This window comes from Felis catus, chromosome B1 (genome assembly GCF_018350175.1).
Source record: "Felis catus isolate Fca126 chromosome B1, F.catus_Fca126_mat1.0, whole genome shotgun sequence".
In the NCBI taxonomy this organism is placed as follows: Eukaryota; Metazoa; Chordata; class Mammalia; order Carnivora; family Felidae; genus Felis; species Felis catus.
Genome location: NC_058371.1, coordinates 160,549,664 through 160,610,611, shown reverse-complemented (window position 1 = coordinate 160,610,611; position 60,948 = coordinate 160,549,664). Strand labels below are relative to the sequence as shown.

The window sequence follows — 60,948 nt, the reverse complement described above, 5'->3', positions numbered from 1 at the left end:
TGGTGACTTTGTCACTGATGAAATCCAAATAGGATAAACTAAAACAGCTCATTAAAAGTCAGCTCTCTTCTGAGTGCCTTTAATAAAAATAACAAAAGAGCATGTGTATCAGTACAGTTGACTCTGAATAACACAGGGGTTAGGAGGGTCCTCCCATGCATCAAAATCCTAGCACAACTTTTGACCCTCCCCAAACTTAACTACTAATAGCCTACTGTTGACCAGATGCCTTTCCAATAACATAATCGATTAACACATATTTTGTATGTTATATGTAATATATGCTGTATTCTTACAATAAAGTGAACTACAGAAAAGAAAGTGTTATTAACAAAATAATAAGAGAAAATACATTTACATTACTGTACTGTATTTTTTGAAAAAGTCCTTGTATAAGTGGACCTTACAGTTCAAACCCATGTTGTTCAAGGGTCAACTGTACTGTCAAAAGCTGCAGGGATCTAAGGAACATCATTATGTACAGCTTTATTATCTAAGAAAAAAATATTTTAAGATGTTTTTAAAATTGTTGACAAATTAAACATTTTATAATCTCAACCAACTTTTATTGAGAATGTTTACAACACAGGGATTGTCAAATACAGTAAGTTTAGCAAGGATTGTTTTTGAGAAGAAAACAAAATGTCAACATTTTGCTGCTTCTGTGGAAAATTGTTGGTCCTGTATAAAAACAAAAATTAAGTTTAGAGTCAAGTATAAATGAGTCTGTGAAGGAGGGTAGGCAATGTTAGCATACAGACATTTCTATAAATATGTCTTCATGTATGATAAAATTGACATCAGGGCCATTTCTCAGCTATTCTTCAGTCTGTATAGTTTTAGTTATTAATCTCTCTCTGATAGAACACTCGTTCTATGTGTCTGTATTTCCCAAAACTTTATACAGTATTTAACTATATAAAAGTGGTTTCCTAAAGCTCATTGATGCCAGTAAGATCTAAGAATAAAATATTTTACAATTTGCACAGTTATTCCTCATTTATTTATTTCCTTTTGTATGTGCAATTAAATCAAATCCCATTTTATGTCTAACCATTTTTTAAAATGTCTAACCATTTTCTAAGTAAATAGAAGTCATCAAGACAGAGAAAGATCTCAGATAATCAGATGGAAAAAAAACCAAAAAATGATTATTGAGCTGTTTATGACAAAATACAATGAAATCTTAAGTTAGTCTGTATAAACCCTAATCTTGAAAACAATCCAAATAAAGCAATTTTTGTCAAATTCAGAGAGAATTTTTAACTAAATTAACCAAATCATGGATTAATTTCCATTTCACATTTGTGAAGACTCTACCACTTGGTTTGGTGTTAACAATCACAGACATTTTTTTCAATTAGTATTAAACTATTTTTTGTCCACATTTTGTAAATATCTCTATCTTTGTAATATTATAAAGCATAGCTTCTTTTCCATTGACCCTTTGGTCTTAGCTCCTTAAAAAAATAAAAAATTAAGAATATATTTGCTCAGGGGCACCTGGGTGGCTCAGTCGGTTAAGCATCTGACTTCAGCTCAGGTCATGATCTTATAGTTCTGAGTTCGAGCCCCATGTCAGGCTCTGTGCTGACAGCTCAGAGCCTGGAGCCTGCTTCGGATTCTGTGTCTTCCTTTCTCTCTCTGCCCCTCCCCTGCTCACACACAAATACTCTCTCTCTCTCTCTCTCTCTCTCTCTCTCTCTCTCTCTCAAAAATAAATAAACCTTAAAAAATTTTTTTAAAAGAATATATTTGTTCATATTTCTGATGTGAATGTAACAGGCCTTTGCTAAAATAGGAATTAATGCCAAATATAGTCCAAAAATTTAAGTTCCTAATTTTGCCCCATGAGCACATTAAAATTTTCTTCACTTTTTCAATATTTGTCTCTTTTATTTCTTTCTTATCTACTGAATTGGCTAATGCATAAGAACTACATTAAATAAGAGGTAACAGAGCATCCCTGTTTTGTTCCTGACATTTCAATAGAAATTCTTCAAAGTGTTTTACTATCAAGACTGCTACTGACTTTGAGACCATTATATAAATAATGTTAATAAAGATTCATCTCTTTTTTTTTTTCTTTTCAACGTTTTTTTATTTATTTTTGGGACAGAGAGAGACAGAGCATGAACGGGGGAGGGGCAGAGAGAGAGGGAGACACAGAATCAGAAACAGGCTCCAGGCTCTGAGCCATCAGCCCAGAGCCTGACGCGGGGCTCGAACTCACGGACCACGAGATCGTGACCTGGCTGAAGTCGGACGCTTAACCGACTGCGCCACCCAGGCGCCCCAAGATTCATCTCTTTCTAGAAGATGTTCTTTTAAAACATCAGAAATTGGGAACGCCTGAATGGCTCAGTTGGTTGAGCATCTGACTCTTGATTTTGGCTCAGGTTATGATCCCAGGGTTGTGGGATTGGGCTCCATGCTAAGCGTGAAGCCTGCTTAAGATTCTCTCTCTCTCTCTCTCTCTCTGTCCTCTCCCAGCTTGTGCACGAGCTCTCTCTCTCCATCTCTCCAAATTAAAAAAAAAATGGACAAAAATAAAATAAAACATCAGAAATTGATGTGGAATTTTGAGATGATTAAATAATTTTTCTTCTAATGGTGAACATATTGTAAAAGAATTCCTGATGTTGAACCATCCTGAGTTGTTGGAACAAACTTCACTTTTTTGGAGTTATATAATTTTTAAAATATACGGCTGAATACAATTTACTAGTATTTCTTTAACATTTTTGCATTGATATTTATAAATAGGATTGACCTATAGTTTCTTTTTATATACTACTTTTATAAGGTTTTGGTATTAGTTATTTACTGGCTTCATAAAAAATATTTTGAGATTTTCTTCCATCGCTGAGCTGTAAAAGTTCAAAATCCGTTGGTCTAGTACTTTTGAGCAGGGAGTTTCTAGATAATGTTTTCAATTTTTTCCAATGGCCATTAGTCTGTTCAGATTTTTTTTCTTTCTTCTGAGGACAATTTTGGTAGTATCTACCTTACCAGACAATCCTCCATTTTATTCAGGTTTTCAAATGGGTAGGCACAAGATTTACAAAGTACTCTCTTATGGTTTCCATTTCTTCTATATCTGTTTTAATTTCCTTACTTTCATTTGTATTTTTGCATGTTTATGGTTTCTCCTTTTTTTTCTTGATTAGGGTGGGCCACTTAGGCTAGTTTATTTTATTTTATTTTTTGCAAATAATCAGATTTTGCTTTACCAATTATTCTGTTTTACTATTTTATAATTTATTAATTTCATTTTTCATTTTATAATTTTCTTCCTTTTGCTCTCCTGAGGTTCACCTTGTTGTTGTTTTTTAACTTTTTAAAGTAAATCCTTAATTCACTCGTTCTTTCTTGCTTGACAGTATTTAAAGCCTTGTATTTTCTACTGAATATGGCTTTGGCAGAGCCCCATAAGTTTTAACATGCAGTGTTTTTATTATCTCTTTATTTTCTAGATATTGTAAATTTTTTTGGTATTATCTTCATTAGTTAGAAATAGTACATTTTGATTTTTGTTTTCATGAGAAAGTATTAAGAAATTTAATATTCTTAAGCTAACTATGTATTTAAGGGTTGAGATGGTGATATGAAAAATATATTTGCAAAAACATGCTAAGCACAAAATCTGCATTTAAGATTATATAAAGTTAATAGAATATACTTTTATTTGCATGGTGTAAATTTATCAACCTGCATTGGGTTTAATTTCAAAATTCACAGCCTAATAAGATACTAGGATTAACAAATTCATTAAATATGTAGGGCTATCCAATAGCTATGAAATGTCTACTATATCTCCAACATTGATGTGGAAAACTGAGTCCCAAAGTAGAAGTCACGCTCTCATGTCTTCCCACGTTTTCTTAGTTCTCTAGAAATGGTAAATTACAGCTTTTATAAAGAATCTTTGAATACAGGTCACTTGGAAGACAGAAATGCATTCAGTCTGTAAGTTCTGGCCCATTATGGTGGACACTGATCATCACAATAAGAGACAACCTCTGACATATTACTTGCCCAATAAATGATGATAAGGTCAATGTCTCTGAAACAGTGAGGACTATTGTGGTATAGTCTTCATATGAAAATGTTGGGGTTCAGGGGGGAATGGTCAGGAAAAAGTTCTTGAGGCATCTTTTGTGCAAAAAAGGGGGTTTCATTCAAACACCGACAGGACCCGTGAGCAGAAAAGGCTGCATTGCAGACGTGAGGAGTGGCTGATTATATACTTTCAAATTGGGAGGGGGCTAGGGGTAGCGTAAGTCTCTAAGGAATTTGGAAGCAAGATTTCCAGGACCTTGAGGGGCTAGCTGTTGTTAGGAAGAGGTCATTTATTACTGTCTAGTAAAACCTTAATCATGAGACCCTTCAGATGTATATCAGGGGGCCATATGCTTGGAGTATGGTCGCTAACATATATGTCTGGAGGGGCTAGAGATGAAGAAAATTTCTAAAGGAATTTTTTTATGTTAAAGGAGACTTACAGGATCCTGGAAGTGAGGTTAATGTTAAGCTAAGATTCTCTTTTGCCTTCAGCAAAGTATTGACATTGAGGCAATTGAGTTCCTAGAAGAAGGTCACTCTGCCTGTCTCAAGGACTTGTCAGTGGGCTGTAAGTTGTAAGGAAATTTAACTTTTTCTTTTGCCTTTGTTCCCCACATCAGTCTGAGGAACACATGGCAGCACATCTGTCCCTCAAATACGGACATTTTCCATCATATAAAGCCCCCACGGCCCCTATAATGGCATGTGCATTATTAATATTAATATTATTAATGTTTATGTGCACACACAATCAAGTAATAGAAATATACTGAGCAAAGCTTAATTTGCGAATATCTGAAAATGACAGAAATTTTCAAACTGGGTTGAATTGTGAAGCACATACCATTTTAAATATAACCTTCTGACCTTCTTCCATTGCGTGGCTAGAAAATAATAAATTAGAAATAAATCAGTAAACTAAGGAATGAAGTTAATTTTCATACAAAGCAACCTAATGATTTCGACGGGTATTATTATTTCTTCTTTTATCTAGTTTGCTCATCTTTCCATCCGTTCTCCACTTCATTGTTAGAGTTAGTTTCCAAAATGCAAATCTTACCATACAGCTCTTCTTAACTTAATAATAAAGTTGAAATTCCTTAGTTAATTATTTCACTAGTTAATTCATGTTGATTCTTCAAATTCAGCTCTTAAAACCTTCTCTGTACCTCCTCCACTCTCTGACCTGGGTTAAGTGCATTTCTTTTAGAAACCACAGCCCTGTTGGCACCTGTGGGCTCAGTAGGTTAAGCATCCAACTCTTGATGTTGGCTCAGGTCATGATCTCAAGGCATGGTTAATGAGTTTGAACCCTGAGCCGGTCTCTACACTGACAGCACAGAGCCTTCTTGAGATTGTCTCTCCCTTTCTCTGTCTCTGGCTCTGTCTCTCTCTCTCTCAAAACAAATTAATTGATTAAAAAAGAAAAGAAAAGGATATGAAAGAAAAGAAAAAGAACCCACAGCCCCTGAATTGAAGGTGCATTTAACATAGTAATTTGTATTTGTTTATTTATCAGTTTCCTGTATTAAGCTGTAAACTCTTAGAGCATAAGAATGGAATCCTATCTATCTGCATACTTCTAACCTTTGGAACATTGCCCAGCACCCAGTAGAAATTCAAAAAATAGTTGCTAAATAAATGAATTTAAAAAAAAATCTCTGGTAATGTAGTAAGGATACAAACTTTTTTTGGCAAGTGTAACTACTTAGAAAGAAACTCACATTTCACAGACAATTTGGACATACAAAACACTAAATGCAAATACAAAGTTTTTCTACTTACAACCTCTAGTATAGTTGATTGTTTTACTTTTAAAAACATGAAAATAGTCATAATTCTTCCAGTATCTCCTGAATAAAATATTTAGTAAATATTTCTTTGGAACTTAAGGAATAATGCATCTTTAAGATACTCATTTTCTGCACACGAAATTTTATAGAACTAAACTGTTTAATGGGTGAAATTTGGGGTATTTACAAACATGCGGAGTGGATTAAAGAAAAGATCAGAGATACCATAACATTAAAACAATACGGTGGTGGAAGAAGTTAACCTCAGACTATAATACCTGATGTCAGATATCTATAAACAAACTTCACCTTAGTGTAAATAAATGCACAGGGTATTTTTCAATTTTAATATTGAATGATTTTTTTTTAAATACAGTATTTGCATACCCTGAATAAAAACTGTCTCCGAACTTGGCTTGCAATAGGACCTTGGAATTCTTCCTGGAAGAGAAAATGAGGGCATTACAAATCAACTAACAGTAAAAATAAGTGAAAATTCTTCTTGAGAGTATAGTGAAGCTCAAAGGTATTTTCAATGATCATAATTAAACAAAGAGGGAATCAAGGGCTTGAGTACATAATTCATACCAATAAGTAATCTTTGTATGTATATCTGAAGAATTTTCAACTAGCAAAATCGCCAGGATGTTATATTTTAAAATAATTTCCTAGGGGTGGCTGGCTCAATTGGTAGAACGTGCCACTCTTGATCTCAGGGTCATGAGTTTGAGCCCCATGTTGGGAATAGAGTTTACTTTAAAATTTTTTTTAAATAACTAATAAAATAATTTCCTTATCAACATAACAGCTTCTAGGAAGTTCATCAGTTGTATGTATATTCATCGGTAAGTAGAATGAGAAATGACAGTTCATAGATAATTAACTATATTTAATTTTGTTTGAATGAAATATTTCCTTTAAAATACATACTGTATGTGCTAACACTTGAACAGGGAAAATATAAAATGGAATTGTGTCAGAGCTAAAATACACTATATTTCTATAAGGAATTGAAATTAAAATTGAGGGACAACTTTGGTAAACTATATTTATTCAATGAGACTTGAGTAGAGATTTTCCCAATATAACATATTCACAGATATTATAATGAAAAAAATACCAAATGGAAACAAACCAATTATTCAAAATAGGTATATTTTGAAGTACTTCTTTTCTTAAAACACTTCATTTTTAGGGGCGGCCGACTTCAGCTCCGGTCATGATCTCCCGTTTCACAAGTTCGAGCTCTGCATCCGGCTCTGTGCTGACAGCTCAGAGCCTGGAGCCTGCTTCAGATTCTATGTCTCCCTCTCTCTCTGTCCCTCCCCCGCTCAAGCTCTCTCTCTCGCTCTCTGTCTCAAAAATAAATAGACATTAAAAAAATTTTTTTAATTGCATTGTAAACAATGGCAAAAAATATTTAACATTTTATGGTTTTCATAAAATTGATTATAGCTTCCTATTTTCAACAATTTATTATAAAAGTGTCAGGATGGCAATCACTATGAAATCCGTCATCAAGACCTTTTAAAATTATTCTGTAATATAAGTATAATCATATATTTAAATTCTAAGAAACAGCCCTGACATCTATTAATATTCTGAAATCCCTTATTGATTTGGGGTACCTGGATGGCTCAGTCAGAAGAGAATGTGACCCTTGATCTTGGGGTCATGAGTTCGAGCCCTACGCTAGGTGTAGAGATTATTCAAATAAATCAATAAACTTAAAAGAAAATAAAAATAAATTCTGAAATACTTGCTTTACAACAAATATATCTTAAATTCTCAATATTTTGTATCTAATTCTCATCCTGACTATAAACTCTCCAAATTACTTAATATTTAAAATATACTTATAGAGGGGCACCTGGGTGGCTCAGTCGGTTAAGCCACCGACTTTAGCTCAGGTCATGAACTTGTAGTTCGTGAGTTCGAGCCCCCATCAGGCTCTGTGCTACAGCTCAAAGCCTGGAGCCTGCTTCCCAATTCTGTGTCTCCCTCTCTCTGCCCCTTCCCCTCTTGTGCGTTCTCTCTCTCTCTCTCTCTCTCTCTCTCTCAGAAATACTAAATGAAGAAACTTTATTTTTTAAATGTTCACATAGAAACTATATATTTATATGTTTATATAAGAAAAGTTATATATATTAAAAATATATATATTCATATATTCTATATAAGACATATTCCATACAAGATTCTATATAGATATACATATCTCTATATATATTTATATATTCTACATATTAGAAATATATATATATATTATATAAGAAAAAAAAGGCAGGGAAAAATGTAACTTAAATAGTGGCAAAATTTAAAATCTTCAAGCCCAAACACACAGGTCTTTTTAGTCTTATTATTTAGAGATAGAACTGCATATAAAAGAATTTGGGAAGTAGGGATAAAAAAGATGTAGGTTTGGAAGTAAGGATGTCTAGCAAAGAACATTTAAGAAAAGTGTTTGAATACACTAAGATCTGAAAACTCATTTTCTTTAAGAACACAAAACATTTCACTACCAAAAATCTGTTTTAAAATTAGGTGATATAGGCTCACTTACTAGCATTGTCTTGGGAAAGATCTTTATTCTGAGTTGTTTCCCCTTTAGTAAACTGGGGACAAGAGTTGTGTATTAACAGAGTTGCGAAAAGAATAAACTGAGGTAATATAAGACTTAAAACTGTAATGCATCACAACAAAGTAAGGCATCACTTAAAATAATACCTAGAAACTTTTATCATCGAGAGAGTTAGGATTCCTTTTCAATGACAATAAAATGCCACAATTTCTAGTTAAAAATGTGTTAAAAGTCAGTTGTATTCATCTTAAACATAGATACTGGATTTGGGCCATATTTTTAATTTGAAAAACCAAAGTGCCTGCATTTAATTTCTGATATATTTACTTCACGAGCCTTACTCTTCCTAACATTTTAAGACTTGGATAGAAAGCTTACTGTCCTAGCCAGTTGTCAACCGCACACAGAGGGCAATGAATTGTCCTTCATCTTTTCTCCTATTTCCTACCTAGCGACTAGGCACGCTGCTGTGTCCTCCCTTCAACCAAGAATAGGTCTCCTCCCTGGGAGGGTCACAGCCCCGGAAGGGAATCTAACCCCAGTTTTCCTCATTGGCCCCCAGCTTGAACCCAAAGGGACATAACATGGGGAGGGGGAACAGTTCTCTTCTTCCTGAGTGAAAACAGTTCTGCCAACAGACGCTCTTCCACAGGCCAACTGGGTGTTTATGTTGGGCTTAGCCTGAAAAGGAGGACCTTACAAACCACCACGACTGGGAATTACTGGTCCCACAAAGAGCGGCAAGGCAAGCATGCGGTCTGTGTTACGTACGTCCAGTCTGAATCTCTTCGTTCTTCTCTCATGCAGGTGAGGAACAAGCTGCAGTAACGGATGCACGACAGACGACTGAGAGACACGAACACACACACATGATGAGCACAAAAGCTTCTCGGCATTGAGCATAAAGACGGTTTCCTACTTGTTTGGTTTTGGTTTTGCTTTTACCCACTGTACTTGCTCCAGACCAAAAAAGAACGAGAAAGGTGTTAGGTAATACAGCCCTTGGAGAGCACTTCAAAGAACCTGGAGAGTAAGCTAAGACACTGAATGAAATACGGTAGCTCTATGCTACGTTGAAGAACACTGTTCTTAGGGCGTCAGCTCCATCACCAGCTGCCAGCAAGGAGACCATCCTGAGAACCCGCAATTCTCAGAGTCTGCCTGCTTCCAGACTTCACGCAAAAATGATTTGGACAGAGGAAACCTACTCTGTGAGAATCAGTTTTCCACTATGAAAATGTATATCTGGAAGATTCTCCTGTACACACATCTGGTCATCTCCTTTACAAAATATATATTTTGTTTAAAAGTGAACATACGGAACAAGACAACAGGGGACACAAAAGGTGACAAATGTGTCATCGAGAGTGAAAAATGTGACTAAGATACATTTTCTCAAAATGTAAAGATGCCAAGTGGAAGAAAACGAAAGTACATCCAAGACATGTAGTTACCTGAAACAGTTTCATTTTAAGGGCATGGCTTGAATTGAACCTTCTCACAAATATTAAATTCATTTTTCAAATGGATTACTTTAAACCCTATAGAATGGTTATTTGTTAATCAGTTCAATCTGTGTTTGGCCTAAAGCCAGTATAACCTAACTTTCAACTCCTCATACATAAGAATATTCCATATGATATTTAAAACTGAGTTCATATTACAGTTATCTTTCCACAGCTCCTCATTCCCTAAATTGGTCCATGATAGTGAGTCACAATCACAGAAGGAATACTATAGTCAAACAATTATTATTAAGCACTCTAGATTAAAACACCAGAATAGCATTTTAAAAATCCATTCATATAAAAAGAAAAGCTACTACTAAAACTGCACAATTTAGAAGTAAACTGAATTCACATTACTGGTATCCAGCTAATCTTAGTAAATTCTCACATTAAAAGCCTAGTTACAAATAAGGAGACCTGAGGAATAGAAGTGGATATTTCTATTAATGACATTTTCGGCAATCATCTTTTAAAATAATTCTTAAAATGACTTTGAATAAATCTGTTTTATCCTTGCACTAATTGATATCTAAAGCAATATGTTTTTCTTAATCGTTTGCACTTTTTTTTTTTTTTTGCCTCTAGAATGTAGATTTCATGACAGGAGGGGATTCTTTTTTAATTTTCTATTTTATTCACTGCTATATTTCTAGTACCTAGAGTTGTGCTTGGCACATAATAGATACTCAGTAAATAATTATTGAATGAATGAATAAATACATTTAAAACACATGTAGTTAAGATATAAAATAAATTAATGTGTAATAAATATTAAATTCCATTTGTTTATCCACATATAAACTTCTAAAGTAAAAAACATGAATTTTGATCTAGCTTCTTAGATAAACTGTAAAAACAGATTAAAAAAATACTAATGATTACTAATATGAAGTAATTCTACATCTTACCACAACATTTGAATTGCCCAACTTCCGTGTCTTCGAATAATGAAATAAGAACTGTTAAAAAAAAGTAGTGAGATTTACTATAGACGGTTACTGATTTCTTTTATTTTTTAGTGTATATATTTATGGAAATCACCTTACCCTTTTGGTATTATCTTTTTCATCTGTTTCCTGTTGAGAAAAGAGAGAAATAAATATTCTATTATATGTAACATATTATAAAATTATACATAAAATACTATATTATTATATTACACTACACTATAGTATATTATAGTATACTATAATATATGTAGTATAAAATTTGTAACATTATAAAATTATATCACCTAATTTTTAAAAATATGTGACATGCTATATATAAACTATAATACTGAAATTGGTTAAACATATATTGCTCTAAAAATAAATGGGAAATTAATTGGATATTGTTTACAAATAAAGGTGTGAACAAAGTTCTCTACTATAGCATTATTCATAAGAGTAAAAAACCAGAAACATCCTAATAGTTCAACAATGGTGAAATGGAAAATTATGGTATGATCATTCACATGATAGAGTACTCAGAGAAAAAGACTCTAAGGAGTCATATCAAAATACAATACTTGTAGTAATAAGATTATGAGTTATTTCTGGGTTTTTTTCCATAAACTTTTCTATAGTCCTCTCTCCCTCCAAAAATCTATTTTTTTTAAGACTGAGTCATATTCCTTTTTGTTGTTTCTTTTTGTTCTCATTTGCTTTTAATACAAAAAGAAATTCATGGATAAACACCATTGTCACTTCTTTTATCCTAATCAGGAAGAAAAGTCAATGAAATGTTTTGGAAAATAACACCACTAAAAACACCAAAAAAAAAATATATATATACACATATATGTGTGTGTGTATATATATATATATATATATATATATATATATATATATACAGGAAACATTTATGCTTTCCAAATATCAAGGTTTCTTTGAATTATTGTATGTGAAAGGTATATAAGTAAGAATGTACCAATGATCATAGTTAAATTAGGATTGCTAATGAAAAATGTAATTCTAGACCTGCCTCTCTTATCCTTATAAAGTAGTTTTAAAATAAATTCATCTATAATATACAGAATATAATCTGAAGTATGGTATACTTAAGCTATTTTTCAAGTTCCCAGCTCTCCTCATTTCAGACCAAAAAGTTCTTCTAGATGAATCAAATAATTTTAATAAGAAACCAAGACATCACAGTAAGAATATAATTTTCAAACTGATACTGTCTATATATATAAATTCTTAATGTCCTTCTCTCTAGCAAAGTACAATGCCCTGACCTCCAAGCTGAGATACATCTGTTCTCCAATTCTAGTATGAGAAAAGGAGTCAAAATGACCCCAAATTTCTTTCATGAGAACTAGAGCACATCTTATGAGAGGGCTATATGATTTTCCAATTAGATGATTGTAAACCCCATTAATGTGAACACTAAATTCTCAGACACCTGAGAAACTTAAGTTTTTGTTTCTTATCCCAAACCAACTCATGATCTTCTTGGCTCTTCATGAAATGCTTCCTAAATCGGGTATATTTTCTTCCAGAAGGAATACCAAGGTATCACTGAGCAATTCTTTTTTTTTTTTTTTTTGCCTACAATTAAAACACTATTCCAACCTTACCTGGGGCTTTGGTAGAGTCCTCCTAATTGTGATGCAAAGCTCCTCCAGTGCATTGGATGCCTAATGAAAATGAGAAGATATATAGGCCAACCTTGTGCTTTAACAATATTTGCATAGAATATATAACTGTCGAATGTTAGGAGTGCAAGGATATTCCAAACACCCAGAATAGATTCCTTCTCGTGTCCCATCAAAACTCTGTAGAAATCCCTTGGTTTCTTTCATGACAAAAACTTGGCTCCTACAAGTAAAACCTTCCTTCCAACCAGGGGTGTGGCGGGGGGGGGGGGGAGGGGGGGAATGTTATGTACTGTATATATGCACTGATTAAGGCTTCCACGGTGGTCCAGATACATAGTTCTCTCATACTTTCTAAGAGTCCGTGAAATTGTATGACTGAGAGAAACTAGAACAGTGCCAAAAGAGGGATTATTCCTCCCAGCTTGTAGCAAAGTTTGAATCTACATGCCAAAGCTGTGAGCTTCACTGAATATTACTCATTAGTGGCTAATTTGAAAATCCTGCAAGTGCTTGCAAACAATGGGAGTTGGAGGGAAAGAAGCCGCACATGGTGCACCTCATCGGAGTTACCACCCTTCCAGGCTGCTGACTGCACACCCCAGGATCAGGTTTTTCAAAGCATCTGAGCACAGAAGTAGGGCAGGGCTCCCTGTGGTTAGGAGCCGGCTGGGTGTGGTGAGGACTAACACAAATGGACAAGCAGGGGCGAAACCTGCTTTGCACAGAATTTAGCACACTAGAACCATGAACAATTGATTACTTAATAAATGCATGTTAGAAGTATCAAGGAGCTGGAACAGTGTTGGGGGGAGCAATTTAATTCGTAGTTAAAAACGTGGGCTGTGGAGTTGAGCAGCCTGTCACTGCTCAAAGGCAGTGCAAGTTCCAGTTCTACTCATTAGCTGTGTCACCTTGGGCTGGTTACCTAACCTCTCTAAACTTCAGTATCTTCAGCTATAAATCGGGGATGACAACATCACTGCAGAGAGTTCTTGGAAGGATTAAATGTAGGTAGAGCTCTTAGCACAGTGCCAGGTACATAGCAATTAGTTAACAATAATAGCATTAAAGAATGTGTGGCCTGTAAAGCTGGATTTACAACTGAAGTTACTCTTCATGTAGGAGATACGTCAGAAAGGATTATTTGGGGCCACCCATATCCTCACCCTTTGAACAACAGTGAATGTTTAACATGGTGGGCTGAAGTTAGGGATACAGACTGAGTCATGGATCAGCTTCTCTGAACGTCCTCCCCAGCACATCAGAGGCCTGCTTTGTTCTCTTCCATGTGCTTGTCTGCCATGCAGATTGTTGGGATGTTTACTAATAATATGAAATGGCTCCTATTTCTGTAGTGCTTCACTAGCTTACAAAACACTTTCATACACCTAATTCACATTTTGTCCTTAAAATGCATCCGTGTGTTATGAAGGACAGGAATCGTTCTTCTCATATGTAAAGGAAGTGAGGTTCTAAGAGACTATCATTTCCTCGATACCACACGTGGCTAAAGGTTGGTCGAGTGTGGCCTGGGACTGGGTCGTCGGACCTGCAGGTATTCCCGTGTTTCACTGGCAATGACTGTGAAGCCTGTGACCGGAGAGTTGGATGAGAGAAAGAGTACGAACACTGATACACTCTTTCCCACGTTTTCCCTTCAGCGTTGGGTACATAGGTCACCCCATAAAAAATACGGAAACAGATTCCTGAAACTTCCTTTTATGGCCCATTTAGAAATGCTATAAAATACAAAGCAATAAAAAAATATATATCTGGTGGTGTCATGTGTCTCTTAACACACAAAAGAATAAACGTAGTGTCTCCCAAGAACACAGCTTTGAAGCCGGATGAGGCTTCGCAGCAAGACTGAAGTTTGAAGGGAAAAGTTTTTTTTTTTTTTTTAATTTTTTTTTTCAACGTTTATTTATTTTGGGGACAGAGAGAGACAGAGCATGAACAGGGGAGGGGCAGAGAGAGAGGGAGACACAGAATCGGAAACAGGCTCCAGGCTCTGAGCCATCAGCCCAGAGCCTGACGCGGGGCTTGAACTCACAGACCGTGAGATCGTGACCTGGCTAAAGTCGGACGCTTAACTGATTGCGCCACCCAGGCGCCCCTTGAAGGGAAAAGTTTTAAAACAAACTGTATTTTTTCCAGCCACCCTTCTCATGAAACCATTATTCCTGGAGCTACAACTATTCTTTAAGAGTTTTTCTTATACTAAATTTTTAATACTTTATTTTTTATTTGTGAACCTTTATTTTCCATTTGGTAAAAATGTTTTGAAGCACTGTTCAGAAAATCATATTAATAATAAAACTATAATGTGAAAAGAAGTGATTTTTAAATTTTTTTTAGTTTATTTATTTTGAGAGAGAGAGAGAGAGAGAGAGACGAGAGAGAGCAGGAGCGGGGGAGGGGTAGAGGGGCAGAGAGAGGGAGGGAGAGAGAGAATCCCAAGCAGTTCCACACTGTCAGCAGAGAGTCTGATGTGGGGCTCAATCCCACAAACCATGAGATCATGACCTGAGCTGAAACCAAGAGCCAGACGTTTGACTGCGTCATCCAGGTACCCCGAAAAGTAGTGATTTTTAAAAATTGTATTAGTGAATGTAAACGATGTCATAGTAAATTGACCAAGCTCTCTTCAAAAGGTACACAGTCTCCAAATCCAGTAGAAGCTTCATTTAGCTTCATGGTGTCTAGATGAGTGAGTGCTTTTAATTCATCCTTTTAGTACTGCAGAAATAGAAATGATTCTGAGGGTGTTCTTGAATTTTAAATACAATGCAAAAGCTTACGTGCTAATTAACACACATCATATGTTATATGTCCATCAGTGCTTCTCCTATAATTTGAATTACTCATAAATGTCATCTCTTGTGATCCTGGTCTTGCTTTTTCATCTAATGCCACTAACTCCCTGCAAGTGACCCTCTGCAAACTGAGAAATGGATTGAGGAAGGAGAAATACAGCATTTCTCTACCTGGGCCGTGATGACATTCTGGAAGGACAAAGCATGGCACCTTAGCCAGACCATGTTGGTGTTATGCCCCAGGCACATTGCTGATTGTTCTGAAAGAGGATGAGCCAAGAGCCTCTCCTGAGCCCTCCTCTCCATCCAGGAAACTGTTGACACTGATGAAGAGAGAGCGAACGCTGAGGCTAACTCTGCTACACCTGTGCTGGAAGCAGAGCTGCAGACAGAACAGCAGTGTCCAGTCCAGTGGATGCTGTGTAAGGAGGACACGCTTATTTTCAACTCCTCACGCTTCGCGTGCAGGAGCTAGACTAGCACTCCTCACTCCCCAACCCTCTCTGAACTCTTTGCTGTGGGAAGGGGACAGAGTTACCTGAGAGGTAACTGAGTGGAGGAAACTGGGCACATTCAGCCCTTTCCTCTTAAAGAGCCAGCTGTCTGGCCAGCTGTTTTGGTTGAGTCTCTGCCCTGTGCCAGCAAACCCGACTGGTGGGGAGGCCTCAGGTCACTGTCTAACCCCAGTTTAATTCTGGGAATTAAATTCTGGAGTTAAAGTCTGGGAATTCTTAGCAAACACTCTGGGCATCAGATCTGAGGCCACATTCACAAATTGACTATTTTGAACTCCCCAAGTCTGACTTCACGTTCCTCTCTGCCTGGGTTTCAAACTCAACTGAGGGACAGTTGGGATATGAGCCTCCAAATGCAACCAGAGGCACATTATTTTTAATCTAACACAGAATTTGATTTTGAAATTAGCATTTTGATTTCCAAAATATGTGCATATTATCTGCAAATCTATTTTACTTAGAGACAAATGCCCCAGCATGACCTTACAACATAAACTCCTAGAACTGATTATTGCCTGCGGATAATGTAATAATTTCTAAAGTGTTGACATGTTTAATAAGTCCATAAAGTAATGACGGGTCCAAAGGGAGAAATGGAGTGACAACTGCTTATGTTACTATAAAACATCTTCAATTGGAATTACCTGAGGCGGAGAATCAAGGGACAGGAAAGACGAACAGGCATCATCTATCTGTAGAAAATAAAAAATGCCAGTTACATCTTGGAAATAGACAGAAAAGAGCAGAAAATGGGAAGTAGATTTTACAAAGTCAAGTTACCTAGGTACCATTAATTTAAGTTCTGAGACAGTTCAGGACTCTGGATTTGGGCAGGAAGAGCCTCTTAAACTTTCTAAGGAAGTCCTGGAATTGGGATCTCCCCAAGATTTACCTCCAGCCACAGGGCTAAATGGTCCCCAAGGACAGTTGATAGGGATCGCCAGAGAGTATACAGATGCTTCAAATACTGAGAGAAACACACTTTGGGTATTCAGCCTGAGAAACGCGAGCGAGCGATAAAGAAAGAATGGCCTCAAAATTAAGGAGCACCCTGTTACCATGTGGTTCTTTATTACGTAAGTCTAATCACATCATCTAAATGAACATGATAATAGAAGTGCTAAATGAAAAGTAGCTTGATACATAGCACCCAGAAAAAACTCTTACACAACAGCAATCTACTAGTTCTCTACCAAGAAGCCAGCATCAGGAAAGGATTCTATTTGCAATGAAGGTTTATTGGGGAATCAATAAAGGTTTCACCACATTCTTTACATCTGTAAGGTGTCTCTCCAGTACAGACTGTCTTATGTCTATTTAGAATTGACGACTCACTAAAGACTTTTCCAGATTTATTACATCTATATGGGTTTTTCCAACATGGATTCTCTGATGTTCAGCAAGATTGGGGGACTCATTAAAAGCTTTCCCACATTCATTACATTTATAAGGATTATCTCCAATATGGATACTCTCATGTATAATAAGGTATGAGCTTTCAGAAAAGATCTCCTCGCATTTATTAAATTTATCATGGTTCTCTGGAAAGTGACTCCTTAGGTGTTTATTAACATTACTTGAGCCTTGGGGTCCCTGGGTGACTCAGTCTGTTAAGCATCTGACTCTTGAGTTCATCTCAGGTCATGATCCCAGGGTTGTGGGATTGAGCCTCGCATTAGGCTCAGTGCGGAGCCTGCTTGGGAATTCTCTCCCCCCACCCCCACCCTGCCCCCCCTCAATCTGTCCCTCCCCCTCATGCATTCTCTCTCTCTCTCTCTCTCTCTCTCTCTCTCTCTCTCTATCTCTCTCTCTCTCAAAAAGAAAATAGATTTTGGAAACCCTTTAATCAGTGCTCAAACCTTATTTAATACTACGGAATTCATACTAGAGAGAAACCTTACAAATGTAAAGAATGTGGTAAAACCTTTAAGGACTTTTCAACCCTTACTCACCATTTCAGAGTTCACACTGAGGAGAAACCTTACAAATATAAAGAACGTGGCAAGTCTTTAGATGGAATTCACAACTTATTCACCATCACAGATACCATACAGGAGATAAAGAAAATGACAAAGCCTTTAACTGGAATTTAGTCATTATTCGGTATCCCTAAAGGCACACTAGATTCAAACCCTGGAAATGTGATGAAAGAGGAAAGACCTTTGTTGTAAATACACAGCTTAGAAAACACCAGAGTGCATAAAGGAGTATAACTTTAGAGATATAAAAATTTAGAAAAGTATTTAGTTGAACATCAAATATCAATAAATGTCATGATTGACAGTAGAAAGCAGTAAGTCAGTGACTCTTTTCAGACATTACTTTAAGCCAGAGTATGAGAAGGAATATAAGTTAAATGCTTAGATACTGTATTTGCTAGCATGCTTCAAAAGATAAAGGGGATGGATTTTTGGACAGGTATAATTAATTACAACATGCTTTTTTATATTGACCTTATTTGACATTTGTAACTAGCAAATTTTAATGTATTTCTACTCTCAAATCACTTCATTGAAATACCTGTTTCCCCTAGTGGGTGTGGGAAATCATGTGATGATTGTTGCTGCATGAAAGATAATGTGACACTCTTCTTCATGTGGTGGGATTCATGCATATCTGTTTTTCCTTTGAAGATTAAGGACAATATAATATATATGAGGAAAATCTAAATGGAGATACTGTTTGTAGTTGACCTATAGCATTGATGGAAGTTACCATGAAATGGATGTTCACACAATCATCTGTGTTTTGTATAACTAAGGGACATTTTGAATTTTATAAATAAAATCTGATATCAAATGGTCTTTATGAAAAAAAGAGGTGGCAATACAATAAAACACTGCTGTATTTTTGTAATAGTAATAGAAGTAGAGAATGTTAGTTGTTGTGGTCGCAATAAAGAAATCTTTACAGATTAAAAAAAAGGTTTATTGAACTACAGTTGACAGCTGTTCTCAGCCTTTATCTCTTTTTCTAAGAGAAAAACTGAAAGACTTTAAACTGTACTATAAGAGATTTATATTAATCACTAAAATAACTGTTCTGCAAAAGTTAAACACTAAGCTGGATGTCTGGAGTAGTTTATGGCATTTATTTCTTTGCTGGCCTTTTAAAATGGGACTGGAAAAAACCAGTACTGATTTGTGTCTGTCTGGGATGATTTAGGTTGAGTCCTATTTATGGTCAACATCTCAGAATTCTTTGCTGATCAGTTTAATTTAATTTCCATCATTATACTATACTGAAGGGGGAATAATCATACTCTTTGGTCATAATTCCTCATGCTCCTTACTGCTTCCAAGTGAACGTGTACTTAAATATATGATTCTCTAACTTAGAGAATAACAAAGGCATACAATATCATATAAGAGCAAAGGCTTAATGTCTCTCTCCTTTTATCCTCACAGAGCCTGCTATCTTCTCTAGATGTCACAAATATTTAGGAAATTGTTCTATTCCAGTCATTCCTTGTGCCCACCCACCTCCTCCCTCTTCCATGCCGTACAAATCCAGAATCACGACTACAAACACACACACACACACACACACACTCACACACACACACACACACACACACAGTGATAAACTTCTTGAGGGCGGAGGTTATGCCATATCTAACTTGCCCAGAATAAGTGTTCGATAAATATTCTTTAATTAAATTGCATTGAACCTATGGAAAGAAAACAAAATAAAAAGAGAAGTCAACTGAGGGGAAAGGCAAAAAGGGGAAAGGCAAAAGATACCTTTTTTAAAGCTTTGAATTGTGACCAATGCTTTAATATATCGCTTCCAAATGTTACTTAGTTTGCTAAGTTTGCTCAGTTACTTAGAGGGTAGGAGGAACGGGTTCCTCCAGTAACATTTTTGTGATACTTAGATAGCTGCAGATATCACATGCTCAAAGGCAAAGCTGTCCACCCGCAGACCAGGCTGCTGCGTGGGTGAGGTGCCCGGGTCCAAAAACAGCAAACTCTTGAACCTAAGGGCTGATGAATCAGTGCATCAATGTTGTTTGCATAAAAATATCCGAATAAGAAAAAGAAAACACCAATTAATCAAATTGGGAGATACTTGCAAAGCTTTTCAATCTTTGTTCTCTTTTCTTTAAAAGGCACAGCAACATTGCTCACCCACTTTCCATTTGGATAAGCATTTATTCATTTTACTCAGCTTGTGGCCCTAATGGTTTTAAGTGCCACTAATTGCTTTTGAGAACTCTGCAAAATCCATTGATGAATCTGTTTGAAAATGGTTAGGTCTCTGTAAATGGTTTGAAAAGGATGTGTTTCTAGTGTCTGAAGAGCTCAGTAATTTTTAAAACCCCCAGAAGAAAAGTGCATGTTTTAGCATCTTAATTTCTTTAAATATCTTTTTCTATAAAAGAATCTATAGTGCTTTTACAACTCTATTTGAGGTTTCCCCCAGCTTTCTCATCTAAAATATTTTTTCAAAGATTTTCCACAGAAATATAGATAATTCCAAGCTAAAATAAATGTTTCTGTATTATACATTAATGTCTGTTGTCAAAATTATTCTTCATCTTGTTTATATGCCTCTAGCATGTATTTTGATACACTAAGGCAGAGAACATTATAATTGACTTTATGAATTTTTATGCTATTAGAGATTACTTAGTACTTGGCACTTACTATCCATCTTATCTCTTCCTTTATGTATTTTGTTAGTGGTGGCTTAGGTGAACAGAATATTCTCCTCAGCTCTTAGTTCACAATCATCATTGAACCTGCTTTATTTATTTATTTATTTATTTATTTATTCTTTTATATTTCAATTTCCTACTCCTATTTCATCCACTCGTGGGCAACTCTTCGTATGTATTTGATGTGTATCCTTCATTTGTTTATGTTCTTGAAAAATCTGTATTACTATTTGGTGTGCATGTATGGTGTTTCCTTATTTTTTCCATTTAACACTATACTTTGAGATCTATCCATGTTACTGGGGATATCTAGTATGTTGCTCCTAGCTGCTGTAGAATACTCTATAATGTGCATCTACACATGCATCTACAACACGCTTGTTGCCTATCCCCCTCCCCAGTGATAGCGGGGTTTCCTCCAATTCTATTCAAGCAAAGCTGTAATCAACCTCCTCGTATTTATCCTCCACTTACGAATCTGTTGAAGTTATCTTTGGGCTATCTACCCAGGAGAGGGAATGCTAGATCATGGGGATATCTAGGTTGCTTTCCAGATGTCTCCACCAATTGACACTCTCACCAATAATGCATGAGGTGTGTACAACCCACATCCTTGCTAACACTTGCCATTATCTAGATTTCAATTTTTTTTGCCAATCTAAATGGGTAGAGAGTAACACTTTGTTGTTGTCTTGATTTTCATTTTATTGTTACTAATGAATCTGAGCATCTCTTTACATGCTTATTGGCCTTTTAGGTTTCTTCTTTGTAAATTGTCTGTTCTATCCTTTGACAACTTTTGCCTTAGAGCCTTATCTTTATCCAATTGGTTTGATAGAGTTTCTTAGATAGTCTAGAAATTAATCCTTTGTCAGTTTTAGACATAGCCAACATCATTCAAAGGCTCTTCCTTTTTAAATGTAGTCCTTTTGAAAGAAATCTTTACTATCATATTTTTGGCCTTATGATTTATATTGGAAATTTTGTGGGTTTTTTTAAAGTTTATTTATTTATTTGGGAGAGAAAGAGACAGTGTAAATGGGGGAAGTGCAGAGAGAGAGAGAATCTCAAGCAGGCTCTACACTGCTAATGCAAATCTGTGAGATCATGACCTAAGGCAAAACTAAGAGCTGAATGCTTAACCAACTGAGCCACCCAGCTGCCCCTGAAATTTTGTTTTAGAAGGCATTCCTGGCTCCTAGTTCACAAAGATATTTTCCTAATAGAAAAGATAGATTCTATTAACTCTATAATTTTACACTTTATATTTAGATCTTTAATCCACTTGGAGCCCACCTCTTAGGTGTTTTTTAATTGATGAATAATTGACATAAAATATTATATTAGTTTCAGGTGCACAACACAGTGGTTTGATATTTATATACATTACAAAATGTATATCATTACATTTATATACAGTACAATGGGGTGTTAGTTTTATTTTTCTCCATATAGCAAGCAAGCTTCTCAACCTCCATTTGCCAAATAATCTGCCCTTTTCCCTGTGAATTTTAATGTTACTTTTATTGAGAGTTATTTATGTGTATGTGCATTTCCGTCTTAGTTTGGCTTTTCCTGGAAACAGACCTTGAGATAGGAATGTGGATACAAGTAGGTTATTTGGGAGATGACCCAAAAAACACTCATAGAAGATAGGAGAAGACAAACAGGGAAGAGAAGGAATTTAATAAAGTGTATGTCATCAGGCAGATTACCACCATGGGTAACTGGAATCAGTCTATCTAGGGAATTCTGGGAACCAATGCAGAACAGACCTCAGAGTATCCCAACTGAGGGATTGATCCAGCAGCTAAGGTATTGATCCACCAATTCCCTTGGGTCACCAACTGAGGGGTATTCTCAGTGGTGGGTGCATTTACTCCCAGGCACTTCTGGTCTGCCCTGAGCACGGTCCAATGATACTCAACATGGGGTTTGAACTCATGATCCCGAGATCAAGAGTCACATGCTCTACCGCCTGACCCAGGCACCCCCAAATTTTGACTTATAATATTTTTATGTCATTTAATTCTAACCATCTTGGAATTTCCTCTTTAGCCTAGGGTTATTTACCAAAATGCTACTTATTTTCAAAACAGATGGGATATTGAAGTTATACTTTTGTTGTTAATTTTTCTTTTTTTTTTAATTTTTAAAGTTTATTTGTTTATTTTTGAGACAGAGAGAGTGCATGGGGAGAGGGGCAGAGACAGAGGGAGAGAAGAATCCCAAGCAGGCTCCCTGCTGTCAGCACAGAGCCCCACAAGGGGCTCAATCCCATGAGCCATGATACCATGACCCAAGCAGAGACTAAGAGTCAGATGCTCAACCTGTGGTAGAGTCCTCTCCTTAAGGAAAAAACAAAAAACAAAAAACAAAACCTTCAAGGCAACCTGGCTATACGTATACGTGACAACATCCCTCACGACCTTGTAACATGAGACCACTTAACCAGACTGCATGTTTGTGTGTTACCATATATGGGAGACAAAGAAGTAAAAAATATTTCAAAAACTACACCACATGGCGTTTGGGGCTCAGTTCTTTGCATATGAACCCAACTGAGTGGTGCCGGCAGGAATAAAGTTGTTTCCTAGAAAGAAAAACCTGGGTGTCACGACTCTCTGTGTGAGAATCCTGCTACATTACTTGGGGGCTTGCGTCCGGGATTCAGAGATAGTGCATTTCCACCTCCTTTGCCACCGGGGATGTGAACCTGGAGGCACCGGGAGAAGCAGCCTCTCCTGATGCCAGTGGACCGCTTGATTGGAAGGAGATTAGCCCTCCTGGCGTGCCAGGGCAAGGACCCCATGTGTGCCAACGGAACCTGTGAGGCCCAGGAACCAGCTCGGGGAGCGCCCGTCAGACTGGTAAGAACCTGGGGTTCCTTTTGGCAGACCTGCCCCTAAGAGGCAGAAGGGGAGACTGATCACCTCCCAGAGTTGCCCTAGTAGTTCAGCAAGGGAAGAGGAATGAAGCTGCAACTCTAAGGCGTTGGGCGCTGGGCGGCAGGTTGGAGTCACCATGTGACTATGTATAGGGACTTGTGTCTCCTTCGTTTCCTGGGTCAATGACTATGATAATTAGAGCCAACAGTCTCTGGTTAGTCTACCTTAGAATGGAGACTTTAAGGAATATTCCCAGGCAGCTGCCAAAACTCCTTTGTTTTGGGGAAATCCCTTGCCTTCTCCGTACTGACATTGACTGACTAATTCCACTGGGGGAAAACAAAACAAAAGAAACCTGGAGACTGCTCCTCTGTCTGAGCTGACAAGACTTAGAATTGGGAAATCTCTTTCTCTGCCTTCTGCTGGCACCTCTCCTCTTCAGCCTTCCCTTTCCCTCTCCTTTTCTGCACCACCTCGGGGGTGGCCTGCATCACTGGCTCCTCAATGCCTCACCATCAGCTCCTCCTCCCACCCTTGAGGTTGAGGTGTGAAGACCACTGATGTCAGATTTCCCCACCGAAGGTCCAGGTAAAAGTTAACACTGGGGAACAAATTGTCTTACATGGACCCAAATGAAACGTATTCAGTGTTTAAGCTAATTTAAGTTTGTTGGTTTGAGATAGACAATGTTTATCAACATTAAAAAACAAACTTTTATTCTACCTAGATTTGCTGCAGATCAAATATGCTCATGTTATCTCTGTTCCAATTTGTTAACAAAAGGATGACTTAAAGCGATGGTTAATTTTGTCAGTCTCAACGTTTTCATGGGTAATTGTTAAGATAGCTTTCAAAGTCTTTGGTAATCTAGAATGTTAAAGTTTTGCTTGCATGATAAATTGAGATTGAATTCATTGGATATATAACGAGATAAGAAGCTAAAGCACTAATTACTAGATGCAGGTTTGTGCTTTTGACTTGTTGCAAAAAAAAGCGAAGGATATTTGGAACTGTAGAAAAACATGTTTTGTGCTTAATGGATTCATAAATTTGCCATTTAAAAAGTTCTGATATAACATAGAGTCCACAATTGGTTACTACTTAGTTTTCACTAGAGACTAAGGTTTCTAAGAGTTAAAATTCTGCTAAATGTAGTTAAAACTAATAACAATATGAAAAGCAACTCTGTATGTAGAAAAGTAAAAGATATGAAAGAAAGATATAAGAAATGGAAATATATTTTTGTTGAAGGTAAAAGAACGTAAGTTTGTCCTAAATGAGCCTGGTTATTTGGAGAGAAATGGCTTGGGACAAAATCTAAATGCAAAGAAAAGTTGTAGAAGGTTTGTGAAGGAAAATCTTTAAAAAGAAATTTTACATATGGTCAGGACAGACTAAGGTTAAAATAAATGGATTTTAAAAGCACCTAGGGTTAAGATTAAAATTCCTCCTCCTTTGATCCAAAGGCTGGGAAAATGATGGCAATACTCTTGGTGTCAGTCTCCAAATCCTCCCCATTTGTGTTGTTCCTGTTTAGCAGAGGAATGGAAGCCTATGCCATATGAAGAATGGATGATATTTGAAGGGCTTTTACTAAGATACATGAGAGCCATTTTACTAAACTTAGCCCACTGTTTGCCAAAAATGGATATCCACATGGCTGAAACATATTTATGTGGGCATTGATGAAAAAGGCAGGGGAATTGACCTTGACTTTGGCCCTTTAACCCCTCCCTCAATGGCCAATGATCAATATGTAAGTTACTGTTGGGCCAAAACAAAATTAGTGCATCCTATGACAACCAGTAAAGTTTTGCTTGGTCACCGTCCATACCCCCAAGGTCCTACAGATGGGAAATGGAGGGGTAAGAAAAAAAAAAAAGTAAAGACCAGGTCCGCTCTCAGGGGTAGAGTCAAGCCTGGGTAAAAATGACTACTCCCAGCACCTCAGCGAGACTGACAGGGCTTTTGGCTGTCAGTTGCATAGCCAGCCAAAATGCAGAGCCAGGAAACGAAGTTTCTCCTGGCTAGCTATAGGAAATTGAGATAAGGGACAACTTTCTTCCTTTTTCCTATAGATGGGTAACTACCCTACCAAGGCCATTACTCCTTTGGAATGCATTATGATTCATTTTCTTTTGCCCAAAGGCTTGGCCCCAGTGCAAACTGGAAGAGGGAACCTGGCCTCCGGAGGGAAGTATCAGTGACAATACTACTCTACAAGTGGACTTGTTTTGCAAATGTGAAGGGAAATGGGGCGAATTCCCCCATGTTCATTGTTTTTGGGCCTTGAGAAAAAAATCAAGATATATGTAAACAATGTAAGGCGGATCTTAATTTAATGGCAGCCCTTTCTAAAGTCCAGCAATCAGGAGAGGAAACAATTAAGGGCCCTTTACCTGTATCCAAAACAGACCTAAAGAAGGAGGAAAGGAAGTCTCCTACCTCAACCTCCTCCTCCTAGGGTCCTCAATCTATATATTAAAAAAAAAAAAAACACCAAAAAACAATTCTGCTCCCTGCTACCCACCTTATCCAGGCCCTCCCTGTAATGTATCAGGCATGTTTCCCTTACAAGAAGCTAGAATACCAGAAGGAAAAAACTTTTACAAAGTGTAAGACAGATAAAAAGAGATGTAGATAAATTTTCTGATCGGATAAGTATATAAAGGCTTTGCAGAATATTACATATGTTTTTGAGTTAACCTAGAAAGATATAATGCTTTTGTTAAATCAGACTCTTAATGAGACAGATGTTTTTTATTTTTTATTTTTAATTTTTTTTTAATTTTTTTAATGTTTATTTATTTTTGAGAGAGAGAGAGACAGAGACAGAGAGAGAGTGAGCAGGGGAGGGGCAGAGAGAGAGGGAGACACAGAATCTGAAGTAGGCTCCAGGCTCCGAGCTGTCAGCACAGAGCCTGACGCAGGGCTTGAACTCACAAACTGAGATCATGACCTGAGCTGAAGTCAGACACTTAACCGACTGAGCCACCCAGGCGCCCCAGAGACAGATGTTTTTTAAAAAAATGTAAGGAAATCTAAGATTTAGCCCTTAAACTATGCTAACTTAGACACTATTTTACAAACACAAAATGAGAGCCCAATGGCCTGGAGATGTTGAGGGGGGCTCTCATTAAATATATGGCTATCTCCCTGACACCCCTAAGGCTGAGATGATTTTAAAGGACAAATCTGTCACTCAATCAGCCCTAGATATTAAAAAAAAAAATGTGAAAATTGGCTGTTAGGCTTGAAGGGACCCTGGAGGAGCTCTTACTAGTGGCCAATTGGGTATATTACAAACAAAACAGAAAAGCAGGCTTAAAAAAGAAATCTGAGGCCTTAGTTGTGGCCTTACATATTATGTCAGACTGGACTTCCCGAGGTCCTGGCACCAAGTGCCATTTATACGGCCGTTCAGAGCACTAAAATGAGACCATCCTCAGAGGGGACAACCAAAATGAAAACCCCATAAGCCATGCCCCTTGTATGGAAACAATCACTGGAAATCTGAATGCCCTCGGGGACCTCTATCTGTGAGGGCTCAGATAAACAGTGTCCCTGGAAGAAACTAACCAGGTCCTGGGGCTCTTCATGGTGGCTCCCCTAAACCAACTGTCTATCAGAAACCCAGAACCTCGGGTAACTCTGAATATAGAAGGAAAACTGGTTGATTTCCTTCTTAACACCAGAGCTATCTTTTCTGTCCTCCTTTCCACTCTAGGCCAACTATCCAAACGCAGCATGACAATTAGAGGCATCTCCAGAAGACTAAATTTTTCTCTCAGCCCCTAGGATGTATGTGGGAAAACCTAATTTTTTTCTCATTCTTTCCTGATAATACCAGAAAGCCTTACTCCCTTGCTAGAAAGGGACATTATAACTAAATTAGAGACTATGGTGGTACTATCTAGGGCAGATAAACAATTATGTGAGTTTTTGAAAATTACTGGATATTGTAGGCTATAGATATCAGGGTTCAGGAAAACAGTTTGCCCACTATATCAATTATTAAAGGAGACTCAATCCCACTTACTCTCCCCCCACCCCTCAAAACAAACAAACAAACAAACAAACAAACAAACAAACAACTGGGGTCTTACTCTTAGACACTGTCTCCAGCCCTTGGGATGGTTACAAATAGAGCAGGGAAATTACTATTATCAAGCACACAGAGCTGAAAGGTCATTAAAACACAGCATCATGCCTTTCATTTAGGGAGGGACCAAACTTACCAAATGGCCCAAAGGATGTTTACTGGAAAAAAAATTTGTCAAGGACCGTTCTGCAAGTAGTATCAGCCTGTGAAGTATGTCTTAGAAACAATCCTTTCAACCACAAACTTTCATTCTCAGGCAATCAATGAACTGGAGGCTATCCAGAAAAGACTGACAATTAGGTTTCACTCATGCCAAGGTCAAAGAAATTCCAACATTTGTTGGTGTGGGTTAATACTTTTACCAACTGGGTAAAGGCCTTCCCCTACAAGACAGAGAAGGCACAAAAAGTAGTAAAAATTCTGCTTTATGAAATAATACCCAGATCTGGCTTACCTAAAAAATTGCAGATTAATAATGGTAAATGGCTGCCTTGACTCTTTCTCTATGAAAAACTCCTGACTCTTAGAAAAATTTTACACCTCAAAATAAAACAAACTGTCTGCTTATACTCAGCAAAACTCTAAATAATACCTCACAAGCATTAGATGATTTAAAAAAAAAAGTGTTTTTAATTAAGTTAGGGCCAAACTCTTGGAAATAGAGCCACCATTGATTACTTACTGCTCCTGCTTCTCCATCACCTGGGTTATGAGAGATCCCCTGACATACGTTGTTTACAAAGTCAGAGTCTCTCCTAGATTATTTGACAGGTTTGGAAACTGTAGACATTATCTTCAGATGGCATCTTGTTGGTCAGTATAATCTTTACTTTGTGTTTTTCTCTTTGTATCTGCTAATGTTTATGCCACCTCATGCCTGCCAGCCTTCCTGTAAAACCATACTGTGGGCCACTCGACCGACCCTTGGGTAGACTCTAACGGCTGTACCCCCACACTGTCCTTATCAGCTTGAAGAAGCCAGAGTGGTCATCAATCTTGTTCCCTAAAAGCAGTTACAGGCCCTGCTCCAGGGGAGAAATAAATAGGGAAAGGGTCAACATTAGACAGGGAGAGATAGGGACCTTCAGGGAGGCAGCTGCAAGTGGGAGGCAGAAGAAGCAGATGGGGTTCTCCCTTTATAAAATCCTTTATGGGTGCCCTCTTCCCATTATCCAGTGCATAAGGGGGGATCTAAATGAGACAGACAATCTAATCCTAAGACAACAGATGCAGGTCCTTGGCTCTACCCTAACCACCTTACACCACTGGGTCAGGGAGCAATTACCTATGAATCTGACCACAGACGCTCACCCCTTTAAGCCAGGAGATGCAATATGGATAAAGGAGTAAAATGTCCAACCCCTAAAAACCCTCTGGAGGGACCCGTTCACTGTCATTTTGTCCACCCCTGTTGCAGTAAAGGTAGCCAAAGTGGGTCCCTGGATTCACTACAGCAGAGTGAAGCCAGAATCTCGAAAGTGGGAGTGCATTCCTGATCCATCAATGCCATGCAAGCTGACCATATGGAAGAAGCAATCTGCAACTCCAGAGGCTCTGGGAGACTGCAGCCCTGCTTTAGTCACTCTGGAAGCTGACTAATCTACACATGGCAGAAGCTGGAAGAATCGACGGTCCAGTGGAACAAAAGACTGCCCTTATTTTCTATATGTTTCCTTACTGTGATGCACTGTCACACCTAGTTTCTCACTATTATTGTGATTCGTGCTCTACTCTTTGCCACAGGATTGGCCAAGGCCGCCCTGGCCGGCTGGAAATGTGATGAGAGGTTTCTATGAACACTCACCTTCCTTTTGTGGATAGGATACTTCGTTGGTACTAACATGGGAAAACAATGGCCAGAAGAGACTAGAAAATTAGATCTCCACAAACCTTATAGTAAAACAAAGTGCCTCAGTCCTACTACCGGGGTTTGGTTCTTCAAAAGTGCATTTATTGGGGCGCCTGGGTGGCGCAGTCGGTTCAGCGTCCGACTTCGGCCAGGTCACGATCTCGCGATCCGTGAGTTCGAGCCCCGCGTCAGGCTCTGGGCTGATGGCTCAGAGCCTGGAGCCTGTTTCCGATTCTGTGTCTCCCTCTCTCTCTGCCCCTCCCCCGTTCATGCTCTGTCTCTCTCTGTCCCCCAAAAAATAAATAAACGTTGAAAAAAAAATTTTTTTTTTAAAAAAGTGCATTTATTGGGAAAAACTGTCTTGTCTACTGGGGAAAAAGTTCATCGTCGTCTCTGTTAAAAACTTAACATGCCTAAGCCAAAGATTTTATAACTCAACTGTCTGGAAAACCCAATGTTGGGGGTTTCACCTTTCATCTCACCTTGAGCCAGATCCTCACCCCTTGTCTAACTTCTCTCATCTCTGAGAGACCTGGGACAATGTCAATGCAGCTATCAAATAGCAGGCCCCAGGTGGACTATACTAGATATGTGGGAGGACGGCCTATATAAACCTCTAAACCAAGATGATGCTCTTTGACCCTAAATAGAGGGGTCCAAGCATCAAAGGGGGGAATATGGTGGGGTCCCCTCCCTAAGGAAAGAAAAAAAAAAACTTCAAGGCAACCTGGCTATACAGGTATGTATGTGATAACATCCCTCACGACCCTGTAACATGAGACCACTTAATCAGACTGCATGTTTGTATGTTACCATAATTGGGAGACAAAGAAGTAAAAAATATATAAAATAAAACTATGCCACGTGGTGTTCGGGGCTCTTTGGTATGTCCTTTTTCATACTTGTTGCTTAGCCTTCTTTTGTTTTTCGTCTTAAGTGAGACTTTTATAGACAGCATATTGCTGGATCTTTAAAAAAAATTCAATTTGAGAATTTCTGTCTTTAAGTGGCATATTATAGTATATTCACATTATTGTAATTACTCTATTATTAGGGCTCATTTTGCCATCTTGCTTTGTCATTTACTGTAATTGTTTTATTTTTTTAATCTTTCTTTTTTTCACTTCAAAAGAATTCTGAATATTATGATATCAGAATGTTAATAAAATCATAGTTGTCCCAAAACTCAATTATATTATTTCATTTGATATTTTCAAAGAGGGTTAAAGTTTCCACTAATTTGTATAAGGACAATTCTTTACCTCATTCCACAGCTGTAGTTCTTGTTCAGGCCGTAGTCCTTGAGATAATATTGGAGCACCTGAAATGAAAGTTATACTTGCATGTTATTTTTATTATATTTCTTCTAAAATTAAACATGTATATATAACTCATTTTTGGATGATATTTTTCATTTTGCCATACATCATTACCCTCCTATTTCAACTAGATATTTCAGCATTTGACTTAGTATGAGGATACATAATTATTAAACAGCATTTCAAAGACATTACTCTTAAGAATGAATTCCTTATATGTTTACACCAAAACATGTACATGAATGTGCATAGCAGCATTATCATAATAGCCCCCAAGTGGAAACAATCCAAATGCCCATTCTCTGAGAATAGATAAGCAAAATGTGGTACGAGCACACAATGGAATACTATTTGGCAATAAAAAGAAATGAACTACTGATACATGCTGCATCAAAGATGAATCTCAGACATATTACACTAAATCAAATAAGCCAGAGGCAAAAGACCAAATATATGATTCCATTTATATAGAATGTCCAGAGAAGGCAAATCTGTAATCATAGAAAGATTAGTGGCTGCCTGGGGCTAGGGGTAAGAACACAGATTGACTGCAAAGACATAACAGATTTTTGGGAGGGGTCATGGAAAACTGTATTGTTGGGACAGCAGCATAGGTCTTGAAATCTACTTAAAACCCACTGAGTTGCACACTTAAAACATAAATTTTATGGTATATAAAGTATATTTCAGTGAAGGTCTTTTAAAAAAGAACTACTTGTGGGAATGCAAACTGGTGCAGCTGCTCTGGAAAACAGTGTGGAGGTTCCTCAAAAAATTAAAAATAGATCTACCCTGTGACCCAGCAATAGCACTGCTAGGAATTTACCCAAAGGATACAGGAGTGCTGATGCATAGGGGCACTTGTACCCCAATGCTTATAGCAGCACTCTCAACAATAGCCAAATTATGGAAAGAGCCTAAATGTCCATCAACTGACAAATGGATAAAGAAATTGTGGTGTATATACACAATGGAATACTACGTGGCAATGAGAAAGAATGAAATGTGGTCTTTTGTAGCAACGTGAATGGAACTGGAGAGTGTGATGCTAAGTGAAATAAGTCATACAGAGAAAGACAGATACCATATGTTTTCACTCTTATGTGGATCCTGAGAAACTTAACGGAAGTCCATGGGGGAGGGGAAGGAAAAAAAAAAAAAAAGAGGTTAGAGAGGAAGAGAGCCAAAGCATAAGAGACTCTTAAAAACTGAGAACAGGGGTGCCTGGGTGGCTCAGTTGGTTAAGTGTCCATCTTCAGCTCAGGTTATGATCTTGCAGTTCGTGGGTTCGAGCCCCGCATCAGGCTCTGTGCTGACAGTTCAGACCCTGGAGCCTGCTTCAGATTCTGTGTCTCCCTCTCTCTTTGCCCCTACCCTGCTCACGCTCTATGTCTCTCAAAAATCAATAAAAATGTTTAAAAAAAAATGAGAACAAACTGAGGGTTGATGGGGGGTGGGAGGGAGGGGAGGGTGGGTGATGGGTATTGAGGAGGGCACCTTTTGGGATGAGCAGTGGGTGTTGTATGGAAACCAATTTGACAATAAATTTCATATTAAAAAAAAAGAATTACTTGTTAGGCCCTTAATTATTACTGAAGTAAAATGTTAATTAGCTTCCACCAGGTAAGGTAATATTTTCTTCATAGATTCAATTATCTAATTCATGCTATGTAAATTATCTCTGTAAAAACACTGAGATAATATTTATTATTAAAAAAATTATTTAAAAAAAATTTTTTTTTCAACGTTTATTTATTTTTGGGACAGAGAGACAGAGCATGAACGGGGGAGGGACAGAGAGAGAGGGAGACACAGAATCGGAAACAGGCTCCAGGCTCTGAGCCATCAGCCCAGAGCCCGACGCGGGGCTCGAACTCAGGGACCGCAAGATCGTGACCTGGCTGAAGTCGGATGCTTAACCGACTGCGCCATCCAGGCGCCCCTCAAAAAAATTTTTTAATGAGAGACAGAGACAGCACCAGCACGGGAGGTGCAGAGAGAGAGGGAGACACAGCATCCGAAACAGGCTCCAGGCTCTGAGCTGTCAGCACAGAGCCCAATGCAGGGGTTGAACTCATGAACCCTGAGATCATGACCTGAACTGAAGTCGGATGCTTAACCGACTGAGCCACCCAGGCACCCCTTGAGATAATATCTATTAATATTAAATGTAATTACTACTCATTTTCTTAAATGTATACATTTTTGTTTAACAAAATCAACAATACATCCTGTTAGTAAAAGACTAAATTTTTCTAAGATCTCAAATATAACAAAATTAAATACTTAAAAAAATAAGCTTAAAGAAAATAATTTTTTAAAAAGATAGCAGGAAGTTAAGTCTTCCCTTGAGTTCATACAAATTTATACTATTATTTACATTCTAATAATATTAACTGTTTATTAGAATGTAAATAATAGTACAAATTTAGCTACATTTTCTGTGCTACCAAGCATTAGAAATAACTTACAGAGGTCATGTGGCCCATGATGGTTGATTTATCTCAGAACCTAATTGAATCCCCTTTCACAGAACAACTGTTCAAGGTGGGCAAATGGTCTTACATGCTTCTCAACTGTATAGCTCTCACCCTAGCACACATGTATATCTCAAAGTTTCTGTTATCTGGTGTATATTACTCTGAGCTGATTCTGTTTTCAGGAAGGGAGAAAGCCGTGCTTCTCTACTTTTCGTCCACAACACCTGGAGATCTTACTAAATGAGATTCTAATTCAGTCAGTCAGGGACAGGCCCAAGAGTCTGCATTTATAGCAAGCTCCCTGGTGACAATGATGCTGCTAGTCCACGGACAACACCGAATATCCAAGGGGGATAGAGCATTGCATTGTAGAAAGAAACATAAGATGCCTCTTTATTCAACAGAAATAAGCAGCTCAAACAAACATTTTAGGTCTAAGATTCTCTTTAACAAGTCTGAAAATTTCCAAAAGGGAGATATGGATATTCTCATGAAAACCATCTAAAAGGCCATCAGCCCTTTCCTTGCAACTGGGATGTGCGGCTTATGTACTGTTACCAAGACTGAATAAGAGGAAGGTAAAAGGAAGAGGAATGGAAGGTGAGAGCAGGGTGGATTTGACGCGAGAGAACACAGAGATTTTCACTCTTTGGATTCAGCCGTCACCTGCAGGTACTTCTGATTTCTCCACTCATTATACCACTGTTCCTCTCTGTTTGACATGGTGTTCCTGTTTAAAGAATACAATTTTATATTCTTTCCATGCCTGTCTGTCTCCCAACCTCCGACAGAAGTGGAAACTCCCACCTCCACACTGCCTTACTAGCAACCGAGAGCTTGCCTACTTCTGTGCCCCCAAGCTTGCACGGGTCCCACAGGAATTGCCATTATATCTAAATTTGTCCCAAGCACTTACATAATCAAAAAGGGGTACTTTGTGGCTCTTACGCAAAACATGTAAATACAGTCTCAGGGTAAAAAAGCTAGAGAAGCCAAAATTTTAAAGTGTTTTTAACTTATAGAAATCCACTAATACCCTATTACCAAACCCAAACATAAGGGAGAATTATTTTTCTTCCCTTTGTGTGTTTGCTAACCCAAGTTGAGTGATTTTTTTCTCCCCAAGATACCCTAGATGTGGGCTTTATATTGTCAAATAGCAGTACTAGATACTTTCTCAAATATACTAAGAGTGCCATTATCTTCTATATCATGAAAACTGCACTGTTTTCAGTCAATCAGTTTTGAGATATTCATACTTTTTTAAAGTTTGTTTATTTTGAGAGACAGTGCAAGCAGGGGAGAGGCAGAGACAGAGGGAGAGAATCCCAAGTAGGCTCTGTGCTCTCTGTGCACAGCCCAATAGGGGGCTTGGTCTCACGAATCCTGAGATCATAACCTGAGCTGAAATCAAGAGTTAGATGCTTAACTGACTGAGCCACTCAAGCACCCCTTGAGATATTTATACTAAAGTACTACTAGTAAAGTGAAACCTTTAGTCTTATGCAATCCAACTAATGCAAATAGTATGTATAGACAATTTTTGCATCTGTAAAATACAGCATCTGTAAGAGAAAGAAAAACAGACCTTTTTATTGGAGTATAACTGACATACAACATCATGTTAGTTTCAGGTGTACAACATGATGATCCTAAATTTGTATATATTGTCAGATGATCACTACAGTAAGTCTAGTTAACATCCATCACTATATATACTTGCAGAATTTTGTTTTCTTGTGATGAGAACTTTTAAGACTTAGTCTCTTAGCAACTTTCAAATATGCCATACAGTCACCATGCTGTACATTACATCCCCATGACTTATTTTATAAGTGGAAGTTTGTACCTTTCAACCCCCTTTACCCATTTCACACATCTCCACCTCCCATCTCTGTGAACCACCAATCTGGTCTCAGTATCCACATGCTTGGTTTGATTTTGTTTTGTTGGCGTTTTTTGGTTTTGTATTTTAGATTCCACATCTATGTGAGATCATACAGTATTTGTCTTTCCCTGAAAAATAGACTCTATTATAAAAGTGGTGCTAATTTTCTTTTCTCACTGCTAGCACTTAACTAGCGTAGGGTTTTGAAGTGAGAAATTATTACTGCTGACTTAATTTTAAGGATTATTCAATAAGTAAGGATCTGAGTAGGAAAAAACACATCTTTTTTTTTTTTTTTGGTAAGTTTATTCATTTTTGAGAGAGACAGAGAGCTAGCAGGGGAGGGGCAGAGAGAGAAGTAGAGAGAGAATCCCAAGCAGGCTCCACACTGTCAGCTTGGAGCCCGATGCAGGGCTTGAACTCACGAAACGCGAGATCATGACCTGAGTGGAAAGGAAGAGTTAAACGCTTAACTGAGCCACCCAGGTGCCCCCACTTTTTTCTTTAGTCTCAGGCACTTTGATCACTTATAGTCACAGGCCGAATCGAGGTTTGATGCAGTTATCCAAAATGTGCCCCCTTTTAGGAAATCTTCCTGATTTTAATAATGTTCTCTGGATAGCGAACTGTTTCCATCCACCAAATCTGTGGCTGGCTCTTTATATTCTCACTACTGTTGCATGCTCTGCTAACTCATTTTGCCAAGGATGCTCCACTTATTGGCACTATTTTATTTTCCTCTGGCTTTGTGACATCTGTTTTGTTGTTTTTAGATACATCATCTTGTTTTCTGCATAATGATTAATCTTGGTAGATTATCTCTCGGTTTTGGTTATGTACGTCACGCTTCCCCTCCTGTGCCATTTTTAGGGTCTCGGGACTAGGGAAGATCACACTATGTTTACCCTCTCCCCCCTCCATCACATTTTGAAATATCAAGAGCAGGTTAAAGGGGAAAAGAGATACAAAATGGTAGTGTAGGGGGTCTCTGTACAGTGAAAAAGGCATCTTGTCCCTATTGAGAAATACTGGGGATATTTTTGGGATGATTGACCAGCCAGCAGATACACTCTTTGTGGAAATAAAACCCAAGACTTGTCTTTTTTAGAAAGCAGCCTTCCACAGTTTCTGCTTAATCACCAGCAGCCTGAAAACTCCCTGCCTCCCCAAAAAGCAGTTATCTCCAACTGATGGAAAGATCATCACTGTAGGCACATAACATGCAACATGCATGGCAAGTACATTTGCTTTACAGAGAAAAAGACACTTTTAAAACTATAATTATCTGCTTCCCTAATAAAGTAGATAAAGACTGCCATCCAAATTGTACCACTAATTCTACTACTAATTCTAAAAATAAAAAATATTAACAGTACTTTGCATGAATTATGCTGTATCATTGCTGGCTATGTGATGATGGAAAAAGTTCAGGTCTAGCCTCTGACTGCTTAGATTTCATAGCCAAATGCCCTCGTTTTTCAAGCAGGAGAACCCCCTCCCCTACCCCCTTCTTCAATGCCCCCAGGAAAGGAAAAAAACAAAACAGTGAAAGGTCAGCAATAAAAATAAATACATTGGAAAGCAAGAATAGCTTCAGTTTCTCCACCTCTAATTGAGGGCTGCCCCGTATACTCTGAAAGGTCCCTGCAGTTATGGTTTCAAGTCCCCAATATTATGAACAATGATGAGATGGTCTGCCCACCTTCACCTCACTGACAGGAGAGCGGAGGGAAGCTAAAAGAACCTTCTGCAGAGTTAGAAAATTCATGGTTTTGCAGGATACTTACTAGCCCTGGAGGGGACTCTGGGAGCTGAGAGATAAAGGATGGATCTATCAACGTACTTGGAAACAGTAACTTTTAGGAGATAGGGAAGTGATCTCCCCATTGGAACACGCTGGGCTCAGCCCTACCTTGTCTTCCGAGCTTCAGACATCCCTCCCTGCCTTTGCTTTTGCTTTTCCCACTTCTTTTTTCTAAGCCACTTTTTTTCACTATTCTTTTTCCTGATCTGGTGCGTCAAAACCTAGAAGGCACAAAACCCCACTAATTTTCCCTTCTAAACGGCTAGAAGGGCGCCTGTTTCACTGCTCAGGATTATCTGAACACAACAGTAGCTCACTCACCAAAGATGATGAGCACGCTCCAAGTCTACCCGGCATCAGAAGGTCAAGTATCAAACTCTACTTTTGCTTCAGCCATCAGTCCCTCTAGTTATTGTAATGAAAGGGAACGCATTTTCATTTTTCACTGTGTTAATTTATTTACGTTTTCACCGGCCACGGACATCCGCAGGGCTAGGGGGCCCTACAGATTTCCGCTAACTGCAGGCTGCCCGGGGTCTGGGGATTTCGGACGAGCGGGGACCGCGCTCCAGCCGGGCCACAGGCACCCGCGCCCTGGCTGCCCGGTGGCCGAGACGCGCGCCGGTCGTCAAAGGCGAGAAGCTAGGGAGCCTCACCGCACGAGGGGAAAGACAGTCCCAGCAGCCAACAGTGGAGGCGAGAAAGGGAGGGAAGAGAGCGCGGCGAGTGGGCAGGGGAAAGGCGCGGGAAGCGGCGGGCGCGGGGAGCCCGGGAGGCGCGGGGCGCGCTTACCAAGGCAGGTGCCCGCGCAACAGGCGAGCAGCAGCAGCAGCAGGGGCCGGGACGCGGCGGCCACCTGTTCGGCGGGCGGCCGGGGGCGGCCGTTCGCTGCTCGCGGCATCTCGGCGCTTGGCGGCTCGGAGCTCGAAGCCTGAGCTGCGCGGGTCAGCACTCCACGCGGGGCCCTGGCAGTGCCTCTGCGTCCCGGGCGCGCTGCTCGCGGGGCTCCGCCGCCAAGCTGACCTCCCCGCGCGCCGCCAACTTTTAAATCTCGCGGACACGTGGGCTGGGCCAGCGCGGTCCCCACGCGCGTCACCTCGCAGCCCGCCGCCCCCGGCCTCCGTCGCGTCACTGGCCACCCGCTGCCCGCCCCCGACGCCCCCAGCCGCAGCGGGACCCGCCCCCGGCCAGAGTTCTGACTCAGGACAGTGCGCATTTTCGCTCTGCCCGCCCTCGGGCCTCTGGGAGGAACAGGGAAAGAAAGCGGCGCAGGTCCGTTCCCTTCTGGCAAGGATTTGAGTGGGAGCCAGAGGAATATGGCAAACCAAGAGGCTCCAAGAGGATGGGATCCGGGTTTTCAAGCTTGGTGGTGACGACGCTCTCTCGTTTCTCACATCTGCCTGGGACGCCCCTTCTTCTCCCCGGGAAGCCTTCTCTGCCCCAATCGACTGTGACTGTGCGTGCCTCCTTTCCCAGAGCCCCAGGGGCCATTTCTGTAGAAACACCTCTGTCCTGCTCACTAGGACATCCCCAGCTTCCAGCACAATGCCCCCGTGCATAAAGAGCAGTACTGGTTCAGTGGTGATGTTGGCGTTCCCCAAACTCCTGCGAGGTCTGAGACCATTTAGGGAAATGCAGTTACCTGTTAAAGAAGATCAAGAAGAAAGGATTGCTGGGATTTGACCACACATACATTTCCAGTAGGTCTGGAAGGTCTCTGGCTGTCCTATGGATTTCCAAGCCTAAGGTTACCCCTTTTTCTATGCATTTTTCCTGCTGTCACTCCCTAGCGGTTGCTTTTTGGTTTCTAGGGTGATTGGACCTCTGCTACTATGCCCCTCCGTATATACTTTCCTTTACTTCCTAAGTGGAAAAGTCCAGGAAGCATCCTCCAGGACACTGGCTGACACTGCTTTAATTTCCTTCTACAGAAAGAGGAAAGACTGATCTCTTTGGCCTCCTTTTGAGGTCCTTTTGAAAGGAACACAGAGGGAAGGGTAGAAAGGAAGCACATGAACATTTCTTAAGGGACATCTTTCCATGCTGTTTAATTTAACACTCATAGCATCTCTGGGATATAAAAGTATTATGACTCTCATTTGCTGATGCTCGGAGATATTAAACAGTCTGCCCAAGAATACCAGCCTGTGAGGGAGGCTGCTCTGTGAAGATGTTTCTTCCTCTAAGTCGGGGACTTCAATGTATTAGACACGCACCGTGCAACCCACTATAGACAAGGCATGGCCTTAAAGAGTACAACATTTAGAAACAGGTGGAACTTGCCTGAAGAAAATGAGAACTTGGTAAAGGACCCCAATTCCTATTCAGATAGCTGTATTACCAGGCCGACTGGGATAGTCAGAAACAGTGAGGCAGGACTGCAATTCTGACAGGTGAAGTGGAAACAAAATAACCACTACCTTTTTTCAGTTCTTTATATTCAGGTAGCATGTGAGCAAGGTCAGATTAGAGTCTGGTTCAGATTCAAGGATTGATGAGAATAGATTTGATTCAAGATTGCTTATACTTTGATTTATCCCCAAAGTAGTGAAAAGGTAGTACGGAGGATGTAGGCCGATAGGGGTGGCTCTGATTCTCCATGGTCTTCCTTGTGTTTCCTGGAGGCACACTGAAAAATCTCTGGTCTCAGCAGCCTGTGTGGGGTGAGATGTCATTGAGAACAGAGATGCCTGAAAATAGTGGGCTCAATGTTTCTTATACCCCCCCGCAGATCAGTAAAGGAACAACTCATGCATTATAAGTGTTTTTCTGCATGAACCCAGCTGCTCTGAATGTTCTTGTACATGTCCCTTGTTGACAAGAGTTTTCTGAGGTATACACTTAGTAGAGTCAGCAGGGGAGAAAATCTAGTTAAACTCTACTTTAAATTGTTTTCCAACGCGTTAAATCCACTTATATTCCACCAGCAGTGCATGAAGTTTCCATTGCTGTACTTCCTTGCAAAAAGCTTTGCTAATCTGGTAGGCGTGGCATCTCATTGTGGATTTAATTTACAATTTCCAGTACTAATGACAGCATCTTTACACAAATGTATTGACCATTATTGTTTTTAGTGAAATACCCATTTGTCTCTTTTTCTCATTTTTCCTGAGTTGTTAGGTTTTTTTTTTTTTTTTTTATCCATTATAGGCATGCTTTATGTGTTCTAGAACTTTCGTTGGTTAAATGTTTGGCAAATATTTTCTCTTTATTTGTGGCTTGTCCTTTACTCTCTGTATAGGAGTTATTTTTGAAAAAATGTTTCAGGAAAGATGTGCACCCTAATGGTCAGGCATTATATGACTTGGATGATAGGAGAAGATGGATGGGAGAATGTGGGGAGACAGGCACTTCATTTAACCAGGAGCAAAGATTGGGGATTCCACAATTAACTAAATAAAATGAAACTGATTCCAAAGGTCTCCTTTCATCCAAGTATTTCAAAGAAGTTAGATTCCAGATCTCTGCAGGGGAGGCTGAACAATTCAGTTACAAACTGAATTCCAATCTGTACCTAGAAGTTCATATTCATTTAAACTGAGCTTATACATCAGCATATATCACCACGTGTAGTACATACAGCATCTAAAGCATTCCTACTTTCTCTGTTCAAGACTGAAAGTTTGATTCTGTGTACCATGCTGATTCCTCTCACCCATTATCTCTTGTATTCTTGACTGCAAATGAGCAGCTGAACTTTGTTTTTTTGCCTACAACCTATAGGAATGAAGGCTCAGTTTGATCATGAACCTGCAGATTAACAAGACCTGCTAGCCTGTGATAGAGATGTCTGGAAGAGTTGTCACCAAGGACATTAAGGAAGGGTTGAATGTCAGTTAATGAAAGAGTCAACCACAGAGAGAAATCCGTCAAGCAGTAGGTGGCAATAGCAAAGTCTAGTAATAGGTGAAGAGAGCAAGTTTTAGGAATTGAGAATAGGGGCAAGATCTAGAAGACTTAGGAGTTCTAGGCAAGATAGTCATGCAATCCTTCAAATATTAATTGAGCACCTTCTAGGCTCCATTGTAGAAGCTTGGGATACAGCAGTGACCAAGTCAGTTAGCCTCTGGCTTCATGGAGTTGACAGATTTTCAAGGAGATGCAGATAATAATCAGTAAAACAAAACAATTTCAGATAGTAATAAATGCTATAAAGAAATTAAAACAGGGTAATGCAATAATAGAAAGTGACTGGGAGTTGGGGAAATGACACTTGAGACAGGTTTATCTAGGCTTGCCTCTCTGAGGAGATGCTATAGGAGGCCTTAAAGATGAGAAGAAACTGGTCATGGTCATGGTCATGGTCATGGGAAGAACTATGAGAGAAGAGCCCCAGGCAAAGGGATCATCAAGTGCAAAGGTCCTGCGGCAGAAACAAGCCAGGAAAATTAAAGGAGCAGAAGTAATTGGCACAGGGTGACTGGAGTGTGGGAAGTTGAGGTCAGAGAAGTAGACAGGGTACAATCCTGATCATTGAAGGCTCTTAGAGGCCATGGCAAGGAGATGAAATTTTTCTCTAAGTAAAATGAAAAGCCTATGGAGGATTTTGAGTAAAGAAGTAAGGTGATGTGATTTACATTTGAAAAAGATTATTCTGGCTTCCATAGTGAGCAGGCTCTCGGGGACCCTAGTAGATGCAGGGAGACCAGGTGGGAGGACATGCAGAAGTCTACACCAGAGCCATAACAAGGGATGAAGGACTGATACTTACCACAACCTGGATGAGCCTTGAAAACGTTTTGCTACATCAAACAAGCCTGTCACAAAAGGCTACATACTGGATGAGGCAACTCCATAGAGACAGAAAATAGACGAGTGGTTTCCAGGGCCTGGGGAGAGACAGGAGTGATGGCTAATAAGTAAGGAGGTTGTGTTTCAGGGTGATGAAAATGTTCTGGAATTAGACATTTGTGATGGTTGCAAAATCTTGTAAATACTAAAAACCACTGAACTCCTTACTTTATAAGGATTAATTTTATGGTATGTGAATTATATCTCAATTTTCAAACAAGAAAGAAGTCCAGGTCAGATATGATGACGGTGACCTGTTGGACTACGTGGTGGCAGTCTTTACAATTTGGCACAGGGAAATTTTATCTCTTTTTGGCATGAAATATCCCAGTTTTGCTATTTAATTCCTGGATGTTCTTGTCAACTATGAAGTCCTCTTCTCCCGCTTTGTGAAGACACTCACCTAAGCCATGTCGCATCAGTGACTATGCTATAGTCACTAGCTTTACTTTTTTTCAGGTCAGAAAGTACATCATTACACCCAGATGGAGAACCTTGGTCTTTATGGTCACTTTGATATAATTGTTAACTATGAATATCATCATTTTCTAAAACATAGAAAGTGGATACTATTTGTGAAATAATGATAACCCATTATGTCTACGTGCTTTACAGGATGCTCATTCATTCATTCATTCAGTGAGCTCATTCATTCATTCATCCAGTGTCAGCTGTAAGAGTTACAGACTCACAAAATGCTGAGAGGTCTCTGTCCTGTTTTGTCTTTTCTAAGACCACCTGCATCCAGTCATACATCTTTACCTCCTGTTATTTACTGCCTATGTTCATTGGGATGAACTTTTTAGAAATACCATCCCAATTTTAAATTTGAATTGCAGAGAAGAGTTTTGCTTAAAGGTTTCTAAAACCACGAGAGTCAAAGTTCCACTGAGGTTATAGAAGTTGAAAGCCAACAATTCCTGGATCACCTGGCTGGCTCAGTCAGTAAAGCATGCGACTCTTGATCTTGGGGTGGTGAGTTCAAGCCCCATGTTGGGCATTAGAGCTGACTTAAAAATAATTAATTAATTAACTAATTAATTAATTAATTTTAAAAGGTGAAAAGATAAGTTCACTAAAAAAATAAAATAAAAAATTAAGAAAAAAAAAAAGCCAACGACTCCAAAGACCCAATTTAGCCTATGGTCTCTGAGTAAGATTCAGGGTAGAAGCCAGTTGTAGTGCTGCAGACTGAGGCTCAAGAGGAGATGGCTACTTGATCCAGAAAAGTGACCAAATGACTGTGGGTCTTTTGGTTCAGAAGATAGCATCTATTATTTAGTGACAAGGATAACTTTCAGCTCTCTCCACAAACATTTTTGGCATCTGGATCAAATTCCCATTTTATAACCAAGTTTGTCTTCCCTTTGACTACTAATATTTCACAAGTTTTAGAGTAACTCCAATAATCCTAATTATTCCTTTACCCAGCTATCTCTTCAAATTATGTAGATATCAACCTCTCTGCCTCCAGGAAAATCTCTTGACTCAGAAGGACTTTTGGGTGAACCATGTTGCTCTGAGGAACCACTCTAGGAAAAACTCTTCTAGAAGACAACAGAAGAACAATGAATATAAGAAATAAAGGACCAGAGACCAAGTATATCTACATTTCTTAAGAATTTCTGTTGCAGGGGGGCGCCTGGGTGGCGCAGTCGGTTAAGCGTCCGACTTCAGCCAGGTCACAATCTTGCGGTCCGTGAGTTCGAGCCCCGCGTCAGGCTCTGGGCTGATGGCTCAGAGCCTGGAGCCTGTTTCTGATTCTGTGTCTCCCTCTCTCTCTGCCCCTCCCCCGTTCATGCTCTGTCTCTCTCTGTCCCAAAAATAAATAAAAAAACATTGAAAAAAAATAAAAAAAAAAAAAGAATTTCTGTTGTAGGATAATTAACTGCCTTGATAATGACACAGCAGCTCACGTAATTTTAAGAAATACAACATCTTTTATAAGAGAAGGAAGCTTTTCTTATTTTCTCTAATTACTTGATAAAATTAATTTTGAGCAGTTTCAGGAATGATAAGCAACATTATTAAAAGTCCTTCCCATTAAGGGTATTTTCTAATGCCCACGGTGACTGTGATGTGGACTGATGGCCAATAAAAATTTTGTATGTCCAACATTCTTGCTAATGTTTTGGGGTTTTATTGATTTAAAGTTGTTTTGTTTTGTTTTGCAAAAGGCGCTAAGCTTCATCTCTTCAATCTCTTCAAGTCAGGAGGCACTTGTGGGTGGAAATATTGTCTGTGAATTCTCTCAGCACAGTCCAGGGAAGGTTGACATGCAGACTGAAAGCAGCACAGGTTTATCTTAAAGCCTTTAAAGATAAATTCCTTTCAAGAAAAGTAATAAGAGAATTTTTTAAGAGGCAAAAGTCAATAACTCTTTGCACTTACATCAATGCCCACCGGGCTAGATTTTTCACATGATAGATGTTCTGAAGGTAAAGCCATTACAGAAAAGCAGCACTGTTATTGGTAATTTGAAACATGATGATACAAAAATTTCAATCAGTTGAAGGCAGAATCTTTTCTTTGTTCTCTAAGTTGCAATTAAAATATGAATACGTACTAATGAAAGATTTATTAGATTTTCTTGGCATATTTATGAATCACATCAGGGCAAAGCTGGCAGAAAAACAAACACTTCCAGACATATGAGGTTTTGTAAAAACAGAACCTAAAATTAAATGATAGCTATAAAAATAAAAGGGCAGATAAAGTAAATTTTATTATTTCTACATAGCAAATTGTATAACCATTTTTGAATCACTGGATTGGTTTCCAATCTATTTAAAAATGAATCAAACCATTATTGTATTTTCTAAAGATACCTGGCTTTTATGAAAAGATACACAGTTTCCTTACATACGCATGTTCAAATAAAAAATCTTATTGCATTTGCTCAAAGATAATTGAAAGAAATAAAGAGGGAAAAATGGTATAATTTAATCTTCTAAAAAATGTTAAAATAATCATAAGAGACCTGGAGTGAGTTTCTGAATATAAAAATAAGTGACCTTTCAGTATCATAAAGGAGTAATCACTACTTGTTTTATCTGTAGTGTCTCTAATAATTTTAGCTCTGATTTTTAAGTGGGCCATGCACATATGAAATGCTGAAAGTTGTATATATGTGTATATCATACTGCTCTACATTAAATACTAGTTGATATTATTTTAAGGCATTTCTGAAAAGAATAAAATTAGCCAATGTCGCATCTTTGTTCATTTGTAATCAAATCCCCTTTTTCTCAAAAACTAGTCATGGGTCCTTTTTCTATGTTGTCACCCATTAATACGATTTCAGATAGAAGCTATGTTCAATCTTCCTGAGTTTCAACCCTAATTTAAGAATTTTAAAACAGCTTACAGGGACAAAGCAGTAGACAAGATAATATATTTGCTTCTTAGAGAAAACTGAAAAATAAAGGTAAGGCAATCACTACCTTAACTGAGTAGGTTTCCAAGCAGGTCACCCCTGGTATTCTCCGTCATGACATCTATATGTTTAATGTCTATTGGCTCAGTTGCCAACGGTTGATTTGTGGCAATTGTCATTGGTCAATTAAAACCTACTTGAACTTCTTTTTCTCACCCTTCTATCCCCTTGTACTTTCTTTCTCTTAAAATATATCAAGGACTTGCCTCCAACTCCTGTCCTGTCCTACCACATCATTAATTCTATACTGGGCAAAGCACTGGAGGCAGATAAGATGCTGCCTTATTGATGATGTCTTCCTTCCCTGATCACTTGATAATAAATAGCACTCTTCTTCCTCTCAGAACTTCCTATCTCCTTGACACAGCTTTACTTTTTCTCCTTAGCACTTACTACCATACTACCACCTGATAGACCATACCAGATAATCTGTTAGCATAGTTGTTGGTTTGATTACAGTTATCTCCCTTTATAAGAAAGAGAGTCCCAAGTCAGGATTTTTAATCTCCTTTATCATTTGAAGAACACTTATTTTATATTCACTTTCATATTGTTCTATTGTCTCTAGTTCTTGGTGTTGTTAAGAGTGCTTGGCACACAGTGGGCACTAAAAATATATATAAATAAATAAAGGAAATAATCTGATTTATAAAACTTTTATTTATAATATTATACAACTTTAAGCATATATTTACTATATAAATGGTGATACACCCTTACCTTATATGGAAATGATGAAGAGATCTTGCACTGTATAAAGCATTGCTTAGAATCATCCTGGGTTCTATTCCCTATTCTGTTCTATTCAGTTTGAGAGACTTCAGAACCTAGAATTTAAAAAAAAATTCAATAAACATGGTAGAAAATAAAAATAAATGTAGAAATCTTGTTTGGAACTGGAATTACCTAACCAGGGGAGCAAGAATTCTTGTTGGCAGCATGATCTCAGGACTGAGAGCTCGAGCAGTGAAGTGAACAAACTGGCTTTGAGTCACGGCAGCACCACCTGCTGGCTGGAAGACCTGGGATAACAACTGACCTTTGAAAGGTCGAGTTTTTATTATTCGTAAGAGCGTATAATTTTTTTGCCTGCACAACATCCCTTCCTTTGAAAAACCAACCTTTCCCTCTTCTGTGAGAATCTCACACAATTCAAGGGTCAATCCCTGGATTAGCACAGGATCTATGGCAAAGGCTTCCTCTTTTTCTGTGAGTCTGACATATAAAGACCATGTGAGTTACATGGAGAGAGGCTATCTTAGAATGATACCAAGTAGTGATGAGAAATGGAGAGAGAACAAAAAAAAGAGAAGAGACTGAATTGTTACACATGCTGGCATTCAGTTGTACCTGAAGCCAGGTCCATCCCTTGGAGTTCAGAATTAGGAAAATCAAAATTTTCCATTTTTATTTTGTTTAAGTTGGGTTTCTAAAAATTTCAGTAGTGACTGGCACAAAATAGGTGCACAATAAAGTTTTACTGTGTTGGTGATGATAAACAAATAGAGGAGGAAAAGACGTCTTCAAATAGAAGAGAGGGTTTTGAAAACTTCTAAAGTTTTGTTCCATTTTTTAAAAAATTCACAATGAAGGGTGGCAATGTTGAGAATGGGAAGAACAGACATTTTTTTTTAAAAAAAAGGAGAATTCATTTTCTTCCATGAAACTTTCAAGACCTAGACCCACCAATTCTTTGGGAAGGCAGAAGAAGGATGTGGGACAAACTAATACAATGGTCTTTTGCCATCCAGACTTCTCAATAAACGCATGGCTTTAGCACCCATAACTTTTTTTAACTTCTTATTTTGAAATAATTATAGATTAACAACAAGTTTTCACAAAAAAAGTATACAAAAGTCCTACGTGTCCTTTGTTTAGTTTCCCCCAAAGGCAGCATCTTGCATAACTATTGTAAAATATTAAATCAGGAAAGTGACATTAGTACAATCCATAGGGCTTATTCAGATATTGCCAGTTTGACATGGACTCATCTAACCACCACCAGAATCGAAACGGAACAATTCCATCACCACAAGCCTCCCTATGCTACCCTTTTATAGCCATACCCACCCCTTAGTCTCATTGTGAACCCTAGCAACCATCTGTTCATCCTCTATATTGTTATTTTAAACATGTTACATAATTGGAATTATATAGCATGTTACTTTGGATAATGGCATCTTTTAAACACAATAATTTCCTTGAGATCCATCCAAGCTGTGTATATATCATTAGTTTGTTCCTTTTATGATATTCTATTTAACCATTCAACTGTTGAAGGACATCCAGTTTAGGATTATTATGAATAAAGCTGCTATGAACATTTGTGTGCAAGTTTTTGTGTTGACATAACTTTTCACTTCTCTGGAATGCCCAAGAATTGTTAAGCGCTTCTTTAATTTTTGTAAGAGATTAACAAACTATTTTCTAAAGTGGCTGTACCATATTACTTTCCCATGAGCAATGAGTGATAGTTTCTCTGTATCTTTTCTAGTATTTAGTGTTATCAATATCTTTTATTTTAGCTTTTATTTCTAATGGGTGTATAGCGATATCTTCTTGTGGTTTTAACGTACACCTCCCTAATAGCTATTGATGTTGGGCATCTTTTCATTTGTCTATTTGCCATCTGTATATCTTCTTCAATGAAATGTGTGTTCATGTCTTTTGTCCATTTTTCCAGTTAGATATTTTTTTTTTACTGTTGGGTTTTTAAAGTTCTTTATATATTCTAGATACAGGGTCTTATGTTGAATATGTAATTCACAAATATTTCCTTTCAGTCTGTAGCTTGGCTTTCTATCCTCTTCACAAGACCTTTCATGGAGGAAAAGTTTTAATTTCTAAAAAAATTTTTTATTTTAAGTAAACTCCATGCCACACATGGGGCTTGAACTCACAGCCCCAAAGTCAAGAGTTGCATGCTCTATTGGTGCCAGCCAGGCACCCCACAGAATTTTAATTTTGTTTTAATTTTGATGAGGTCCAACTTATCACATTTTTCCTTTTATGGATCATGCTTTTGGTATCACATCTGAAAGGAAGTTTTCATTTAGCTCTAAATTCTGAATATTTCTCCTATGTTTTTTCCTAAAACTTTTGTAGTTTTATATTTTATATTTGAGTCTGTGATTAATTTTAAGTTAAATTTTACATAAGGTGTAAGGTTTAAGTCAAGGTTTTGTCCAGTTGGATGGATGGATGGATGGATGGATGTCCAATTGCTCCTGCACCATTTTTTGAAAAGGCTCTCATAAACTTTAAGAACATTAAGTTACCTTTGATTGTGTTTTCATCCTTTTGGTATTATTTTCAAAGCTATTTAGAAAGTAGGATAACCACTTTTATTCAAAAGTCACTTTAGGATAATCTGGTTTGTGTTGATTTAATTTTATTGTATTTGTAGCCTCTGAAAGTCATTTTTGTTGACAGATCAATTGCATCTCATTACATTTCAGGAAAAGGAACAGCAGTGTCCTAACCCACCCCACCCACAAGAGCACACTTAGAAATTCTCTGACCTTTTCCAAACCAGGAAAAATTGCTGCTTGTAAAAGTAATACCCAAACCTCAAGGTTCCCATTATTTAACATAGTTTCTTCTTCCTCAGCAAGACCTGGCATTTACATGGGCGTTAATGAGATTGCAGAAAGATCAATGCCTCAAGTGGTACATGAAAACTGTTTTCAAAAAACCCTCCCATGGAGTAAGTCAGCTTGCAACAAGAGTAGATCAAAACATATGCTGGGACATGACTTCATTTTCAAGAAAACATACTCAGTTTACAACCTGAAAATGTCAAAGGAGAGACCTGTACAATCCTTCTGTTAACTGGAAAATTACTGGAAAGTGAGTATGGATCTGTGTGTGGAATAATTCAGTATCTTTCCCCGTGAAACCAACACAAAGATTTTTACAATCCTCAGGAAAATTTGAGCAGGTTTGCATATATCCTAGAGAAAGAAGTCAATCCCTCAGAAGACAAGTGATAGTACACAAAAGCTCCTGCTCACATGTGTATGCTTTTCCTAATTCCGTCTTATGTATGACCATGATAGAGTAGAATCAGATGGTATGCTTGGGGCTTCAAAATTCAATATGGTTGTATTACTAAGATTTATAGCTACAAATTTGACCATTTCCTCAGGATTATATGCCTGTGGAATATGAATACGAATACGAACACTAATACTAGATAATGTATTTTACATATATTATTTCACTGAAGAAGAGGCAGTCGCATAAAATACACCAAAATGGTGATTGTGGTTGTTTTTACTTTGTTTTCTCTCACTTTCATGTATTGTACAATGTGGTTAAATTACTCTTATAATTGGAAATACATGTACATATTATAAGATCATCAAGCTATATGCTGAATACTTTGCATTTTATTATATACGTAAATTATTTCTCAGAAAGGTACTAAAGACAGAGTAAATGAAATGCATGTGCAAAACACACTACCAATACATCAGTTTTGTTAGGTTTTTCTTGAGGCAAAAAAAAAAAAAAAGACTTGAGAGACATACCAATTAAGGGCAATGTGTGGAATTTGTTTAAATACCAATTTAATGTTTATTTATTTTTGAGAGAGACAGAGACAGAATGTGAGTGGGCTGGGGCAGAGAGAGAGGGAGGCACAGAATCTGAAGGAGGCTTCAGGCTCTGAGCTGTCAGAGCCTGACGTGGGGCTCGAACTCACAAGCTGTGAGATCATGACCTGAGCTGAAGTTGGATGCTCAACCAACTGAGCCACCCAGGCACCCCTGTTTAGAAAACAATTTAAACAAATCACTTACATATAAATTTTTTTAATGTTTATTTATTTATTTATTTACTTATTGAGAGAGAGAGAGACAGAGACAGAGACAGAGACAGAGAGCAGAGGGGTGGGGGCAGAGAGAGAAGGAGACACAGAATCTGAAGGAGGCTCCAGGCTCTGAGCTGTCAGCACAGAGCCTGATGGGGGGCTTGAACTCACAGACTACGAGATCATGACCTGAGACAAAGTCAGACGCTCGACCGACTGAACTACCCAGGCACCCCCAAATCACTTACATATAAATAAACAATTAGGGGGCTCAGGACTGAATATTTGGTAGTATTAAGGAATTATTATATTTTTAGTGAATATATGATTTACTTACAACAAAACACATAGATCTGAAGTGTTCAGTATGTCAAATTTTAACAATTGTATCTCCTTTAACAATTTGGATATCTACCACCCAAAACAACATGTAGATGTAGATGTAGATGTAGATATAGATGTAGATGTAGATGTAGATGTAGATGTAGATGTAGATGTAGATGTAGGACATTCTCATCACCCCATAAAGTTTCCTCCTATTCCTTTGCAGACAATAATCCCCCACTCTTACCTTGGGGCAACCAATTTCTCACTTCTGGCACCATTGATTAATTTTGCCTATTCTTAGACTTCGTGTGAAAAGAATGTACATGAAAATACTCTTCTGTATATGACTTGTTTTACGTATCATTACATTCACCCACTCTGAGTATACAGTTGAATGACTTTTAGTAAATTTTCCTAGATGTGCAATTACATAATCTAGTTTTAGTATATTTTCATCAGCTGAATAAGATCCTTCATGCTCATTTTCATATAATTCCCATACCCACACCTGATACAGGCAACTACTGATCTATTTTCCATCTTACACATCTGCCTTTTCTCGAAAATCCAAAAAATGTCAATTGAATCATATACTATGTGGTCCTTTGGGTCTGGCTTCTTTCACTTAGCACAATATTTTTGAGTTTCATTAATATAATAGCATAGATCTGTACCTCATTCCCTTTTTGGCTAGATAATATTCCATTGTGTGGACATACCTTATTTTGTTTATCCATTCATTTCTTCAATCCATTCATTTGTTGATGAGTATTTGGGGTTGTTTCTATTTTTTGACTAGCAGGAAAAATGCCGCTATGAACACTTACACTTGAGACTTTGTTTTCACTTATGTTTTCATTTATCTTGAGTAGATAAGTAGAAGATGAATTACTGCATCATATGATATATTTATGTTTCACTTTTTAAGAAACAGTCAAACTAGGGCACCTGGGTGGCTAAGTTGGTTAAGTGCCCAATTGGATTTTGGCTCAGGTCATGATCTCATGGTTTGTGAGGGGATTCTCTCTCTTCTCTCTCTCTGCCCCTCTCCCCAGCTCTACTCTCCCCCTCTCTCTCAAAATAAATTAAACATTAAAAAAAAAGTCAAACTATTTTCCAAAGTGGTACATAATTTTACATTCCCACGAGCAATGTATGAGGATTTTAGTTTTTTCATATCCTTGCCAACATTTGTTATTGTCTTTTTGATTACAGCTATTCTAATGGGCATATGTCAAAACGTTGTTGAACTCCAACAATATTGCTGCATATATTAGTATTTCATTCCTATTTGTTTCTCAGTAGCATTATATTGTATGAATATTCTACTTTCTAAAAAAATTATTCTTCTGTTTATGGATAGTTGAATGGTTTCGAGTTTGAGATCTTATGAATTTGCACAAGTTTTTTTGTGCATATATGTTTTTGTTTCCTTGGGGGTAAATTCCTGGGAATGAATTTGCTAGGTTATAGTGTAGATATATATTTAACTTTATAAGAGGGTGCAAAGTCATTATGCTATTTTATAATCCTAACATCAGTGTATGAAAGTTCTAGTTCTCCATACGCTCACCAGCTTTTGGTATCAATCTTTCTTTGTTCTAGCTTCCCTAAAATTATTATTCTTGAAGATGATAATGGCATTGGAGTTATATGTTTTTTAATGTGCTTATAGGGGTGCCTGGGTGGCGCAGTCGGTTAAGCGTCCGACTTCAGCCAGGTCACGATCTTGTGGTCCGTGGGTTCGAGCCCCGCGTCAGGCTCTGGGCTGATGGCTCAGAGCCTGGAGCCTGTTTCTGATTCTGTGTCTCCCTCTCTCTCTCTGCCCCTCCCCCGTTCATGCTCTGTCTCTCTCTGTCCCAAAAATAAATAAAAAATGTTTAATGTGCTTATATTTTAGAGATATTTAGATATTTTTATAAATGAAATTAAATACTATCTGGAATTTAATTCATAATAATCCAGTTGGTGGGAGGGACAGAATTAAGGTTGAGTTAGATGAAACAAGAGGCCATGAGTTGATGGTTTTCTAGCTGGGAAATGAATATCTGAGTGCTCATTGAACTTTTTCTCTAATCCTGTGTGCTTGAAATATTCATTATAAAATGGAAAAAAGTTAAGAGTTGAAAAAATGTATGTGTACTTTTTTTTTTAATGAACCAAATATTTAAGATGTTGAACCAGCCATTGTATTTCATTATGGCACAACTATAATCTCTTTCTTAGGTATTACTTAGCAAATAACTGCCTCACAGCCCTAAAAGATAATAAAGTATCAATGTCTTATACACAATTTCTCCTTAAAAACTATCCTTGATGCGTGTGGTATAAAAACAAGCAAACAAAAACACCATCCTTCTTGTAGTAGAGAATATCATTGTTAAACTCACTAATATAACTCCCTTATTGTCCCATTATTTGATTATCCCAGAGAGAAATAAGTCTTAAGAGTGAGGAAATGTTAGCCATTTAGAGCTTTTTTTTTCTTTATTTACTAACTCAGGTAATTCTGATACAAATTAATTCTTTTTTTAAATGTTTTTATTTTATTTTTGAGAGAGAGAGAGAGAGACAGAGTGGGAGTGCAGAAGGGGCAGACAGAGAGGGAGACACAGAATCTGAAGCAGGCTCCAGGTTCTGAGCTGCCAGCACAGAGCCTGACTTGGGGCTCAAACTCACGGACAGTGAAATCATGACCTGAGCTGAAGTCGGAGGCTTAACTGACTGAGCCACTCAGGTGCCCCCAGACTAATTCTTATGAGATTTTGATGGTATCAGTTGTACCATTTAAGAAAAATGGGGAATCTACCAGAGAGAAAATAGAATTCATAAACAACTCAACTTTTCTTTTCCTCTGAGCACTTTGATTATCTCAGGAATATGGAAAACTACGTAAAGACATTGTAATCAAATTTTATTAAATCATTAGCAGTATTTTCAATCTCTTAAGGAGACTAAATAACTTGCTCACATAATAGATGAGTAAATGAGAAAGAAACATTATCTTTGGATACAGACTTCTAAAGTATTGTTTTTGTTATTATTTGTTAGAAGTTAGTTTTTATATTTATTAGTCATACCACAACTGCCAACTATTAGCATTCTCATCTATAATGGTTGCCATTTTTAAAAACCACAGTAAGGACAGTCCAAAAAGGATATCATCTAGACCTAGTCATACAAGATAACTGATCTTTCTTATTATGTCAGAGGACAGCTCAGAGAAAATAATTCATTCTAAGTATCATCTCTAAGAATTATTAACATTCTCTTGGGACAGAGAAGGGTCCTGTCGCCTCTTAGTATGTTTGACAGCCAGACTTTCATTTCCAGGCACACAGAGTACTCATTTCAAACTTATAAAGATATCAAGTGGATAATGTCTCTTTTCTTCCCAGGGTTTGATTAATTCTGTGACTTTCTACTTCATGAGGATATGATTTCATGAGAGTCATTTTAATTCCCTAAGTCTGAAATAGAATTGAAGTGCTCCTTTTTTCGTTATTAATTGCAAAATCTTAAAATTCACTTGACTCCTTTTTGAATCTTATATACCAAAAATGACATTCTCCGGGCCTCCTAACTATTTAACTTTATCCTGTACAACTCTAGATTCATGAACTGAACTTAAGCTTGGCTGAATTTTAAGTGATTATGGTAAATGTAAATGGCTCTAGACAGTTCCCAAATCCTGTAACTCCTTAAATGAAGGACTCTTAAATATCTCAAAAGTACCTGAAATTACGTGCCTGTCATGCGTTATATTAAAAATAACAACATCAGTGACATGTCTATTTCTAAGTGCCTTTTTTGTACAAGAAATACAAATAACTTAGACATGAAAATTTTAAGTTCTCATTTAGTTATTTGATTATTTATTCTTTAAGTAAGCTTCAGGCCTGGCATGGAGCCTAACAACCCTGAGATTAAGACCTGAACTGAGATGAGATTAGGAGTTGGACACTCAATCACTGAGGCACTCAGATGCCCCCAATGTTAAGTTTTTAAAAGTTTGCTTTATGAATGAGTTTTCTGCAGATTTAAGTATTTAACTTTCCCTTGTTTCAGTAGCCATTATCTAAAAATTATTTACTATTTTCCTCAATATCTTGGGAAAATTTTAAGTTCAAATTATTGAATTACTACATTTAATGACTACTCTTTTCAAAACTTTCCATAGATTTTTTTTTTCAAGTAGAGACCTTCAAAAACACTGTTTTTTCATGACATCAAAAGTCCTAGCTAAGCTTCATATTTTATTTTTGTATTTGGACTTTTCTCACGGATGTGTCATGCCCAAGGCAAGATTCAGCTGCATATAAAGAATAAAGCATGTCTCCACATAAGTGATTAAGAGATGTTGTGAGACAGTGAAACAAACCAACAATGGTAATTTGTTCCAACTGCTTTTTGAATATTCATTTTTTATAAGCTCTATTTAGACAGTCTCACTACTTGTAAGTGGCAACAGATTAGCTAGTAGATAAGTAACTGGGTTCACTAAAAACATATTAAATTTTGTGAGGGAATTATTTTATCTAGTGAGATTCACAAGTTTTTAGTTTTTATAAGATCTCAAAAATCCATCCTGTGGAATGTCAAGGGTCTGCAGAATTACTATACTTATTTTATAGATGAGAAAAGTGAAGTTCAGGGAAGGTAGGTGACTTTCTCTAATCTGATTCAAACCAGATCTGTCTAAGAAGAAAACATTTCCTTTCTACCATATGTGGGGCCTTTCAGCACTGACACTGAGCAAACATTCTGGGCATGGGTGATATTTGCCCTTTTTAATACAAGCTTGAGCTATAAAATGAAAATAATAAGAGTCCACAAACACATAACTACAATTTTAAAATCCAAAAAGCCTCAAGATAGTTTTCATAACTCATTTGGCAGTGAAACCTGACATAAGCTAAATTAATTTGGTAGCAAAATTTGGCCTGAAATGTAAAGACTACTCATAGCCATTTATTTATATCATTTATACCATTTAGTGTGAATTTCCAACATTTTGTGGTGTAAATATTTATTTATTCATTGCAGGATTCTTTCCCAGACCAAATAGCAGTTGTTTTGTAATACATTGTAAATATGTGGTATTACTTTTAAAAACCTAAAAAAGATAAGGTGCTGAGGGAAGATGGCGGCATAGGAGGACACTGGGCTCACCTCATCCTGCTGATTACTTACATTCCACCCACATCTGCCTAAATAACCCAGAACCGCCAGAAGACTAGCAGAACGGACTCTCCAGGGCCAAGCGTAGACAAGAGGCCCAGGGAAGAGGGTAGGAAGGACGGAGAGGTGGTGTGCCACTACATGGACTGGTGGAGGGAGCCGGGGCGGTGGAGGGGCAGCCTGCCCGGCAAGGCAGAGCCCCCGAGTCTGACTTGCAAAGGCGGAGGGGCCAGATGGCATGAGTTCTGACAGCCAGCGGGACTTAACATCTGGAATGTTAAAAGTCAACAGCGCTGCTCGGAGAGTGGGAGGGCTAGAGGACAATGGGAGGGAGAGTTGTTGAGCCCCGGAAGACAGAGCTCAGCTCTGCAGGAAACAAAGGCACTGGCAAGCGCCATCTCCCTCTCCCATCCCACAGTCAAAATCCCAAAGGGAACCAGTTCCTGTCACCGAACTTGCTTGCACCAGGCAAACACCCAACACAGTGCTTCTGTGGATCCATCCTTCCAACGGGTCTGTCTCCCTCCCGGTGCTGCAGGGCCCCTCCTGCAGGGGCAAAGTGAGGCAAAGAGAGCTAAGCCTGCCCCTCCCACCCCTATGCACCCTGTGGATCCACCTCGGCTAATATGCCAGATCCCATCAAAGCAGCACCACAAGCCTGGCAATGTGCAAGTAGACCAGACGTGGGCCACACCAATCCACAGTGAGTCCTGCCCCTGGAGAGGGGAAGATAAGGTACACATCAGTCTGACTGTGGCCCCAACGGAGGGCTGGGGACAGGCATCAGGTCTGACTGTGGCCCTGCCCACCAACACAAGTTACTCCAGACAGCACAGGGGAAGTGCCCTGTAGTTCAGTGCCACCCCAGGGACTATCCAAAATGACGAAATGGAAGAATTCTCCTCAAAAGAAACGCCAGGAAGTAGCGACAGCTAACAAATTGGTCAAAAACGATTTAAGCAATATAACGGACCAAGAATTTAGAATAATAGTCATAAAATTAATCACTGGGCTTGAAAAAGGTATAGATGACAGCAGAGAATCTATTGCTAGAGAGATCAAGGGACTAAGAAATAGTCAGGAGGGGCTAAAAAATGCTATAAATGAGGTGCAAAATAAAATGGAGGCGACCACAGCTTGGATTGAAGAGGCAGGGGAGAGAATAGGTGAATTAGAAGATAAAATTATGGAAAAAGAGGAAGCTGAGAAAGAGATAAAAAAAATCCAGGAGTATGAGGGGAGAATTAGAGAACTAAGTGATGTGATGAAACACAATAATGTCTGTATAATAGGAATTCCAGAAGGGGAAGAGAGAGAGAAAGGGGCTGAAGGTGTACTTGAACAAATCATAGCTGAGAACTTCCCTGATCTGGGGAAGGAAAAAGGCATTGAAATCCAAGAGGCACAGAGAACTCCCTTCAGACGTACCTCGAATCGATTTTCTTCACAACATATAGTGACACTGGCAAAATACAAGGATAAAGAGAAAATTGTGAAAGCAGCTAGGGATAAACATGCTCTAACATACAAAGGGAGACCCATAAGACTAGTGACAGGCTTATCTACTGAAACTTGGCAGGCCAGAGGAATGACAGGAAATCGTCAATGTGATGAACAGAAAAAATATGCAGCCAAGAATCCTTTATCCAGCAAGTCTGTCATTCAGAATAGAAAGAGAGATAAAGGTCTTCCCAAACAAACAAAAACTGAAGGAATTCATCACCACTAAACCAGCCCTACAAGAGATGCTAAGGGGGATTCTGTAAAATGTTGCAAGGACCACAAAGTACCAGAGACATCACTACAAGCATGAAACCTATAGACATCACAATGACTCTAAACCCATATATTTCAATAATAACACTGAATGCAAATGGACTAACTGCTCCAACCAAAAGACATAGGGTACCAGAATGGATAAAAAAATAAGACCCATCTATCTTCTGTCTACAAGAGACTCATTTTAGACCTGAGGACACCTTCAGATTGAAAGTGAGGGGATGGACTCTTGCACTGTTGGTGGGAATGCAAATTGGTGCAGCCGCTCTGGAAAGCAGTGTGGAGGTTCCTCAAAAAATTAAAAATAGACCTACCCTATGACCCAGCAATAGCACTGCTAGGAATTTATCCAAGGGATGCAGGAGTACTGATGCATAGGGGCACTTGTACCCCAATGTTTATAGCAGCACTCTCAACAATAGCCAAATTATGGAAAGAGCCTAAATGTCCATCAACTGATGAATGGATAAAGAAGTTGTGGTTTATATACACAATGGAATACTACGTGGCAATGAGAAAGAATGAAATATGGCCTTTTGTAGCAACGTGGATGGAACTGGAGAGTGTGATGCTAAGTGAAATAAGCCATACAGAGAAAGACAGATACCATATGGTTTCACTCTTATGTGGATCCTAAGAAACTTAACAGAAACCCATGGGGGAAGGGAAGGGAAAAAAAAAGAGGTTACAGTGGGAGAGAGCCAAAACATAAGAGACTGTTAAAAACTGAGAACAAACTGAGGGTTGATGGGGGGTGGGAGGGAGGGGAGGGTGGGTGATGGGTATTGAGGAGGGCACCTTTTGGGATGAGCACTGCATGTTGTATGGAAACCAATTTGACAATAAATTTCATATATTAAAAAAAAAAGAAAAGAAAGAAAGTGAGGGGATGGAGAACTACCTATCATGCTACTGGAAGTCAAAAGAAAGCTGGAGTAGCCATACTTTTATCAGACAAACTAGACTTTAAATTAAAGGCTGTAACAAGATATGAAGAAGGGCATTATGTAATAATTACAGGGTCTATCCATCAGGAAGAGCTAACAATTATAAATGTCTATGCACCAAACATGGAGGCCCCCAAATATATAAAACAATTAATCACAAACATAAGCAACCTTATTGATAAGAATGTGGTCATTGCAGGGGACTTTAATACTCCACTGACAACAATGGATAGATCATCTAGACACAGGATCAATAAAGAAACAAGGGCCCTGAATTATACATTGGAACAGATGGAATTGACAGATATATTTAGAACTCTGCATCCCAAAGCAACAGAATATACTTTCTTCTCGAGTGCACATGGAACATTCTCCAAGATAGATCACATACTGGGTCACAAAACAGCCCTTCATAAGTATAAAAGAATTGAGATCATACCATGCAGACTTTCAGACCACAATGCTATGAAGCTTGAAATCAACTACAGGAAAAAGTCTGGAAAACCTCCAAAAGCATGGAGGTTAAAGAACACCCTACTAAAGAATGAATAGGTCAACCAGGCAATCAGAGAAGAAATTAAACAATATATGGAAACAAATGAAAATGAAAATACAACAATCCAAATGCTTTGGGATGCAGTGAAGGCAGTCCTGAGAGGAAAATACATTGCAATCCAGGCCTATCTCAAGAAACAAGAAAAATCCCAAATACAAAATCTAACAGCACACCTAACGGAAATAGAAGCAGAACAGCAAAGACACCCCAAACCCAGCAGAAGAAGAGAAATAATAAAGATCAGAGCAGAAATAAACAATATAGAATCTAAAAAAACTGTAGAGCAGATCAATGAAACCAAGAGTTGGTTTTTTGAAAAATAAACAAAATTGATAAACCTCTAGCCAGGCTTCTCAAAAGAAAAGGGAGATGACCCAACTAGATAAAATCATGAATGACAATGGAATTATTACAACCAATCCCTCAGAAATAAAGCAATATCAGGGAATACTATGAAAAATTATATGCCAACAAACTGGACAACCTGGAAGAAATGGACAAATTCCCAAGCACCCACACACTTCCAAAACTCAAACAGGAAGAAATAGAAAACTTGAATAGACCCATAACCAGCAAAGAAATTGAATCAGTTATCAAAAATCTCCCAACAAATAAGAGTCCAGGACCAGATGGCTTCCCACGGGAATTCTATCAGACATTTAAAGCAGAGATAATACCTATCCTTCTCAAGCTATTCCAAGAAATAGAAAGGGAAGGAAAACTTCCAGACTCATTCTATGAAGCCAGCATTACTTTGATTCCTAAACCAGACAGAGACCCAGCAAAAAAAGAGAACTATAGGCCAATATCCCTGATGAATATGGATGCAAAAATTCTCAATAAGATACTAGCAAATCGAACTCAACAACATATAAAAAGAATTATTCACCATGATCAATTGGGATTCATTCCTGGGCTGCAGGGCTGGTTCAACATTCGCAAATCAATCAGTGTGATACATCACATTAATAAAATAAAAGATAAGAACCACATGATTCTGTCAATCCATGCAGAAAAAGCATTTGACAAAATTCAGCATCGCTTCTTAATAAAAACCCTCGAGAAAGTTGGGATACAAGGAACATACTTAAACATCATAAAAGCCATTTATGAAAAGCCCACAGCTAATATCATCCTCAATGGGGAAAAACTGAGAGCTTTCCCCCTGAGATCAGGAACACAACAGGGATGTCCACTCTCACCACTGTTGTTTAACGTAGTGTTGGAAGTGCTAGCATCAGCAATCAGACAACAAAAGGAAATCAAAGGCATCAAAATTGGCAAAGATGAAGTCAAGCTTTCACTTTTGCAGATGACATGATATTATACATTGAAAACCTGATAGACTCCACCAAAAGTCTGCTAGAACTGATACATGAATTCAGCAAAGTCGCAGGATACAAAATCAATGTACAGAAATCAATTGCATTCTTATACACTAATAATGAAGCAACAGAAATACAAATAAAAAAACTGATCCCGTTCACAACTGCACCAAGAAGCATAAAATACCTAGGAAATAAACCTAACCAAAGATGTAAAAGATCTGTATGCTGAAAACTATAGAAAGCTTATGAAGGAAATTAAAGAAGATACAAAGAAACGGAAAAATATTCTGTGCTCATGGATTGGAAGAATAAATATTGTTAAAATGTCAATACTACCCAAAGCTATCTACACATTCAGTGCAATCCCAATCAAAATTGCACCAGCATTCTTCTCGAAGCTAGAACAAGCAATCCTAAAATTCATATGGAACCACAAAAGGCCCCGAATAGCCAAAGGAATTTTGAAGACCAAAGCGGAAGGCATCACAATCCCAGACTTTAGCCTCTACTACAAAGCTGTAATCATCAAGACAGCATGATATTGGCACAAAAACAGACACATAGACCAATGGAATAGAATAGAGACTCCAGAATTAGACTCACAAAAGTATGGCCAAGTAATCTTTGACAAAGCAGGAAATAATATCCAATGGAAAAAAGACAGTCCCTTTAACAAATGGTGCTGGGAGAACTGGACAGCAACATGCAGAAGAATGAAACTAGACCACTTTCTTACACCATTCACAAAAATAAACTAAAAATGGATAAAGGACCTAAATGTGAGACAGGAAACCATCAAAACCCTAGAGGAGAAAGCAGGAAAAAACCTCTCTGACTTCAGTTGCAGCAATTTCTTACTTGACACATCCCCCAAGGCAAGGGAATTAAAAGCAAAAATGAACTACTGGGACTTCTTGAAGATAAAAAGCTTCTGCACT

The 60,948-nt window shown here is 38.2% G+C and overlaps 1 protein-coding gene across 2 annotated transcripts; it reads right to left on the bottom strand.

Moving 5' to 3' along the window:
- Nucleotides 1–542: 542 nt before the first annotated feature.
- Nucleotides 543–38,208, bottom strand: NMU (neuromedin U). Of its 2 annotated transcripts, XM_023253099.2 has the most exons (10): nt 37,645–38,208; nt 30,624–30,682; nt 16,507–16,554; nt 12,511–12,570; nt 10,994–11,023; nt 10,856–10,906; nt 9,211–9,285; nt 6,246–6,299; nt 4,910–4,949; nt 543–681 (listed from the first exon to the last, which is right to left on the bottom strand). In XM_023253099.2, the coding sequence occupies exons 1-9, from the start codon at nt 38,066–38,068 to the stop codon at nt 4,914–4,916; spliced, it is 837 nt and encodes a 278-aa protein (XP_023108867.2). In that variant the 5' UTR covers nt 38,069–38,208; the 3' UTR covers nt 543–681; nt 4,910–4,913. The 2 variants fall into 2 exon arrangements, with proteins under 2 accessions (XP_023108867.2, XP_044912294.1); XM_045056359.1 differs by lacking the exons at nt 543–681; nt 4,910–4,949; nt 6,246–6,299 and having other exon boundaries at nt 9,259–9,396.
- Nucleotides 38,209–60,948: the final 22,740 nt, after the last annotated feature.

Bases quoted from the DNA above. Each gene is read 5' to 3' on its own strand.
- NMU (XM_023253099.2), bottom strand. From the start codon at position 38,068: ATGCGCACTGTCCTGAGTCAGAACTCTGGCCGGGGGCGGGTCCCGCTG. The intron at 11,024-12,510 runs GTAAGGTTGGAA...TTTTCTCAACAG, and splicing joins GGACTCTACCAAAGCCCCAG to GAAACAGATGAAAAAGATAA. The intron at 10,907-10,993 runs GTAAGGTGATTT...TTTTTTTAACAG, and splicing joins AAAAAGATAATACCAAAAGG to TTCTTATTTCATTATTCGAA.